Source organism: Bos javanicus, chromosome 9, assembly GCF_032452875.1.
Source record: "Bos javanicus breed banteng chromosome 9, ARS-OSU_banteng_1.0, whole genome shotgun sequence".
NCBI classification, from domain to species: Eukaryota; Metazoa; Chordata; class Mammalia; order Artiodactyla; family Bovidae; genus Bos; species Bos javanicus.
Window position 1 is genome coordinate 300,679 of NC_083876.1, and position 72,089 is coordinate 372,767.

The 72,089-nt window shown below is 39.1% G+C and overlaps 1 protein-coding gene and 2 pseudogenes across 1 annotated transcript; 1 reads left to right on the forward strand and 2 right to left on the reverse strand.

Annotated features, from left to right (window-relative positions):
- Positions 1–5,720: 5,720 nt before the first annotated feature.
- LOC133254401 (olfactory receptor 1165-like) lies at positions 5,721–7,608 on the forward strand. Its single transcript, XM_061428676.1, has one exon. The coding sequence runs from the start codon at positions 6,432–6,434 to the stop codon at positions 7,371–7,373; it is 942 nt and encodes a 313-aa protein (XP_061284660.1). The 5' UTR covers positions 5,721–6,431; the 3' UTR covers positions 7,374–7,608.
- A 21,855-nt stretch (positions 7,609–29,463) lies between these two features.
- On the reverse strand, positions 29,464–30,529 carry LOC133254402 (olfactory receptor 10AG1-like; annotated as a pseudogene).
- Positions 30,530–51,221: 20,692 nt separating this feature from the next.
- On the reverse strand, positions 51,222–52,208 carry LOC133254478 (olfactory receptor 10AG1-like; annotated as a pseudogene).
- Between the last annotated feature and the right edge of the window lie 19,881 nt (positions 52,209–72,089).

Sequence of the window (72,089 nt, forward strand, 5' to 3'; positions counted from 1 at the left end):
TGAAATGCAATTTCATAAGAAGATAGAGGCTATTCATATTTTGCATTTCATCTTTGGTAAGTTTATTTGTATGGTTCAAATGATTTTTCTACATCAACTAGGTAGTCAAATTTTTTTGAAGAAAATTATACATAATACTCCCTAATTCTTTTTTCTACATTGACAGTATCTGTAATGAAGTCCCGTTTTTTTTTCTTGAGTAGAAATTGTGTTATGATCTGTTATTTGTAATCAATTTATCTAACAGATGATTGATTTTATGTATCATTTTAAACATCAGAATTTTAGTTTTGCTCAATCCCTTATTTCTATTTCACTGTCCATTTTCTATTTTGTTGATCACCATTCTCATTTTTCCTCCTATTTATTGTGAGATTAAAAATGATGTTTGCTTTTTTATCTTCTTAAGATGGAATCACAGATCATTAAATTTCTTCGCCTAAGTAAAACATTTATGCAAGTAGGTGGTATTTTAAATAGAATGAGGTATTAATAGAGAGAGTAAAAAAATGTTGACCTCATGAGTGACAAGTAAAACTGTAAACTAGTCCTTAAGATTCCCTACCATTTGGTGTACTGTTGGGGGCCAGAGTGAGGTACTCCACCCATGGCAAAGGTCATGAGGAAGGAGGCTCGACATACGCAAAGGCGGGATCGAGCCTCAGGAGTCCCCCTGGAAATCCTCGAGCGTCTACCCCCATAACCAGAGCCTGCCTACTTTACTACTTTGTGCTCTTACCTACACCTCTGACTTTACGGGGGGCTGTCCCCCACCACCTCTTTCGGAGAAGGAGTTAACCTAGAGCTCCAGTTAATAATAATTCCTGGGCATGATAAGAGTATTTTAACCTACAAACTCCTCTGAAGGTTCTCTAGCCTGCCTGACAGGCTCGTCCAGCCACATGTGATTGCTCACAGCCTCCCAACCGTGAGAGGCACAAGATGCGTTAAACCCTCTAAAAACAGGTTCTTTAGAGAAGTTAGAAAACTATTAGTATAAGTATAATGGGCTGATTGGAAATTGTGTTGGTGAAGGGTTTTTCATTTGTTGAGCCAATGCTTGTTGCTAAGTCTCCACATCCCCTGCCCTTACACATATTAATGAATATATAGAATTAACCTTTGATATTAATCACGTTAGACCTTAGGCTAAGTAAATTCTTTCCTTAACTAAAACCCACTACACCCTCACCCTGTAGGAATGTAACTTTATTTGGGTGGCGTCTGTTTTGAGAATAATCAGCCCTGGAGAAATAAGTGTCCTGATTGACTGACCGCTGTCACAAGGAGAGGGTCGTAAATTGTCAGCAGGCCCCCTGGCCAGAAGATGATGTAACACCCCTAAGACCTCTGTATACATTTGTATGAAGCACCTGACTTTGATAAAAGTCAGGACTGCTGACCCCGCGTGACTTTTGCATAACATCTCAGTGTATAAAAGTAGACCATGGAAAATAAAGAATTGGGATCAGTTTCTCAAAATACTGGTCTCCCCATGTCTCTCTCTCCCTCTGGCTGAGTCTCCATCTGGAGCGCGGAACCCACCAAGCTTACTAATTTTGCCTGGGCTTCTAAGATCTGACCGGGGAGGCCTCAGTGTCTCCTCTCCTTCAGGAGAATGGAAGGACGCCTGCGGCCTACGTAAGTGGTGCAAGCTTCTTGTCTTGAAGTTTTATTGGTCCCCCGCGTAAACCAAGCTACTCAGCCTCTTTTCTCCACTGAATTTTCCTACTGAGCTATCCTTATTCTATTACTCTTTATATCTCTAATTAATATCTAATTGAAGCTATCGTATCCTGACCCTCACCGACGCCGTCTCTCCTTCGAGTACCCTGGATCAGCTGGGGCTGGTCCCCGGCAGTGTACACATATCTTCAACTAGCCATTCAATTACACATTAATCTGGGAGCTGCTGGCAAATAATTTTAAATTATAACTAGTTTTAAATCAGTTGATCATAAGAAAAGAAGACTATCCTGATTGGTGGGTCTCATATAATCTGATGATTTGTTAAAAATGCTTGAATCCCTCTTTAAAGAGATGCATGAATTATAAGAGGGTGTTGAAAGAGAGATTTGAAGTGTGAGAGTGACTTGTGTGGAGAAAACAAAGTGGATACCTAGGAGTGGATTCTAGGAACTGTGAATAACCCCAAACAGATGTCAAGGAAACAATACCCTATTTCTACAACTTCAAGGAACTGAATTATTCCAACAACATGAATGAGCTTGCAAGAGAACCAATTTCTAGGTGAGAAACTTAATGACACTTCCATCTCAGCCTTGCGATAACTTGAATAGAGGGACCAGGTGTATTGTGCCTAACTTTGGGCGTACAAAATTGTGAATTCATAAATGAGTGTTTTTCAAGCCACTGATTCTGCAGCAGTTTATTATGATGAAATAGACCATTCATATACCACACAATTGATAGGTTTTATCAATTTAATTATCGAAAAATGTATATTCAACAAGTTTTAATAAAACAGGGAAATATTGGGATATAATAATAACTGCAAATGCCATAATATCATATTTCTATTCAGTGTGATATTGAATGTGATTTTTACAAAATGTAGATGTCTAAATAAGAAAACTTAGAGGAAAGACCGAAATAAACATAACACAGAAACAACACTATGCTTGTTCTATTGAACAGTAATTGTGATTTTCTTTCTGAATTTTGAAATTCACGTCTTCCATGATAAATATAAATATAAACAGGCTGATTGCTAGTGTTATTTTTTCTAAGATGAGAAGATAAACATGCTCAGGCTTCCTATATGGGTTAATGATTTAAAATAAATTATACTCTAAATGTATAATGAGGAGTACGGGATTTTCTTTAAATTGCCTTGTTTGTAGCTCATGGAAAACATCCCAATCACAATTGTCTGGGGTGTGAATCCCCAAAGTCACTCAGGTAGACACAAATATACAGCATGGTCCCTGAGTTGAGTTCACAATATGGCTCACCCTTGGGAGTGTCTCTATTTTTTAATGAGAAAAAAACATAATTTTCTTAATTACTTTACTGAAATATACTTTGGAAGAGGTTACAATACTCTTAGTACAAGCTACAACAATTTTCATTAAATGTAAGTATTTTTGTTAAATACTTTTCAAGATTCTTATTTAAATTAAAGAAGTCTTCAGTAAATCAACCTATAAAGACTACATGGCTTCTAGTGAGTTGTTTAAATTAAGTGATTTACTTTAATTCTGATGTGGGAAACTGAAATTAACAGTATTTTTGGCAGAGTAACACCTATGCAACCCTAGTAGCAGTGAAATGGTATTCATTTCACTCATTTCAGGGGAAGAACACAAGATATTGAACTTATTTTTTATATCTTTAAGATTCATGGGACGCATTTGGTTTTGAACTTTGCTTATATAGCTGAATGATGTCCTTGGTGGACATTCAAGTAGTAGTATTTGTTTTCAATAAAAAATAAAAAAAATTAGGGAAATATTAAAAAGAAATCTATAAAACTGTAGAGAGATATGCCAGACTTTGCATTAATTTTTTTGAGTTTAAAATCATGCAGGTGAAAGCAATTTGGAGCAGTACAGCAAACTTGAGTTCTGAATTAAACCCCAAAGTAGTCTGAAATATGTTGCCTGGTATTTGATATTAAAAAGTAATAATGGTTTTATATACCAAAAAGTGTGTATTTTGTGCACAAAAATCAAAATTGCTGCAGTCAGTAAAACAAAAGAAGTAGCTATCAAGCAGTCTAGATAATGCAGTGATACTGTGCCTGCTAAGAGGCTTCAGTCCTTTCTGACTCTTTATGAACAACCCTATGGACTGTAGCCCGCCAGGCTCCTCTGTCCATGGGATTCTCCAAGCAAGAATACGAGAGTGGGTTGCCATACACTCCTCCAGGGGATTTTCCCAACCCAGGGATAGAACCCGTGTCTCTTATGTCTGCTGCATTGGTAATTTAGCTCTTTTAGAGATCACAGAAATCTGGACAGAAGAATTCACATTGCAGGTGAATTGTATGCAGATGATTTTGAATATGGTCGAGCATTTGAGCATGATTTTAAATTAAGATTGAATGAAAATTAGCCCTGAAGGATGGCTGTAGGTAGGCTAAATAAAGACAGCTGCTAAATAGATGTGTGGTGAAAAGTGAAAGTGAAATCGCTCAGTCGTGTCCGACTCTTTGCGATCCCATGCACTGTAGCCTACCAGGCTCCTCCCTCCATGGGCTTCTCCAGGCAAGAGTACTGGAGTTGGTTGCCATTTCCTTCTCCAGGGGATCTTCCCGAACCAGGGATCGAACCCGGGTCTCCCGAATTCCAGGCAGACGCTTTAATCTCTGAGCCACCAGATGTGTTCAGTTCAGTTCGCTTCAGTTCAGTCACTCAGTCACTCAGTCACTCTTTGGGACCCCATGAATCTCAGCACGCCAGGCCTCCCTGTCCATCACCGACTTCCGGAGTTCACTCAGACTCACGTCCATCGAGTCAGTGATGCCATCCAGCCATCTCATCCTCTGTCGTCCCCTTCTCCTCCTGCACCCAATCCCTCCCAGCATCAGAGTCTTATTCAATGAGTCAACTCTTCGCATGAGGTGGCCAAAGTACTGGAGTTTCAGCTTTAGCATCATTCCTTCCAAAGAATTCCCAGGGCTAATCTCCTTCAGAATGGACTGGTTGGATCTCCTTGCAGTCCAAGGGACTCTCAAGAGTCTTCTCCAACACCACAGTTCAAAAGCATAGCAATAAAGATGGGAGTGTATTTTGAAGAATATGTTCATTTTGCCCTGGTTACATTTTTCACAACCTTAACCTTGGATGGAAAGGAAATCATAGAGATACAGAAAAGGACAGGGGAAGATGGACAAAACAAAGCTTATGCCTTGATGGCTTGAGACATTAATGGAAATGTGCAGCTAAGAAGGAAACATTAGAAAAGAATTAAGTAAGAAAAAGATTTCCTCTGTGTACGCATTTATTCTACTTCTTAGTCACTATTTGCACCATTTCAGACTTCATAAAATTATAGGTGGTGCTACATTGTAGAATATTTTGAGGTTATATATTTCAAATTCAAAGTAAACATGAAAAACAGCATTAGAAAACAAGAGAAGAAACTAAATTTGGTGGGAGCCATTTATTACACGTGAAATTTAAGTCTTAAATGTTTTAGAAAATAATTAGTTGGACTTCGCTGATAGCTCAGTTGGTAAAGAATCTGCCTGCAATGCATGGAGACCCCAGTTCATTCCTGGGACGGGAAGATCTGCTGGAGAAGTGATAGGCTATGAACTCCAGTATTTCTGGTCTTCCCTTGTGAGTCAGCTGGTAAAGAATCTACCTGTAATGTGGGAGACCTGGGTTCAATCCCTGGGTTGAGAAGATCCCTTAGAGAAGGGAATGGCTACCCACTCCAGTATTCTAAACTAAATTTACTGGGGGGCAATTATTACATGTGAAATTAAAGTCTTAAACATTTTAGAAACTAATTCACTAATTTAAGTTATATTTTATACATAATTGTGCAGTAAAAACAAATTCTTAGAATTATATTCTAAAGGTAAGATTTCAGAGAGCTTAAGTTGTCAGAGACATATTAATAATGACTGAGGTTAAATTTGAAGGCAAGTTGACCTGACTAAAGAGTATAGATTGTTAACAAGACATCATTCATATTCTCTAGGAGATACAATATGGGACCTTTTACCAAGGGTTGGCTAGTTGGTGAAATCATTAAGGGAAAGTAAACCTGAGGCTTCTCTGATGAGGTGGGTGCTGAAACTCTCAGCTGTGTGACTTGCGACTCCATGGACTGTAGCCCGCCAGGCTCCTCCGTCCATCAGATTTCACCAGCAAGGATACTGGAGTGGGTTGCCAGTTCTTTCCCCTGGGGATATTCCTGACCCAGGGATTGAACTCATGTCCCTTGCATCTCCTGCACGATCAGGAGTATTCTTTACCACCGCACTACCTGGGAAGCCTCTCTCTGATCGGAGAGCACTAAGGAAAAGTGAGAGAAAAACAGAGGACATCCTGAGCAGTTAGAATGGCCTGAACAAACATAAGAATTTGCAAGTGCAATCAACAAGTTAAATTAAATGAAGCTAAAGAAAGGAATTATCCATGTGGAGAAAAAGGAGACAAAGCTGAGAAGGTTGAGAAAATTCAAACAAGAACATTTTCTGAGTCACAGTGACACTCAGTTCTTCCCAGTCCATCCTCTCCTTGCCCCTCCATCAGAAGCTGACTTGCATGCTCCACACCTGTAGACACACGGTATACTGTTTGAGCTTCAACCGTGTCTTATTTGCATTCCTGGGAAATCCCAGACTTCACCACTGCAGACCAGTCCCCTGTCCAGGATGGGAAAAAATACCCTCTATTTCTGTCATGTCTGGTTGCTTAGGGTGAACTCTCTGGTTTTCCCTGGCAGGAACCATAATGATGGATGAGAGAAATCTGAGTGCTGGAATCACCTTCGTCCTCTTGGGCTTCTCAGAATACCCGCAGCTCCAGGTGCCCCTCTTCTTGGTTTTCTTGGCTGTCTATACTGTCTCTGTGGTGGGGAACCTGGGTATGATTGTGATCATCAGAATCAATCCCAAACTTCACACCCCCATGTACTTCTTTCTCAGACATCTCTCCTTTCTTGATTTTTGTTACTCTTGTATAATCACACCCAAACTCTTAGAGATCTTGGTTGTGGACACAAGGACTATCTCTTATGTGGGTTGCATGATGCAATTCTTCTTTGGTTGCACACTTGTGATTACGGAGATGTTCATGTTAGCAGTGATGGCCTATGACCGATTTGCAGCTGTTTGTAACCCCCTTCTCTACAAGGTTGCTATGTCTCCTAAGCTCTGCAGCCTCCTGGTCGCTGGAACCTACACATGGGGTGGAATGTGTTCCTTGACAATCACACATTCTCTTTTGGAGCTGTCCTGCAATTCTAACATCATACACCACTTTGGCTGTGAGTATTCTGCCATTGTCTCTGCCTCTTGCTCTGACTCTTACAGTCAGATGATATGTTTTATCATTTCTACTCTCAATGAGATGTGTAGTCTCATGATTATCCTCGCCTCCTATATTTTCTTAATTGTCACAATCATCAAGCTGCCTTCAGCTGGTGGACTCCAAAAAGCCTTCTCCACCTGTTCCTCCCACCGGACCACCATCACCATGTTCCATGGGGTCATTCTTCTTCTCTATTGTGTACCCAACTCCAGAAACTCACGGCTCTTTATCAAATTCGCCACTGTGCTTTACACAGTAGTGATCCCCATGCTAAATCCCCTTATCTACAGCCTTAGAAATAATGCTGTGAAGGAGACCATCAGAAAATTAGTGAACACCAAAATGTTTTCTCACCCAATGTAATTTTGAGTGAGAAGAGAGATAGAGGAAAGCACTTTCTTAAATGTGCTTTTTACAGTGTGTTTATGGTTATTACATTTTTCTTCAAATGTGTGCTTATCCGCTGATTAGTGTCCTACCCTTTGCAACCCCTTCTCTGCCCATGGGGAATCTCCAGGCAAGAATACTGCAATGGGTTGCCATGCCCTCCTCCAGGGGATCTTCCAGGAATGGAATGGAACTCATGTCTCCCAAAGTGCAAATTGATTCTTTGGTGACTGAGACACAATGAGATACAATCTCTTGAGAAAATTATATATCATATGAATACAATGTGATTTTTAAACTGTACTGTGATTTTAAAGTATCACCTTCAGTTTTAAAAAATAAATAAATAAAATTATGTTATGTCTCACATTCAGAGTGTTTTAGGCAAAATAAATAATGATTGTCTAAATGCTGCCCATGGGCTTCCCTGTGGCTTAGATGGTAAAGAATCTACCTGCAATATGGGAGACCTGGGTTCTTTCCCTGAGTAGGGAAGATCCCCTAGAAGAGGGCATGACAACCCACTCCAGTATTCTTGCCTGGAAAATCCCCATGGGCAGAGGAGCCTGGTAGACTACAGTCCATGGGGTCATAAAGAGTCAGATAAGACTGAGTGGCTAAGCACAGCACAGCCAAAGGCTGTCCACATCCTAAAATCCTCAGAATTTGCAAATGATTTCTGTTCCATGTCTTCTTTCTTTCTTTCTTTCCTCTTCCTTTCCTTTCTCTTTTTCTCACTCTCAAATTATGAAATGTGATAAATAGATAGACAAGTAATTTTGTATAATCACCCTGTATGTTACTTTCTTCAAGAAATTAAAGACATTATCAGCTCTTTACAGCATTTCTATAAGCATTTTTCTAGTCAGTGTGCCTCTCTGATGCCTCTAGGAGCAAACTCCATTGAGGAGTTCAAAGATTTTTCATCTAAACAGAGAATAGGTCATGAGAGTTAAAACTTAACTTTATCACTTTTGAAATTTGTATTATTAAAATTTTAGAGTATATTCCCTTATGTCTGGCTTATTTGGCTCAGCATTTTGTTTCAAAAGAATTTAAGTGATTGACTGTAACAGTAGTTCCATTTTTGGTGTTGAAGAATGTTCCACAAAGTAAACACATTGATATGGTAATATGTTTATTCATACTACTACTACTACAAATGGTTTTTGGCTATTTCCTCTTCTTTATTGAAGTATTATTTATTCATAGTGTTATAATAATTTTAGATGCACAACATAGTGATTCATTATGTTTTTAGATTATACACTAAAAAACTTAGTGGCTCAGTGGGTAAAGAACCTGCCTGCAATGCAGGTGATGCCGGAGATATGGGTTTGATTCCTGGGTGGGGAAGATCCCCTGGAGGAGGGCACGGCAACCCAATCCCATGGGCAGAGGAGCCTACTGGTCTAGAGTCCATGGGGTCACAAAGAGTTGGATACAACTGAAGTGGCTGAGCACAGCACAGAACACAAAGGATAATAGGTATAACTTAATGGTGCTAGACAGCGGTATCCTTGTAGCTTATCTATTTTATACAGAATATTTTGTATACTTTGTACTCCTAAATTGCCCCTTCTCCTTTCCTCTATAAATTCTGCAAATAACAATTGTTGGAGAGAATTAGAGTAAAGGGAAACTTTGTGCATTGTGGGTGAGAATGTAAGTTGGTATAACCAATTGCATACTGTATGGAAAACAGTATGGAGCTTTGAACACACGTACACAAAAGATAAAAATAGAACTACCATATGAGCAGCAATTTCACTCCTGGTTATTTCACTATTTTTGTCTTTAATGGAAATGCTGCATGAACATTCTTACACAAGTATGTGCTGCATTGCACATGAGCACTCACTGTGTGAGGTATGTCCTGTCTCTGAATGTTCTGGATCAAAGGGTGCTTATTTCTGATCTTTTGCTAAGTGCCATCAAACAATTTTCCAAAAAAATGGATTTGTTTAAATTCCAACTATATTGCTTGTGGGTTCTAATTATTGTCCTGTCTTGCCAACATATTGGAGAAGGCAATGGCACCCCACTCCAGTACTTTTGCCTAGAAAATCCCATGGATGGAGGAGCCTGGTAGGCTGCAGTCCATGGGGTTGCGAAGAGTTGGACACGACTGAGCAACTTCACTTTCACTTTTCACTTTCATGCATTGGAGAAGGAAATGGCAACCCACTCCAGTGTTCTTGCCTGGAGAATCCCAGGGACGGGGAAGCCTGGTGGGCTGCCATCTATGGGGTCGCACAGAGTCGGACACAACTGAAGTGACTTAGAAGCAGCAGCAGTAGCAGCAGCCAACATATAATACTGTAATAGCAGACATTGTAATATTTTCAGGTTGGTGGGTGAGTAGAGGTACTTCATTTTGGTGATGAATTCAGTTCCACTTTACTAATGTGGTTGAATTCCTATAATTTAGTTATTAGTCATTTGGCTTGTCTTACTTCTTTGTGAAGGGCCTATTCTGGGTTTGTTTTATTTTTTACATATTTTTCTATTAGGTTATTAATATTTTATTATGAAATATGTATTTCGTTATGCATTCTAAATAAAAGTCCTCTGATATGTGTATCATGAATATTTTCTCCTAGATTGTGGCTTGTCTGTTCAATCGGTTCATGATGTATTTAGGGGCACACATTTCCTTATGTTTAATGAATTAATGAATCAGTGTTTATCAAACCATTTCTTTACACAGTGAAATGCTTCTAATGTCTTACTTAAGATCCACTTCTTACCTCCAAAACAATAAAGATATTTGTGTTTTATGTGCTAAATTATCACAAATTTCATACAGTGTTATATTTTATATTCTACTCCCTCTATTTTCAATTCTGGGTTTTATTTTCTCTTTTTACCTTGATTTTTTAATTTATTTCAAACTGAGAGTAAATTTTGATGGGGCATGACTATAAGCTAACTTTATATTTTGACTTATCAGCATATATTTACCCCAGAAATACTTATTGAAAAATTCACTCATTTTAACACTGCCCTGTGGTGCCAGAATATTCATAAAGTAAACGTTAGTATATCTATAGTTCTATTTCTAGGCTTTCTGTATGCTTCTAGATGTTTTATAATCACAACTACCCTTAACTAATAGGCTTTGCATCCAGTTGAGCAACTCTTAAAAAGTTACTCTTAATCTTCCAGAGTGTTTAAGATATTCTTTATCTTTACCTTTTGAAACAACCTTTAGAATTATTCTTGTTTAGATTTAATGTAGAAATACAGTACAATTGTAGATCGATTTGTAGAGAATGATGTTTGCATCCTCAAGTCTTCCAAATCATAAGCATGCTACATTATTATGTTTATTTAGGTCTACTTCATATTTTACAGTATAAGATATATCATATATTTTTTTAAGTTCTTACATATTTTTAAATTTAATCTCAATTTGTGATTATTTTTCATACTATTTTAAATGTCATTTGTAAAATGTGTATTGTTTTTCAATTGAGATTCAAAGCATTTTGGCCACCCTAAAAATATCTCTTAATAATTTTATAATTTATTTGTAGATTATTTTGGATTTTCAACATGCATATCATACAATCTCTAATCAAATATTTTCTGGATATGTTGTTTCCAATGTTATTCCCTTTGTTTTTTTCTTGTGTTTGGTTAACTAGCTGAAAACATTAGTACAATTTTGAATAAACAGTAAAGTTGTGTATCCTTGACTTCCTTATCTAACAAGGAAAGTATCAATACTCCACATTTCATGCTTAAAATGTTAAGCAAAGTTATCTCATGTATGTTTTTTTGTATGTGTCTGTTTTTTATATTTTGTTTTTTAGTGAGTTGAATTTATCAAGCTAATTTTCCTCATTTTAGCTCCTTTAATACACCAATACAGTATACTAACACATATACATGGAATTTAGAAAGATGATAATGATAACTCTGTATGCGAGACAGCAAAAGAGACACAGATGTATAGAACAGTCTTTTGGACTCTGTGGGAGAGGGAGGGGGGATGATTTGGGAGAATGACATTGAATCATGTATAATATCATGTAAGAAACGAATCAGCAGTCCAAGTTCGATGCAGGTTACAGGATGTTTGGGATTGGTGCACTGGGATGACCCAGAGGGATGGTATGGGGAAGGAGGTGGGAGGGGGGGTTCAGGATTGGGAATACGTGTACACACGTGGTGGATTCATGCTGATGTATGGCAAAACTAATAGAATATTGTAAAGTAAACAATAATAATAATAATAAAATTTAGAAAAAAACAATACAATATTGCAAAGTAATTAGCCTCTAATTAAAATAAATAAATTTAAATAAAAATAAATAAATAAAAATATTTTTTGTGGTAACATATTTTTAAAAAATTTCTAATCCAAATATGTGTTTTTTTGCTGAGAAAATTACTATAAGTATTATATATTTACCTTTTTCTTAGTTGCTTTGTTTAATGTGTCAATATTTAATGTATAATTTAAAATTCTATGATCATTAGTAAGATTGTTCTGTAATTTTCTTTTATTGCCTTTTACTTGTTAGTTTTTGCCATCAAGATTATATTTGTCTCTTTCTTTTTTTTTAATGCCATTCTCTTTGAGATGGTTTATTTCAGGAATAATAGCTAAAAGAGTAATTATATATGTTGTCTATGAATAGTGCTATAGTAGGTGTTGGTGGGGTTTAGAAATGTATAAAATTTTGTCCTTTGTTGCTGTTGTTGTTCAGTCACTAAGTCGAGTCCAGCTATTTGCAACCCCATGGACTGCAGCACTCCAGGCTTCCCTGTCCTTCACAATCTCCTGGAGTTTGCTCAGATTCATGTCCACTCTCAGTGATGCTGTCCAACCATATCATCGTCTGTTGCCCTCTTCTCCTGCCCTCGATCTTTCCAGCATCAGGGTCTTTTCCAGTGAGTAGGCTCTTCACATCAGGTGGCCAAACTATTGGAGCTTCAACTTCAGCATCAGTCCTTCCAATGAATACTCAGCCTTGATTTCCTTTAGGATTGACTGGTTTGATCTCCTTGCTGTCCAAGTACTTTTTTTTAATTAATTTATTTTAATTGGAGGCTAATTACTTTACAATATTGTATTGGTTTTGCCATACATCAACATGAATCCGCCACGGGTGTACACGTGTTCCCAATCCTGAACCACCCCTCACCTCCCTTTCATGTGTTTGTTAGCCATCTGTATGTCTTCTTTGGAGAAATGTCTATTTAGTTCTTTGGCCCATTTTTTAATTGGCCATTTATTTTTCTGGAATTGAGCTGTAGGAGTTGCTTGTATATTTTTGAGATTAGTTGTTTGTCAGTTGCTTCATTTGCTATTATTTTCTCCCATTCTGAAGGCTGTCTTTTCACCTTGCTTATAGTTTCTTTTGTTGTACAGAACCTTTTAAATTTAATTAGGTCCCATTTGTTTATTTTTGCTTTTTTCCCAATATTCTGGGAGGTGGGTCATAGAGGATCCTACTGTGATTTATGTCGAAGAGTCTTTTGTCTATGTTCTCCTCTAGGAGTTTTATAGTTTCTGGTCTTACGTTTAGGTCTTTAGTCCATTTTTAGTTTATTTTTGTGTATGGTGTTAGAAAGTGTTCTAGTTTCATTCTTTTACAAGTGGTTGACCAATCTTCCCAGCACCACTTGTTAAAGAGATTGTCTTTTCTCCGTTGTGTATTCTTGCCTCCTTTGTCAAAGAAAAGGTGTCCATAGGTGTGTGACTTTATCTCTGGGCTTTCTATTTTGTTCCATTGATCTATATCTCTATCTTTGTGCCAGTACCATACTGTCTTGATGACTGTGGCTTTGTAGTAGAGCCTGAAGTCAGGTAGGTTGATTCCTCCAGTTGCATTCTTCTTTCTCAAGATTGCTTTGGCTATTCGAGGTTTTTTGCATTTCCATACAAATTGTGAAATTATTTTTTCTAGCTCTGTGAAAAATACGGTTGGTAGCTTGACAGGGATTGCATTGAATCTATAGATTGCTTTGGGTAGTATACTCATTTTCACTATATTGATTTTTCCAATCCATGAACACAGTATATTTTTCCATCTATTAGTGTCCTCTTTGATTTCTTTCACCAGTGTTTTATAGTTTTCTGTATAAAGGTCTTTAGTTTCTTTAGGTAGATATATTCCTAAGTATTTTATTCTTTTCGTTGCAATGCTGAATGGAATTGTTCCCTTAATTTCTCTTTCTGTTTTCTCATTATTAGTGTATAGGAATGTAAGGGATTTCTGTGTGTTGATTTTATATCCTCCAACCTTATTATATTCATTGATTAGCTCTAGGAATTTTCTAGTGGAGTCTTTAGGGTTTTCTATGTAGAGAATCCTGTCATCTGCAAACAGTGAGAGTTTTATTCTTCTTTGGATTTGGATTTCTTTTATTTCTTTTTTTTTTTCCTTGATTGCTGTGGCCAAAACTTCCAGAACTATGTTCAATAGTAGTGGTTAAATTGGGCACCCTTGTCTTGTTCCTGACTTTAGGAGAAATGCTTTCAATTTTTCACCATTGAGGATAATGTTTGCTGTGGGTTTGTCATATATAGCTTTTATTATGTTGATGTATGTTCCTTCTATTCCTGCTTTCTGGAGAGTTTTTATCATAAATGGATGCTGAATTTTGTCAAAGGCTTTCTCTGCATCTATTGAGATAATCATATGGCTTTTATTTTTCAATTTGTTAATGTGTTGTATTACATTGATTCATTTGCAGGTATTGAAGAATCCTTGAAACCCTTGGATAAAGCCCACTTGGTCATGGTGTATGATCTTTTTAATGTGTTGTTGGATTCTGATTGCTAGAATTATGTTAATAATTTTTGCATCTATGTTCATCAGTGATATTGGCCTGTAGTTTTCTTTTTTTGTGGGATCTTTGTCAGGTTTTGGTATTAGGGTGATGGTGGCCTCATAGAATGAGTTTGGAAGTTTACCTTCCTCTGCAATTTTCTGGAAGAGTTTGACTAGGATAGGTGTTAGCTCTTCTCTAAATTTTTGGTAGAATTCAGCTGTGAAGCCATCTGGACCGGGGCTTTTGTTTGCTGAAAGATTTTTGATTACAGTTTCAATTTCCGTGCTTGTGATGGGTCTGTTAAGGTTTTCTATCTCTTCCTGGTCGAGTTTTGGAAAGTTGTACTTTTCTAAGAATTTGTCCATTTCTTCCCCGTTGTCCATTTTATTGGCATGTAATTGCTTAGAGTAGTCTCTTACGATCCTTTGTATTTCTGTGTTGTCTGTTGTGATCTCTCCATTTTCATTTCTAATTTTATTGATTTGATTTTTCACCCTTTGTTTCTTGATGAGTCTGGCTAACGGTTTGTCAGTTTTATTAATCCTTTCAAAGAACCAGCTTTTGGCTTTGTTGATTTTTGCTATGGTCTTTTTTGTTTCTTTTGCATTTATTTCTGCCCTAACTTTTAAGATTTCTTTCCTTCTACTAACCCTGGGGTTCTTCATTTTTCATTTTCTAGTTGCTTTAGGTTTAGAGTTAGATTATTTATTTGACTTTTTTCTTGTTTCTTAAGGTATGCCTGTATTGCTATGAACTTTCCCCTTAACACTGCTTTTACCGTGTCCCACAGGTTTTGGGATGTTGTGTTTTCATTTGCATTCATTTCTATGCATATTTTGATTTCTTCTGTGATTTGTTGGTTATTCAGCAGCGTGTTGTTCAGCCTCCGTATGTTGGAATTTTTAATAGTTTTTCTCCTGTAATTGAGATCTAATCTTACTGCATTGTGGTCAGAAAAGATGCTTGGAATGATTTCAGTTTTTCTGAATTTACCAAGGCTAGATTTATGGCCCAGGATGTGATCTATCATGGAGAAGGTTCTGTGTGTGCTTGAGAAAATGGTGAAATTCATTGTTTTGGGGTGAAATGTCCCATAGATATCATTTAGGTCTAACTGGTCTATTGCATCATTTAAAGTTTGTGTTTTCTTGTTAATTTTCTGTTTAGTTGATCTATCCATAGGTGCGAGTGGGGTATTATAGTCTCCCACTATTATTGTGTTATTGTTAATTTCCCCTTTGCATTCATACTTGTTAGCAATTGTCTTACATATTGTGGTGCTCCTATGTTGGGTGCATATATAATTGTTATATCTTCTTCCTGGATTGATCTTTGATCATTATGTAGTGTCCTTGTTTTTCTCTTTTCACAGCCTTTGTTTTAAAGGCTATTTTATCTTATATGAATATTGCTACTCCTGCTTTCTTTTGGTCTCTATTTGCATGGAATATCTTTTTCAAGCCCTTCACTTTCAGTCTGTATGTGTCCCTTATTTTGAGGTGGGTCTCTTGAAGACAACATATATAGGGGTCTTGGTTTTTTATCCATTCAGCCAGTCTTTGTCTTTTGGTTGAGGGCATTCAACCCATTTACGTTTAAGGTAATTATTGATAAGCATGATCCCGTTGCCATTTACTTTGTTGTTTTGGGTTCGAGTTTATACACCCTTTTTATGTTTCCTGTCTAGAGAATCTCCTTTAGCATTTGCTGGAGAGCTGGTTTGGTGGTGCTGAATTCTCTCAGCTTTTGCTTGTCTGAAAAGCTTTTGATCTCTCCTTCATATTTGAATGAGATCCTTGCTGGGTACAGTATTCTGGCTGCAGCTTATTTTCTTTCATCACTTTAAGTATGTCTTGCCATTCCCTCCTGGTCTGAAGACTTTCTATTGAAAGATCAGCTGTTATCCTTATGGGAATCCCCTTGTGTGTTATTTGTTGTTTTTCCCTTGCTGCTTTTAATATTTGTTCTTTGTGTTTGACTTTTGTTAATTTGATTAATATGTGTCTTGGGGTGTTTCACCTTGGGTTTATCCTGTTTGGGACTCTCTGGGTTTCTTGGACTTGAGTGATTATTTCCTCCCCCATTTTAGGGAAGTTTTCAACTATTATCTCCTTAAGTATTTTCTCTTGGTTTTTCTTTTTGTCTTCTTCTTCTGGGACTCCTATGATTCAAATGTTGGAGCATTTAATATTGTCCTTGGGGTCTCTGAGATTGTCCTCATTTGTTTTAATTCGTTTTTCTTTTATCCTCTCTGATTCATTTATTTCTACCATTGTATCTTCTACTTCACTAATCCTATCTTCTGCCTCCGTTATTCTACTATTTGTTGCCTCCAGAGTGTTTTTGATGTCATATATTGCATTATTCATTGTATATTGCCTCTTTTTTATTTCTCCTAGGTCCTTGTTAAATCTTTCTTGCATCTTCTCAATCCTTGTCTCCAGGCTACTTATCTGTAATTCCATTTTGATTTCAAGATTTTGGATCATTTTCACTATCATTATTTGGAATGATTTATCAAGTAGATTCCCCATCTCTTCCTCTTTTGTTTGGTTTGGTGGGCAATTATCCTGTTCCTTTACCTGCTGGGTATTCCTCTGTCTCTTCATCTTGTTTATATTGCTGTGTTTGGGGTGTCCTTTCTGTATTCTGGCAGTTTGTGGAGTTCTTTTTATTGTGGAGTTTCCTCACTGTGGGTGGGGTTGTACAGGTGGCTTCTCAAGGTTTCTTGGTTAGAGAAGCTTGTGTCAGTGCTCTGGTGTGTGGAGCTGGATTTCTTCTCTCTGGAGTGCAATGAAGTGTCCAGTAATGAGTTATGAGATGTCAGTGGTTTTGTAGTAACTTTGGGCAGTGTGTATATTGAAGCTCAGGGCTGTGTTCCTGTTTTTCTGGAGAATTTGTGTGGTATGTCTTGCTCTGGAACTTGTTGGTCCTTGGGTGGTGCTTGGTTTCAGTGTTGGTATGGAGACGTTAGATGAGCTTCTGTCAATTAATTTTCCCTGGAGTCAGGAGTTCTTTGATGTTCTCAGGATTTGGACTTAAGCCTCCTGCTTCTGGTTTTCAGTCTTATTTTTACAGTAGTCTCAAACCTTCTCCTTCTATACAGCACCATTGATAAAACATTTAGGTTAAAGATGAAAAGTTTCTCCACAGTGAGGGACACCCAGAGAGGTTCACAGAGTTACATGGAGAAGAGAAGAGGGAGGAGGGAGTTAGAGGTGACCTGAATGAGATGAGGTGGAATCAAAAGAGGAGAGAGCAAGCTAGCCAGTAGTCACTTCCTTATGTGCACTTCACAGTCTGGACCGCTCAGAGATGTTCACAGAGTTATATAGAAGAGAAGAGGGAGGAAGGAGACAAAGGTGGCCAGGGGGATAAAAGGGGGGAATGAAAAGGAGAGAGACAGATCCAGCCAGTAATCAGTTCCCTAAGTGTTCTCCACCATCTGGAACACACAGAGATTCACAGAGTTGGGTAGAGAAGAGAAGGGGGAGGGAGGACACAGAGGCGACCTGATGGAGAAAAAGGAGTGTTCAAAGGAGGAGAGAGTAGTCAAGCCAGTAATCTTGCTCCCAAGTAAAAATGGGTACTGAAGATTGGGTTCTTAAAGGTACAAAAGTGATAACAAATACCAAAAAGCAAAGATTAAAAATCTAGAATAGAGGTTGGATTTTCAAAAATACAATATTAAAGAAAAGAAGAAGAAGAAATCAAAGTCACAAATATTATTTTAAAAATATGTATATGAAGTTTGCTTTAAAAAGTAGGGTCTTTTTTTTTTGCAAAGTAATAGTATGTTATGAAAATGAAAATTAAAGGAGTAATAGAGGACTTAAAATTTTTTTTTAATTAAAAAAAAAAAGAATGATCATAAAAATAGTAAAAATATATCTAGGACTTTCTCTTTTGTTGTTGTGAGCAGTGTGGGGTCAGTTCATTTTCGGATAGTTCCTTGGTCCAGCATATAATTCTCAAGATGTATAGGCCCCTTCCTATGTAGTCGGCAATAATGACAGGGTTTTAATCTATTGCACCTGTCACTTCCAAGGTGATTCCCTCTGTTTTAGCTTCTTCTGTTTGCTGGTTTCTTCAGTGTCTGATTTCCGCCCTGACACAAGGGAGGTGGAGGTGGACACTTTTTTTTTGGGGGGGGGGGAGGGGAGTCGGAGCTCACTTGTTCAGTCACACTGTGGGGAGGGAGGGATGCTGCAAACAAGTAACACTGGCGTGTGCTTGCAGTGTCTCAGCCACACTGGGCCTGCCCTCGCTCATGGCATGTGTACCCTCCCTGCCCACACAACTCAGGATCTAGGTTGCTCCACTGGGAACTATCTGAGGCCAGCCCTGGGCTGCATGCACCTCCCAGGTCTAAGCCACTCAGGTTCAGGCACCTGGGTAGTCCTCAGAGGCACAGACTCCATTGGCCATTCTCCCAAATCATCCCACCCTCTGCCTCTCCCACAGGGTCCAAAAGATTGCTCTATACATCTGTGAATTTTTGCTGTCTCATATACAGGATTATCATTACCATCTTTCTAAATTCCATATATATGCGTTGGTATACTGTATTGGTGTTTTTCTTTCTGGCTTACTTCACTCTGTATAATAGACTCCAGTTTCATCCACCTCATTAGAACTGATTCAAATATATTCTTTTTAATGGCTGAGTAATACTCCATTGTGTATATGTACCACAGCTTTCTTATCCATTCATCTGCTGGTGAACATCTAGGTTGCTTCCATGTCCTGGCTATTGTAAACAGTGCTGCGATGAACATTGGGGTACATATGTCTCTTTCAATTCTGGTTTCCTCGGTGTGTCTGCCCAGCAGTGGGATTGCTGGATCATAAGCCTGGAGAATCCCAGGGACAGCAGATCCTGGTGGGCTACCATCCATGGGGTCGCACAGAGTCGGACACGACTGAAGTGACTTGGCAGCGGCAGCAGCAAGGCAGTTCTATTTCCAGTTTTTTTTGTTTTTGTTTTTGTTTTTAAGGAATCTCCACACTGTTCTCCATAGTGGCTGTACTAGTTTGCATTCCCATCAACAATGTAAGAGGGTTCCCTTTTCTCCACACCCTCTCCAGCATTTATTGCTTGTAGACTTTTGGATCGCAGCCATTCTGACTGGTGTGAAATGGTACCTCATAGTGGTTTTGATTTGCATTTCTCTGATAATGAGTGATGTTGAGCATCTTTTCATGTGTTTGTTAGCCATCTGTATGTCTTCTTTGGAGAAATGTCTATTTAGTTTTTAATTTTTGCTTTTTTGGTATTTGTTATCAATTTTGTACCTATATTTTTTTTTATAATTTTTGTGACTTTTTTTTTTTGTCTTTCTTTTTCTCATTCTTTTCTTTAATATTGTATTTCTGAAATTCCAAACTCTACTCTAGATTTTTAATTTTTGCTTTTTGGTATTTGTTATCAATTTTGTACCTTTAAGAACCCAATCTTCAGCATCCATTTTTACTTGGGAGCAAGATTACTGGCTTGACTGCACTCTCCCCCTTTGGACTCCTTTTTCTCCATCAGGTCGCCTATGTCTCTTCCCTAACCCCTCTCAGCTGTACCCAACTCTGTGTATTTCTGTGTGTTCCAGACGGTGGAGGACACTTAGGGAACTGATTACTGGCTGGATCTGTCTTTCTCTTTTTCATTCCCCTCTTTTATCCTCCTGGCCACCTTTGTCTCCTTCCTCCCTCTTCTCTGCTCTGTATAACTCCATGAACATCTCTGAGCGGTCCAGTTGTACAGTACACATAAGGAAGTGATTACTGGCTAGCCTGCTCTCTCCTCTATTGATTCCACTTCATCTCATTTGGGTCACCTCTAACTCCCTCCTCCCTCTTCTCTTCTCCATGTAACTCTGTGAACCTCTCTGGGTGTCCCTCACTGTGGAGAAACTTTTCATCTTTAACCTAGATGTTTTATCAATGGTGCTGTATAGAAGGAGAAGGTTTGAGACTACTGTAAAAATAAGACTGAAAACCAGAAGCAGGAGGCTTAAGTCCAAACCCTGATTCCAGGGAACTCCTGACTCCAGGGAACATTAATTAACAGAAGCTCATCTAACGCCTCTATACCTACACTGAAACCAAGCACCACCCAAGGACCAACAAGTTCCAGAGCAAGACATACCACGCAAATTCTCCAGAAAAACAGGAACACAGCCCTGAGCTTCAATATACACACTGCCCAAAGTTACTACAAAACCACTGACATCTCATAACTCATTACTGGACACTTCATTGCACTCCAGAGAGAAGAAATCCAGCTCCACACACCAGAGCACTGACACAAGCTTCTCTAACCAAGAAACCTTGAGAAGCCACCTGTACAACCCCACCCACAGTGAGGAAACTCCACAATAAAGAGAACTTCACAAACTGCCAGAATACAGAAAGGCCACCCCAAACGTAGCCATATAAACAAGATGAAGAGACAGAGGAATACCCAGCAGGTAAAGGAACAGGATAAATGCCCACCAAACCAAACAAAAGAGGAAGAAATGGGGAATCTATCTGATAAATCATTCTGAATAATGACAGTGAAAATGATCCAAAATCTTGAAATCAAAATGGAATTACAGATAAATAGCCTGGAGACAAGGATTGGGAAGATGCAAGAAAGGTTTAACAAGGACCTAGAAGAAATAAAAAAGAGGCAATATGTAATTAATAATGTAATAAATGAGATAAAACACTCTGGAGGCAAAAAATATTAATTGTGTTTTATTCTTTAAGACAAATCCAGTTTTTCATAGCCATTTTAAATTTACCCAACTCTAACACTATCAGGTAAGTGAACTGCTAGAATTTTGCTTTAAATGTGTAGAAAAAATATACTTTGCCTTGATAACTGGTAAATTATTTACAAATATGCTGGTACCACCATTTGTATTTGTGACACATTCATTTCTCATGGGAGATTTTTTATTAGATATGTGATGAGGAATGAACACAAGACTAAATTATAAGTCTTATGTTTGTGAACAATCATTTAAAAATAGAATGAAAACCTTTCATTGCATCCACTTTCTCAGTATAAATTAAGAAAATTGTTCCATGTATAACCAGAGGGAGCTGCATATCTGGATCTTTTCTTCCCACTTCTTCCAAGAGTGATAAAAATTGAATATCAAACATCTGACAGCGCTGTCATACTGCTTTCATTACTGTGCTTCATACCAATTTCCAAAATGCATTTCCTACTTGGAACCTTTGCTAGAGCTTACTTGAATTAACAAAGTTGCAATGAAAAATAAAATCTATGTGTGGATTCTTTTTTTACATGTAATATCAAGGAACAGATTAGTAATTTAGATGAATATTTGGAGCTTCCCTGATAGCTCAGTTATTAAAGAATTTGCCTGCAAAGCAGGAGACCCCAGTTCAATTCCAGAGTCGGGAAGATACCCTGGAGAAGGGATAGGCTACCCATTCCGGTATTCTTGGGCTTCCCTTACGGCTCAGCTGATAAAGAATCTGCCCACAATGAGGGAGACCTGGGTTCGATCCCTGTGTTGGGAATATCCCCTGATGAAGGGAAAGGCAACCCATTCCAGTATTCTGGCCTGGAGAAGTCCATGGACTGTATAGTCTATGCGGTTGCAAAGAATCTGACATGACTGAGCAACTTTCACTTTCCAAGTAAAGAATCACACATAATTACTTAATATCATAAATAGTAATATATAATAAAAAATGCCTAATACTGCCTGCCTATAAGCTGTATTTAAATTAGTATAAATATAACTAACCTTTACCAGTTGATCTTTCAGTAATGTATATGAAATTAACCAGAGGGTACAGATAAAATCAAGAATTATTCCATCATAAATATCCTAACAGGAAAGAAAAAAGAGAGAATTTATCAACACTTCACTATACACCTGTTTCTCTCTTTCGAATGTGTAACTCAAGAGATACTTACCTTTATAACTAAAAATTATTACTAATACTTGTAGACAACATCACTTATTTATCTAATGATAATGTCACTTTATAGGTTTAATTTCTTTTGTAGATTTTATCCCTTCAGATTAATTTCTCCTTAAAAGAGTTAACAGTTTAATTATAACATTTGGTTTATAAATTTGGATTTTTATTTTTCTAGGGCTTGTGGGGATTCCTAGGTGGTTCACTGGTATAGAATTTGCCTGCCAATGAAGGAAGACCTCAGCAATACCTCCTGGAGAAGTAAATGGCAACTCACTGCAATATTCTTGCATGAAAAATTCCATGGACAGAGTAGCCTAGGGGGCTATATAGTCCATGGGTTGGCAGGAGTCAGACATGACTGAGTGACCAAGTATGCACACATGGCACACATGAGTATAAATATCTTAACCTACTTCATCTATTTTTTGTATGTGTCAAAAATTAAATACATTACTGATGGTGATAAAGAAAGTGAAGATATAATAGTTATGGGAGTGTTATTCTTTCCCTTTCAAACTGTGAAGCTAAAGAAGTCTCTTGGATGCAAGGAGGTCAAACCAGTGAGTCCTAAAGGAAATCAACCCTGAATATTCATTGGAAGGACTGATGCTAAATTTGAAGCTCCAATACTGGCCACCTGATGTAAAGAATCAACTCATTGGAAAAGACCCTGATGCTGGGAAAGATTGAAGGCAAAATGAAAAGGAGGTGGCAGAGGATGAGATAATTAGATAGCATCATGAACTCAATGGGCATGAACTTGAGCAAACTCTGGGAGACAGTGGGGGACAGTGGAGCCTGCCATACTACTGTCCATGGGATCACAAACAGTTGGACATGAATTTGAGACTGAACAACAATAGTAATTCTTTCCCTTAACTCTTAGATAAGCAAATTGTAATGAAATGAAACAGTATCAGCCCTATAATTAAGATAACTGATTTTTGTTTTGAATTTATTATAATCTGTGCATTCTCAAGTATCTCAACTGTTATTTTTGTATCAATTTCTCTGTCTATAAAATAGCAATAATGCCTACTGTCATTAATTATGTCAAAGCAATGAACACAATATCTTGGATTCAAGGAGTCTTTTTGGAAATTTTAAAAATCTTGGAGAGGGAAGCATTTGCCAACATCTAGTTTTCCATAATAATGGCTACTCATTTAAATACTGAAATTATTTTTAACAATATTATTAATACAAATTCTCCCACAACAACGTTCACACTTCCCTGCCTTCTTAAACCTTCAGGCAGAGTTCATTCTTTCTTAATGTCTCATGATATTCATGCATGAATAAATACCTGCTCTTATCCTTGGCTTACAGCACCTGCCACTATTTGCTGACATGGAACATTTAATTTTGCATTGAATGTCCATAGAACACATATTCTTCTATCTCCTTTCCCTTCTTGATTCTCATCACTTGATTTTCAAGATTCTAGAAACATTCTTTAATTCATTAACTATTTTTTCCTAACATGTTTTTCATTGTCATCTATCATTCTTTATCACACTGAAGGAGAGTAGATAGTTTTTTGTTAGTCATTTGATTTTACTTACAATTCTAAATGAGACCTCATTTGAAAGAAAAGGACAGAGATTATCTTAAGGCTCTTTCTCTTTTTATTTGATCTAAGATATTCAGTGATTTGCTAATGTTTACACATACTTTCAGTATGGAAATGCAATATATGAGGCAGTTATTAATTGATTCTCTGTTTTTTCAAGTATGTTGGCTGTCAGAGAATAATGATCCTCAAAGACACATTTTATAAGGAAGGCTGAGTGCCAAAGAATTGATGTTTTTAAGCTGTAGTGTTAGAGAAGATTCTTGAGAGTACCTTGCACTGCAAGATGATCAAACCAGTCAATCTTAAAGGAAATCAATCCTCAATATTCATTGGAGGGACTGATGCTGAAGCTAAAGCACCAATACTTTGGTCACCTGATGTGAAGAGCCAACTCATTAGAAAAGACCCTGATGCTGGGAAAGATTGAAAGCAGAAGGAGAAGGGGATGACAGAGGAAGAGATTGGATGGCATCACCAATTCTATGGACATGAGTTTGAACGGAGCAAGCTCCAGGAGATGGTGAAGGACAGGGAAGCCTGGCGTGCTGCAGTCCATGGGCTCACAAAGAGTCGGATACGACTGAGCTACTAAATAGCAACAACAATATATATATGTGACAACCTTGTGTGTGCATGTTAAGTCACTTCAGTTGTGTCTGATTGTGCCACCCTATGGACTGTAGCCAGCCAGGCTCCTCTATCCATGGGATTCTCCCGGCAAGAATGCTGGAATAGGTTGCCATGCCCTTCTCCAAGGTATCTTCCCAATCCAGGGATCAAACCCACATCTCCTGCAGCTTCTGCATTTCAGATTGAATCTGAAATGAATCTCAGTGGTAGATTCTTTACCACTGAGCCACTGGGGAAGGCCATATATGATAACCTTAATCATTCTAAATATAATTAGTTCAATGAATCCACCAGAAAAGTTTGCATATGTGTTATTGCATGCACATACACAAACTCTTTTTATCTATGTATCTATCATCTATCTAAATGCTTTAAACACAAAATATAAATGTACATATATAAATATGGATATCTTTTGTGTGTAAAGCTTATTATGGCAAAGCTCAATCCTTTTTGAAATTTCAACATCATCTCTCTCAAAGTTTGTTTCATAATTTATATTTTTTCCAACTCTTCCCTTAGATCATCTGTTTACCTTATCTTTATCTTCCAATTCTATTATTCTAATATATATGTTCTCTGTACTAATTATATGACAGTGAAATAAGCCTGCATGCTTTCACATCACAGCTAAAGAAATAGTTATTGATATAAAGGTTACATATAGCAAAACACTATTCCAAGAAACAATTATACATATGATACGTCAGTTCAGTTCAGTCCCTCAGTCGTGTCTGACTCTTTGCGACCCCATGAATCGCAGCACGCCAGGCCTCCCTGTCCATCACCAACTCCCAGAGTTCACTCAGACTCACGTCCATCGAGTCAGTGATGCCATCCAGCCATCTCATCCTCTGTCGTTCCCTTCTCCTCCTGCCCCTAATCCCTCCCATATCATATTTATGTGATACCTATATAAATATAAATATGCAGATACCTTTAAAAGAAGGAAAGAAAGATTTCTACCATTATTCCCTGAATATTCTTTTCCAGCAAAGAATCCATAGCTATTAATACAATCCAGATGCACAATGAAGACATATTCACTTTCCCCAAATCAGTCTATTAATCTTGGAAAGATTTTGCACATATTATTGGCCTTCCTATCCTTCGTTGTCAGTTGACTTCAGTCCACAAGAGCAATATTCTCCTAAAGTACACACATAGACACACACAGACAAGCATGTATATCTACGTAAATGAATATCTTTTTCCGTGTTTCTAAATAATAAAATTGTGTGTGCTTAGTTTCTCAGAATTATAAGTGACTTGTTCTGGGAATAGTACAATGCAAAGTAGTAACAAAAGATTATCTTGCTAATAAAGATATTTATAATTTACAAAGCAGTGGTAGTATTTGCACACATTCATTGTGTTTTAAAAACAAGTGATACAGATACAGATTTTTAGCGAGCTATTACCACTGAATGTGATAACTAGTTTAGATATGGTTTGTTAGTTGCCAAGCCAAAGAGGAAATAATTTCTAAAACTGTTCACTGACATTTTTAGCTTGTGGAACTTCAGTATCTACCCAAAAAAGTCATAATGCTCCAAGATATCACTCTTATTTGCCCTTCTCTATAAAAGGAGACAGATCCAGTCACATCTGTTTGATATATCAATATTTTTAAATGTTGTCCCCCCTTCCCCGCGCCCCCTCCCCTGTTAGTTATCTCTTCTCTCTAAAAAAAGTTTTGTTTTGTTTTGTTTTTTTTTTTAATGAGGCAGGAGGGAGAGAAAAAAGAGAGGATTTCTTAATTTCTGTCTCAATCTTTCCAACATATGATAGTTTCAGGATTTAACCAACTTCTGCCTAGAAATTTTCCTGGAATTTGGTTGTTGCTGTTATTATAGTTCTCTTTCTTTTAACCTCCTGTATTCGATTGTTTCTATTAGATTTTAGTAGGTTATGATGGCTGTATTATCTGAGAATCTTGGTGATTTGTTTACTTGGTTCTCAATAAGAGTTGGTTTTTCCTTCTTCACTCTATTATCAGAATTGGTCACATGTCATCTGGTTGCTTTCTCCCAAGGAGACAGTGGTACTGCACCTCCCTATCCATCTGGAAATAGCCAGCTCCATATAAATGTGAACAAAACTGACAAGTATTTTTATGGGAATAAACTTTAAAAGCAACTGTTCAAGCTTCATCATATATTTTAACTTTGAGTACTGGTGACAAGTCATATTTCTCCAATGATCTGTTGCCTGTCTATATGAAGGATTATTATATATACATAGAATTTTGAAAATTATATAACTACAGAAATAGCAACACAGCTAATAATTGTGATTTTCCTTGTCCAGAAGAAATACAAATTTATTGTTTGTTATTTTAATTACCTAAATAGCACAAACTTATTGTAATAAACTGCACAATTTCAATAAAACAAAGGGAAAAATAGAATGATTTACTCTGTGATTTCCATAATTAACAACGATGATTATTTTTGTATTGACCATGTCTAATATGGGTATGTATGTAAGGTTTAAGGTGTACAATACTTGTGCTTTTATAGCATATACTTACTTTAAAAAAAAATTAAATCCTTTGTCTTTCCCCCTAACTTTTCTATCCCAACTATCATCTCTAGGAAAATATATTTTAAAAAAAAAATGACTTGTGAATATTTCCATCACTTGTTCCATGCTCATCTTATTATATGTAAAGATTTCAACAATATCTTTTGTTTTATCAACTCAACAAATCATATTATGGATTTACTCTGATATACATATCAGTCAGTTCAGTTCAGTTCAGTCACTCAGTCGTGTCTGACTCTTTGCTACCCCATGAATCGCAGCACGCCAGGCTTCTTTGTCCATCACCAACTCCCGGAGTTCACTCAAACTCACGTCCATCAAGTCGGTGAAGCCATCCAGCCATCTCATCCTCTGCCATCCCCTTCTCCTCCTGCCCCCAATCCCTGCCAGCATCAGAGTCTTTTCCAATGAGTCAACTCTTCCATGAGGTGGCCAAAGTACTGGAGTTTCAGCTTTAGCATCATTCCTTCCAAAGAAATCCCAGGGCTGATCTCCTTCAGAATGGACTGGTTGGATCTCCTTGCAGTCCAAGGGACTCTCAAGAGTCTTCTCCAACACCACAGTTCAAAAGCATCAATTCTTCAGCACTCAGCTTTCTTCACAGTCCAACTCTCACATCCATACATGACCACTGGAAAAACCATAGCCTTGACCAGATGGACCTTTGTTGACAAAGTAATGTCTCTGCTTTTCAATATGCTATCTAGGTTGGTCATAACTTTCCTTCCAAGGAGTAAGCGTCTTTTAATTTCATGGCTGCAATCAACATCTGCAGTGATTTTGGAGCCCAGAAAAATAAAGTCTGACACTGTTTCCACTGTTTCCCCATCTATTTCCCATGAAGTGATGGGACCGGATGCCATGATCTTCGTTTTCTGAATGTTGAGCTTTAAGCCAACTTTTTCACTCTCCTCTTTCACTTTCATCTAGAGGCTTTTTAGTTCCTCTTCACTTTCTGCCATAAGGGTGGTATCATCTGCATATCTGAGGTTATTGATATTTCTCCCAGCAATCTTGATTCCAGCTTGTGCTTCTTCCAGCCCAGCATTTCTCATGATGTACTCTGCATATAATTTAAATAAGCAGGGTGACAGTACACAGCCTTGACGTACTCCTTTTCCTATTTGGAACCAGTCTGTTGTTCCATGTCCAGTTCTAACTGTTGCTTCCTGACCAGGGGCAGTAGCCTAGAGGAGTTACCCCACGCCCAAGGCCAGGGGTAGCAGCCGGGAGGAGCTACCCCATGTCCAAGGAGAGGTGGCTGCATGGGTGCAGGAGGGCCTAGAGGAGCTACTCCGTGTTCAAGGTCAGGAAGGGCGGCAGTGAGGAGATACCCCTCGTCCAAGGTAAGGAGCAGCGGCTGCGCTTTGCTGGAGCAGCCGTGAAGAGATACCCCACGTCCAAGGTAAGACAAACCCAAGTAAGACAGTAGGTGTTGCAAAAGGGCATCAGAGGGCAGACACACTGAAACCATAAACACAGAGAGCTGTAGTCAATCTAATCACACTAGAACCACACCCTTGTCTAACTCAATGAAACTAAGCCATGCCCTGTGGGGCCACCCAAGATGGGCGGGTCATGGTGGAGAGGTCTGACAGAATGTGGTCCACTGGAGAAGGGAATAGCAAACAACTTCAGTATTCTTGCCTTGAGAACCCCATGATGTACACATAAATGATGCCTAATAATTACTAATATCATTGTACAACTTCATTTATTAAACTACATTCCCAATGAGAACTACTTTTCACTATAAGAAATTATTTCTCTGTAGAATAATTGCTAGGCCAAACTATACATAACATTCCCCCCCCCAGTGGATTTCTTTTTTTTATTTTATTTTTAAACTTTACATAATTGTATTAGTTTTGCCAAATATCAAAATGAATCCGCCACAGGTATACATGTGTTCCCCATCCTGAACCCTCCTCCCTCCTCCCTCCCCATACCATCCCTCTGGGTCGTTAAAAAGAATACATTTGAATCAGTTCTAATAAGGTGGATGAAACTGGAGCCTATTATACAGAGTGAAGCAAGCCAGAAGGAAAAACACCAATACAGTATACTAATGCATATATACGGAATTTAGAAAGATGATAACAATAACCCGGTGTACAAGACAGCAAAAGAGACACTGATGTATAGAACAGTCTTATGGACTCTGTGGGAGAAGGAGAGGGTGGGAAGATTTGGGAGAATGACATTGAAACATATACATAACATTTTAATTCATGTCCATTACTAAGTTTTTAAAATTTCTGTGACAACTCTATGGAACTGAATAATAATACTTTCAAATAAGTGATATAACTGAGTCTGTATTACAGCTGGGCCTATTATAGCAATTCTTGTCTAAAGTTCTTACTACAAGAGAACATTTCACAATAAGGATATAGAATTCCCAAGTGAATGATTTGCTATTTGTTGACCCATACATAACTGTATAACTGGAGACAGAAAGGTTTCTCAGTGTTACAAGTAATTTTTATTTTGGTAATAACTACCACTTTATAGACAGATAAATTGACTTTAAGATAAATATTGAAAATTTATAACAAATATATAAGAAATCAAGTTCTGAAATACAACTTATTTTTTCAATGAACTAAGGTATTTGCATGGCCATTGTCTCAGTGCCATCATGACATCCTTGTTACTTAGACTGTATATCATGGGGTTAAACACAGGCATCACAATCATGTAGAAGAGAGAAAGCACTTTGCCAGTTCCTGCGGTCTTGGGTCTTAAATGTGACAAGGCCTGATCCGAAGAACAATGCCACAACCATAAGATGAGTGGAGCAGGTGGAAAAGGCTTTGCCCCGACTTGTGGCTGATGGCAATTAAAGGATTGTGGAGATGATTTTGCCGTAGGAGACAAGTATCAACAGAAATGGAACCAAAGCAAACAGCTCAGCAACTGTGAAGACTAACATTTCATTTAGAAATGTGTCCCCACAGGCCAGCTTGAGTATGGGAAGGATGTCACAGAAGAAGTGGTTGATGAAGTTAGAACCACAAAAGGGCAGAGAGAAAATCTGGCCTGTCTGGCCTATTTGGATTGGGATTCCACTGATCCAGGAGCCAACCACTAGCTGGATGCACACCTTGTAGTTCATGACTAGAGGATAGTGAAGAGGGCTACAAATGGCCGCGTAGCGGTCATAGGCCATCACAGCCAGAAGGAAGTACTCGGTGGCCCCAAGTATAAGAATGAAGCACATTTGTGTGGCACAAGCAACAAAAGAAATCGTTCTTTGTGTCCAAAGACACGTGAGCATTCTGGGGAGTGTAACATAATCTGCTATATGCAGATTTCCAAAAGGGAAAAATTGCCAAATACAAAGGACATGGGGGTCTGGAGACCAGGGTCTAGTTTTATTATCAGAAATATGATGCCATTGCCCATCAAGATAATTATATAGATGAGTAAGAACAGTCCAAATAAAAACCTCTGGAGATGAGGAATATCAGCAAAGTCCAAGAGAACAAACTCCATCAGTTTAGTGAGATTACCTTCTGGTGTTTTTTCTTGGTGTTTCATCTGTGAAAAGGTGGAAATGTATTATCTACTTTTTATTTTACCATCAGGGATCAGGGCCTGTTTTATAAATTGTATCAGGATACCCAGATTGATTTTCATCATCAATGCAATTGTTTCTAATTTAAGAATTTTATTATTTATGCTTTTCTCCTTTCTCAGTTTATAATCCATGTGTTATCACCATACACTCTCCCTTGAAATGTCTTATAAGGCATTCTTTTCAAATACAGGTCAAAGTCAAAAAGGTTAAAGTGTTAATCATTCAGTCGTGTCTGACTCTCTGATCACATGGGCTGTAGCCCACCAGGCTTCACTGTCCATAGGATTTCCTAGGCAAGAATACTGGAGTGGGTTGTCATTCCCCTCTCCAGGGGATCTTCCCCACCCAGGGATCAAACCCGTGTCTCCTGCATTGCAGGTGGATTGTTTATCAGCTGAGCCACCAGGGAAACACCAAATGCCCTGATCAGCACAGGCATTGGACAAATTGATAATCATTGAAGATAGATCCATAGTGTTGCTATGTGATCTCAGTTTTAAATACTTACATCATTTTGTGGCCATATCTCATGGCTTATGAGATCTTAGTACCCCAACCAGAGACTGAAGTGAAAGTACAGAGTCTTAATCATTGGACTTCTGGGAATTCCTTTAAATATTTACATTTTTTGGAAATTTTATTGTACTTCTCTGTAACTTTTCTTTACATACTTCAGTAGAACTATTAATATAACAGAAATTATCTTCCTATATGTTTTCAGCTACATATTTCAACTCTTCATTTCCCTCCCATCACTTGATGATCTTGATCATACACGTTCTTATATACAATTCACATTATTATGCAGTTTACAAAAAAAATGAGATAATATTTTATTTTATTGTACATAGGGGAATAAAATACATATATTTCAGTAAGATACTATATGGGGGCTATAAGAGGGTTTTATTCTGGAAAAGTTTTGTGGGAATAGATACAGATACAAGCAATTAAGAGGGTCACTCTGGGAAAACAGGGGTTGCCTGGAATGTGTTCACTAGCTGTGTAAGATACCTCCTGTCATGCTTTACCCTGGTTCTGTGTGCCTCTCTGAAGTCTTTGTTGTTCCTCAAAAAATAATAATAATAATTCAGATAACAGTTTCTAAACTCACTTTTCTTGAGCCAGGATATTGAGATTTAGCAATGATGGATACACTGATCATTTGCACATTGATTCTGTGATTGCAAATCAGTGGCTATTTTTTAAATCATACTTAAGTTTGAATCCTAACTCTGTTATTTATCATCTGTTATATTAAGTAATTGTTTAAATTTTATGTTTGCTTTCTTATTTGAGATAATTAAATATATTATTGAAAAAAATACCTATCACTTTTAATATGTTTATGTATAAGTTATAGTCCTATAATTATAATTATTAATATGGTATAATGTTCTTAAATATTTAGTTGCCAGGTTTGTAACACATTCCCTAGAAAAATTGTTTTTGCTAGTTATTGAGTTACTTGTTGATGATTACATTTTTGCATTTTTTTTCCTTTCATCAGAGCCAGGAATAGAATATGGTCTTAGCTAAATAAGGAATGAGACTCCTCTAGTACAGAATCTCAGAGCACTCACTCAGTTTCAAGGCTGACTCTGCATTGCACCATTGTTAAAGTGACTGCCTCCTTAAATATTACACTGCAGTGGCAACCCACTCCAGTACTCTTGCCTGGAAAAATCCCATGGACAGAGGAGCCTGGTAGGCTGCAGTCCATGGGGTCGCGAAAAGTCGGACATGACTGAGCGACTTCACTTTCACTTTTCACTTTCATGTATTGAAGAAGGAAATGGCAACCCACTCCAGTGTTCTTGCCTGGAGAATCCCAGGGACGGTGGAGCCTCGTGGGCTACCGTCTATGGGATCGCACAGAGTCAGTCGGACACTACTGAAGCGACTTAGCAGCAGCAGCAGCCAGGCATCACTTGACTCAACATGACTTCCAGCCCTGCTTCTCATTTCCCCATCCTTTATGTTTCGAGGTTTTCCATGCAAGCATAGTCTAAATACAGTGTCATGGGCAAAAACTACAATCCTGACAAGATAGCCTGCAATCAAATCATGGCTTCACTTGCCAGCTTGCAAACCGCAATGCAAACCGCAATGCAAACCGCTTAATCTCCCTGTGCCATAGATCACTTGGCTGCAAAACTAACAGTTGTATCAACAGTTAGGATTGCTATATGAATTAATTCATTTGATACATGTAAAGCAAATTAAAGATGTTTTGGCATTCATAGAAGTCTATTTAAAAGCTAGCTATTATTTTTGTTATTAAAAACTAAATTTTATTATTCTAAATTTCACTCTCTGTTTTACCACTATGAAAAACTGCTCTCTAATTTACCTTGACTTTGTATCACATGGTTAATGAGGGAATGAAATAAGATATTAAAACTATCATCACAGTGTTATAAAAATCCCAGACTCTTAGATGTGAATTCTCCAAGAATTTTCTCCCAATAATTTCAATAATATGATCACCTCCACTCTTTAGAACTAATAGGGAGAACACACACGACTTTGTAGCACATAGAGTTGCAATTTGGCTAATTCTTTTCATATACCTTTTATTTTCCCACTGATATTACATGATCTGCGATTGAAGGACTGAGACTATTTTCATACTTGGGAACAATATAGAACCTAGAAAATGCTTGTTTACTTAATATGGTGTTCATTATTTGATTCTGAAATTGAGAAAAGGAACAGACACTTTTAAAATTGTCAATCTGAAAAGGGAGAAAAGATTAATATACAAAAGAATAGAATTTTAATCTTTATCATTTATGAATAAAAACATTTAGTATGAGCAATTTCACCCATTACTTGAATAAAATTATTTCCAGTGCTATATAAAATAGTTTTTAATTGTACAGATACATTTTGGTGATCAAATCTTGTATAACATGAAGTAGGTAAGATTTGAGTTTGAATTTTTCAAGAGTGGAACAAGGTGTATTTCACGTATATTTGTATATCTGATAAAAATTAGCAATGTAATCCTTGAAAATAATTTAAAAACAATGTTGGACTTAAAGCTATCTTTATTATTTTATAAGTCCTGAATTCTATAAGTTTCTTTCTTCAAAATAATTGTTCTTTGAATTCCCCAAAGGTTGTAACTTTTTTATGTGTTATGTCATATTAAATCTCTTATTATAATATCAAACAATAAGCATATATAACTTTTTGTTACAATGTGTTGACTCAAATGAAGTTTTCTTTACTATCATCTATACCTAGGCTTTAATTATTACAATTTTTGACATTTCAAAGTGACTTAGTACCATTATTTATTATTATTTAATTGCAATTTTTATTTAATAGAATAAGAAATATGTGGAAGTTGCTTTAATAAACCAAAACATTTGCTACCATGTTAAAATTTATAATTTACACATGTTTTAATGGGTAAATTATTAATTTTAAATTTAAAATAAGAATTAAACCTTACTATAATTATTTTCATATTTACCTTTCTTACTTAAGATGTTGCTGATTTTTCTCACTAGAGAAGGTCAGAATATTTAATTTCCTGTAAGTGAAATTACTTGTTTCATCGAAGTTATTCAACTGGCCTTTAAATATTCTGTTCTTTCTAAACATAAAGTGTTCTTTAAAAGTAGTTATCTCTACCCAAGGGATCTCTGCCACCTGGCACATTTAAATTTCCAATTAAAATCATCACTTCTTTCTGGCTTACTTCACTCTGTATAATAGGTTCCAGTTTCATCCATCTCATTAGAACTGATTCAAATGTATTCTTTTTAATGGCTGAGTAATACTCCATTGTGTATATGTATCACAGCTTTCTGTGAGTGAAGTAAGCCAGAAAGAAAAACACCAATACAGTATACTAACACATATATATGGAATTTAGAAAGATGGTAACAAGAACCCTGTGTATGAGACAGCAAAAGAGACACTGATGTATAGATCAGTCTTATGGACTCTGTGGGAGAGGGAGAGGGTGGGGAGATTTGAGAGAATGGCATTGAAACACGTATAATATCATGTATGAAACGAGTCGCCAGTCCAGGTTCGATGCACGATACTGGATGCTTGGGCCTGGTGCACTGGGACGACCCAGAGGGAGGGTATGGGGAGGGAGGAGGGAGGAGGGTTCAGGATGGGGAACACAGGTATACCTATGGTGGATTCATTTCGATATTTGGCAAAACTAATACAATATTGTAAAATATTAAAATAGTAAAATTAAAAATAAAATTAAATTAAATTAAAAAAATAAATAAAATAAAATCATCACTTCATGAATTTTCTGACTTTATATTTTAAAAAAAAATTTCCCAGATTGTTCTCACTCTACTCAGAGAACATTTTTCTTTACTCTCTCCAGGGAATAGAGGACACAGAGTATTTTATTTCTTAGATGTGAACAGGCTGCTAAGTAATATTATTTGTGGGCCCCCCAGGTGGTACACAGGGAAGGCGATGGCACCCCACTCCAGTACTCTTGCTTGGAAAATCCCATGGACGAAGGAGCCTGGTAGGCTGCAGTCCATAGGGTCGCAAAAGTCAGACATGACTGAGCGACTTCACTTTCACTTTTCACTTTCATGTATTTGAGAAGGAAATGGCAACCCACCCTAGTGTTTTTGTCTGGAGAATCCCAGGGATGGGGGAGCCTGGTGGGCTGCCATCTATCGGGTCTCACAGAGTTGGACACGACTGAAGTGACTTAGCAGCAGCAGGTGGTACAGTTGGTAAAGAATTGGCCTGCCAATGCAGGAGATACAAGAGACACAGGTTTGATCCCTGGGTCAGGAAATTCACCTCGAGTAGGAAATGGCAACCCACTCCAGAATCTTTGCCGGGAGAATTCCATGGACAGAGGAGCCTGGTGGGCTACAGAGTCATACATGACTCAGCACACACACTCACACAATATTATTTGGGTCGATCCAAAACAGACATGCATCCAATTTTTACCTTAACTATTATGAATGCATTATGAAGAGCCTCTGTATGATATGTTCCTTGATTCCTAGTTAGAGGACAGATCTGTGTAATAGTTATAATACATATTCTAATGGCAAATATTTTTATGTGCAAAATTAGTGTGTTATTGATTTCTTCAGCAACCTGAGATTTAGCTGATGAATGTATTAAACATACATCAAAATTTTAAAATGTAACCCAAGTTTAATTGTAGTAGGAGAAATTTTTTCCTCCCTTTTGCAGCCTACCATCAATTTTTCCCAAATTTATTTTACATGTTCAAGGTGTGAATACTTTGACTCTAATTACAATAAAATGAGATTCTGGAATAAGTCCAGCTGAGATCATGGGAAAGATGCTAAGCAAAAAGTTTGTGAGTTATATGTTTCAAATGTGGAGAAATTTCTCCAATATTAAGATTGTTTTAAAACCTTGGCTTAGAGCCAGTTTCTCATAACCCCAAAAATTGGATATTGTTTCCTATTATTTAATAAATAGTGATTTCTTAAGGTGTATGATTATGAAGAAAAAATATTTACAAGAGAGAGAACACATATAGTAATGTGACAATGGGAGTAATTTGGAAGGTTAATTAAAAAGTATCAGGAGCCTCATGGCAAAGATCATGGCAGGCCCGTGAGTAGTGGGTGGTGGGACAGGCTTCTCACGGGGACCAGATGTGATAAAGGACAGAAGGGGAGTCAGAGGCCAACCAGGTTAAGCTCCTGCAGGGGCTCATCCAAGAAATAGTGCTGGAAAGGAGTTACAAGACCTCGTGATTCACAGAATGTAGTATTATTCATGGGCTTCTCAGGTGGTGAAGAATCTGCCTACCAAGGCAGGAAAGGCCAGGGACACAGGTTTGATTCCTGGGTCAGGAAGATTCCTGGGAGTGGGAAATGGCAATCCACTCCAGTGTTCTTGCCTGAGAAATCCCAGGGACAGAGGAGTCTGGCGGGCTATCGTCCATGGCATCTGACAAAGAGTCCAACACAGCTGAGCAACTGAGCACAGATCAGTGCAGTATCAAGAAGTCTTTTGATGGAATAGAATAAGAAATTCTAGAAAAGGCTCAAATATACATGAACATTTGTCATTGACTAAAATAGCCTACCAAATTGGTAAAGCATGGGCATTTAAAGTAACTGTTATTACGGACAACTGTGCAGGCTTAGAGGGGAAAAAAAAAAAAAACAACAGTATATGCATTTTTGATAACTATCCCACAGCAGGATAAACCCTAAATTATACACAATTTTGTATATTTTAGAGTGAAATGATGACAGTATTCTAAGAAATGGGTTTTATGGTTTTGGAGTAAGGAAAGTTTAACTCATTAAAATTTAGACTGCAGGACACACACACATACAAACAAACAAAAAACTGTGTAAAAATAAATTATTCTAGATGCTAAAAAGCAGCAAGCCCCATAAGTATCAAATATAATTAATATAATGGAAAAAATTGTTACAATTGATTTCAAATAAAATGATCTTGGCTCCTTCTTTAATACAGAGGAAAAGTCCAAAGTATAAATTTTAAAAATGGGTAAAGCAGATGAATTAACAATTCATAGAAGAAAATTATTCCTTCAACATACAGACTGCAGCTTCATTTGTTAAAAATAATAATAATAAGTAAATTGTAATCTGAACAGTGATACAGTGTTAAAAAGTCTGAGACATTTTCCTATGCATTATGTACATGTGGAGAGGACTATCCAGTTGACCAATACCACAATAGTGCTCACTCTTTGAATTAATCAGTAAGCATGCACACATACTAAGATATGCAGTAGCATGATATTGCAACAAATTTGTGCTTGAAAAACTGTGACTATTTTATGACTTAATGAGCCTTGATTTTGATATTGTCATCTATTCTTTTTTCTCCCACAGTTATATATCTTTAAAATATGTGATATAACTTATCAAAAATTTCTAGTGCTTGAAAGTAGACTGGCTTATTGTGACCAGTGCCTCTTAACCACAAAAGTTATTTGTTTTTTATTGTTTTAGAGGTTGGAAAATTAAACTTGGCTTTAACTATGTCCTTTTATAAAGATGTTGATTTATTTTTCAAAGCAATTCTGTAGCATCATCAGTCTTGAATCATATTTTTGTTGTTTAATCACTACTTTTTTATAATAAAAGGTAATTTATTTTTCTAAATTAGTTTCAGAAAAAAATAGAAGCATAGCCAAAAGTAAGAAAGAGTATTATGCTTTTTTCAATGATAGAAAATGCTCATTAAATGAAATTTAAGAAATAGAAGGAGGGGGGGAGGAGCCAAGATGGCGGAGGAGTAGGATGGGGAGAACATTTTCTCCCCCACAAATTCATCAAAAGAGCATTTAAACGTCGAGTAAATTCCACAAAACAACTTCTGAATGCCGGCAGAGGACATCAGGCACCCAGAAAAGCAACCCAACTCTTCGAAAGGAGGTAGGAAAAAATATTAAAGACAAAAAAAGAGACAAAGAGGGAGGGACGGAGTTCCGTCCCGGGAAGGGAATCTTAAAAAGAGAGAAGTTTCCAAACACCAGGAAACCTTCTCACTGCCGAATCTGTGCCGAGCTTTGGAAGCACAGAGGGTAACATAACAGGGAGAAAAAATAAATAAACAATTAAAACTCGCAGATTGTGAGCCCTACAGTAAACTCCCCCAGCGGAGAAGCAGCGCAGACGCCTGCATCCGCCATTAGCAAGCGGGGGCTGGGCAGGGAGGCGTGGCGTGGGCTGCATCGCTGAGAGTAAGAATCTGGCCTGAATACCCTGAGCGCTATCTGAGCGAAATAATTTGGGCTAGCAAACCAGACTGTGGGATATCTACCACACGAAAAGCCAGCCCTAACCTAAGACCACCAGGCCCCCGCACGGAACAAAGGACTGAACAGAGAAAGCCGGCTGCAGACCTTCCCCCTGAGGTGACAGGCAGCCAGAGCCGGAAGGGGGCAATCGCAGCCCCAGAGAGACATTATCTATAAAACTGTAAGCAGGCTTCTTTGCTAACTAAAACTTCTTGGGGGTCTGGACGGTCAACATCTGCCTGAGAAGGTGCGCCGGTTTTACACCCAGATAACCGAGTGGCGGGGAGGCGATAAGTCGCAGCACTGGCGCTCGCCAAACACATCACCTGAGCTGCTAGGACCTGGGAAGAGCACAAAACACAGGCCCAACTGAGTCTGCGCCTCTGAGTGCCTGAACCTGAGCGGCCTGGACCTGGGAGGTGCATGCAACCCAGGGCCGGCCTCGGATTGTTCCTGGCGGAACAACCTAGAGCCCGAGCACTGTGGGCAGGGTGGCTACATGCGCCGTGAGCGGGGGCACACCCAGGGTGGCTGAGGCACTGCGAGCGCACGCCAGTGTTATTTGTTTGCAGCATCCCTCCCTCCCTCCCCACAGCGCGACTGAACAAGTAAGCCTAAAAAAAAAAAAAAAAAAAGTGTCCTCCACCGTCCCCTTTGTGTCAGGGTGGAAACCAGATACTGAAGAGACTAGCAAACAGAAGAAGATATAACAGAGGGAAACGCCTTGGAAGCTACAGGCAATAGATCAAAACCCTGTGGTTACTACGGACTACATAGGAAGGGGCCTATAGATCTTGAGAAATATAAGTCTGACCAAGGAACTAGGCAAAAATGAACTGAACCCACAATACCCACAACAAAACCAAGAAAGTCCTAGATATATTTTTATTATTTTTACAATCATTCTTTCTTTCTTTTTTTTTTTAATTAAAAAAAATTTTTAAGTCCTCTATTGTTCCTTTAATTTCCACTTTTATAACCTATTACTTTGCAAAAAAAAAAAAAAAAGACCCTATTTTTTTCTTCTTCAGCAAACTTCATATATATATATTTTATAATTTTTTGACTTTGTTTTTTTTTTTTTTCCTTCTTTTCTTTAACATTGTATTTTTGAAATTCCAAACTCTACTCTAGATTTTTAATTTTCACTTTTTGGTATTTGTTATCAATTTTGTACCTATAGTTTTTTTTATATATATAATTTCTGTGACTTCTTTTTTTCTTCTTCTCTGTTTCTTTCTCTTCTTCTTTTATATAACATTGTATATCTGAATGACATGAATTTTGTACCTGTATTTTCTTTATAATTTTTGTGACATTGTTTGTTATTGTTTGTTTTCTCTCTTCATTTTTCTTCTTCTTCTTTTTTTTAAACATTGTATTTTTGAAATTCCAAACTCTACTCTAGATTTTTAATTTTTGCTTTTTGTTATTAGTTATCAATTTTGTACCTGTACTTTCTTTATAATTTTCGCGACCTTGTTTGTTTTTGTTTGTTCGTTTTTTCTCTCTTTCTTTTCCTTCTTCTTTTCTTTAACATCGTATTTTTGAAATTCCAAACTCTACTCTAGATTTTTAATTTTTGCTTTTATGTATTTGTTACTAACTTTGTACCTTTAAGAACCCAATCTTCAGGACCCATTTTTCACTAGGGAGTGAGATTACTGGCTTGACTGCTCTCTCTCCCTTTGGACTCTCCTTTTTCTCCACCAGGTCGCCTGTGTCTTCTCCCTAACCCCTCCCTACTCTACCCAACTCTGTGAATTTCTGTGTGTTCCAGACGGTGGAGAACACTTAGGGAACTGATTACTGGCTGGATCTGTCTCCCTCCTTTTCATTCCCCCTTTTATCCTTCTGGCCACCTCTGTAACCTTCCTCCTTCTTCTCTTCTCTGTATAACTCCGTGAACATCTCTGAGTGGTCCAGTTGTGGAGTGCACATAAGGAAGTGACTACTGGCTAGCCCACTCTCTCCACTCTTGATTCACCTCATCTCATTTGGGTCACCTCTAACTCCTTCCTCCCTCTTCTCTTCTCCATGTAACCCTGTGAACCTCTCTGAGTGACCCTCACCATAGAGAAACTTTTCATCTTTAATGTAGATGTTTTATCAATGGTGCTGTATAGAAGGAGAAGTTTTGAAACTACTGTAAAAATAAGACCGATAACCGGAAGCAGGAGACTTAAGTCCAAACCTTGACTCCAGGGAACTCCTGACTCCAAGGAACATTAATTGACAGGAGCTCATCAAATGCCTCCATACCGACACTGAAACCAAGCACCACACAAGGGCCAATAAGTTCCAGGGCAAGACATACCAAGCAAATTCTCCAGCAACAAAGGAACACAGCCCTGAGCTTCAAAATACAGGTTGCCCAAAGTCACCCCAAAACTATAGACATCTCATAACTCATTACTGGACATTTCATTGCACTCCAGAGAGAAGAAATACAGCTCCACCCACCAGAAGACCGACACAAGCTTCCCTAACCAGGAAACTGTGACAAGCCACCTGTACAAACCCACACATGGTGAGGAAATGCCACAATAAAGAGAACTCCACAAACTGCCAGAATACAGAAAGGACACCCCAAACTCAGCAATTTAAACAAGATGAAGAGACAGAGGAATAACCAGCAGATAAAGGAACAGGATAAATGCCCACCAAACCAAACAAAAGAGGAAGAGATAGGGAATCTACCTGACAAAGAATTCCGAATAATGATAGTGAAATTGATCCAAAATCTTGAAATTAAAATGGAATCACAGATAAATAGCCTGGAGACAAGGATTGAGAAGATGCAAGAAAGGTTTAACAAGGACCTAGAAGAAATAAAAAAGAGTCAATATATAATGAATAATGCAATAAATGAAATTAAAAACACTGTGGAGGCAAGAAATACTAGAATAACAGAGGCAGAAGATAGGATTAGTGAATTAGAAGATAGAATGGTAGAAATAAATGAATCAGAGAGGATAAAAAAAAACGAATTAAAAGAAATGAGGACAATCTCAGAGACCTCCAGGACAATATTAAACGCTACAACATTCGAATCATAGGGGTTCCAGAAGAAGACAACAAAAAGAAAGACCATGAGAAAATACTTGAGGAGATAATAGTGAAAAACTTCCCTAAAATGGGGAAGGAAATAATCACCCAAGTACAAGAAACCCAGAGAGTCCCAAACAGGATAAACCCAAGGAGAAACACCCCAAGACACATATTAATCAAATTAACAAAGATCAAACACAAAGAACAAATATTAAAAGCAGCAAGGGAAAAACAACAAATAACACACAAGGGAATTCCCATAAGGATAACAGCTGATCTTTCAATAGAAACTCTTCAAGCCAGGAGGGAATGGCAAGACATACTTAAATTGATGAAAGAAAATAACCTACAGCCCAGATTATTGTACCCAGCAAGGATCTCATTCAAGTATGAAGGAGAAATCAAAAGCTTTTCAGACAAGCAAAAGCTGAGAGAATTCTGAACCACCAAACCAGCTCTCCAACAAATACTAAAGGATATTCTCTAGACAGGAAACACAAAAACAGTGTATAAACTCGAACCCAAAACAATAAAGTAAATGGCAAAGGGATCATACTTATCAGTAATTACCTTAAACGTAAATGGGTTGAATGCCCCAACCAAAAGACAAAGACTGGCTGAATGGATACAAAAACAAGACCCCTACATATGTTGTCTACAAGAGACCCACCTCAAAACAGGGGACACATACAGACTGAAAGTGAAGGGCTGGAAAAAGATTTTCCATGCAAATAGGGACCAAAAGACAGCAGGAGTAGCAATACTCATATCAGATGAAATAGACTTTAAAACAAAGGCTGTGAAAAGAGACAAAGAACGTCACTACATAATGATCAAAGGATCAATCCAAGAAGAAGATATAACAATTATAAATATATATGCACCCAACACGGGAGCACCACAGTACATAAGACAAATGCTAACAAGTATGAAAGGAGAAATTAACAATAACACAATAATAGTGGGAGACTTTAATACCCCACTTACACCTATGGATAGATCAAATAAACAGAAAATTAACAAGGAAACACAAACTTTAAACGATACAATAGACCAGTTAGACCTAATTGATATCTATAGGACATTTCATCCCAAAACAATGAATTTCACCTTTTTCTCAAGCGCACATGGAACCTTCTCCAGGATAGATCACAACCTGGGCCATAAAGCTAGCCTTGGTAAATTCAAAAAAATAGAAATCATTCCAAGCATTTTTTCTGACCACAATGCAGTAAGATTAGATCTCAATTACAGGAGAAAAACTATTAAAAATTCCAACATATGGAGGCTGAACAACACGCTGCTGAATAACCAATAAATCACAGAAGAAATCAAAAAAGAAATAAAAATTTGCATAGAAACAAATGAAAATGAAAACACAACAACCCAAAACCTGTGGGACACTGTAAAAGCAGTCCTAAGGGGAAAGTTCATACCAAAACAGGCACACCTCAAGAAACAAGAAAAAAGTCAAATAAATAACCTAACTCTACACCTAAAGCAACTAGAAAAGGAAAAAATGAGGAACCCCAGGGTTAGTAGAAGGAAAGAAATCTTAAAAATTAGAGCAGAAATAAATGCAAAAGAAACAAAAGAGACCATAGCAAAAATCAACAAAGCCAAAAGCTGGTTCTTTGAAAGGATAAATAAAACTGACAAACCATTAGCCAGACTCATCAAGAAACAAAGGGAGAAAAATCAAATCAACAAAATTAGAATCGAAAATGGAGAGATCACAACAGACAACACAGAAATACAAAGGATCATAAGAGACTACTATCAACAATTATATGCCAATAAAATGGACAACGTGGAAGAAATGGACAAATTCTTAGAAAAGTACAACTTTCCAAAACTCGACCAGGAAGAAATAGAAAATCTTAACAGACCCATCACAAGCATGGAAATTGAAACTGTAATCAAAAATCTTCCAGCAAACAAAAGCCCCAGTCCAGACGGCTTCACAGCTGAATTCTACCAAAAATTTAGAGAAGAGCTAACACCTATCCTGCTCAAACTCTTCCAGAAAATTGCAGAGGAAGGTAAAACTCATTCTATGAGGCCACCATCACCCTAATACCAAAACCTGACAAAGATGCCACAAAAAACGAAAACTACAGGCCAATATCACTGATGAACATAGATGCAAAAATCCTTAACAAAATTCTAGCAATCAGAATCCAACAACACATTAAAAAGATCATACACCATGATCAAGTGGGCTTTATCCCAGGGATGCAAGGATTCTTCAATATCCGCAAATCAATCAATGTAATACACCACATTAACAAATTGAAAAATCAAAACCATATGATTATCTCAATAGATGCAGAGAAAGCCTTTGACAAAATTCAACACCCATTTATGATAAAAACTCTCCAGAAAGCAGGAATAGAAGGAACATACCTCAACATAATTAAAGCTATATATGACAAACCCACAGCAAACATTATCCTCAATGGTGAAAAATTGAAAGCATTTCCTCTAAAGTCAGGAACAAAACAAGGGTGCCCACTTTCACCATTACTATTCAACATAGTTTTGGAAGTTTTGGCCACAGCAATCAGAGCAGAAAAAGAAATAAAAGGAATCCAAATTGGAAAAGAAGAAGTAAAACTCTCACTATTTGCAGATGACATGATCCTCTACATAGAAAACCCTAAAGATTCCACCAGAAAATTACTAGAAATAATCAATGACTATAGTAAAGTTGAAGGATATAAAATCAACATACAGAAATCCCTTGCATTCCTATACACTAATAATGAGAAAACAGAAAGAGAAATTAAGGAAACAATTCCATTCACCATTCCAACGGAAAGAATAAAATACTTTGGGATATATCTACCTAAAGAAACTAAAGACCTATATATAGAAAACTATAAAACACTGGTGAAAGAAATCAAAGAGGACACTAATAGATGGAGAAATATACCATGTTCATGGATTGGAAGAATCAATATAGTGAAAATGAGGATACTACCCAAAGCAATTTATAGATTCAATGCAATCCCTATCAAGCTACCAACAGTATTCTTCACAGAGCTAGAAAAAATAATTTCACGATTTGTATGGAAATACAAAAAACCTCGAATAGCCAAAGCGATCTTGAGAAAGAAGAATGGAACTGGAGGAATCAACCTACCTGACTTCAGGCTCTACTACAAAGCCACAGTTATCAAGACAGTATGGTACTGGCACAAAGACAGAAATATAGATCAATGGAATAAAATAGAAAGCCCAGAGATAAATCCATGCACATATGGACACCTTATCTTTGACAAAGGAGGCAAGAATATACAATGGATTAAAGACAATCTCTTTAACAAGTGGTGCTGGGAAATCTGGTCAACTACTTGTAAAAGAATGAAACTAGACCAGTTTCTAACACCATACACAAAAATAAACTCAAAATGGATTAAAGATCTAAAGGTAAGGCCAGAAACTATAAAACTCCTAGAGGAGAACATAGGCAAAACACTCTCTGACATACATCACAGCAGGATCCTCTATGACCCACCTCCCAGAATATTGGAAATAAAAGCAAAAATAAACAAATGGGACCTAATTAACCTTAAAAGCTTCTGCTCATCAAAGGAAAGTATTAGCAAGGTGAAAAGACAGCCTTCAGAATGGGAGAAAATAATAGCAAATGAAGCAACTGACAAACAACTAATCTCAAAAATATACAAGCAACTCCTATAGCTCAACTCCAGAAAAATAAACGACCCAATCAAAAAATGGGCCAAAGAACTAAATAGACATTTCTCCAAAGAAGACATACAGATGGCTAACAAACACATGAAAAGATGCTCAACATCACTCATTATCAGAGAAATGCAAATCAAAACCACTATGAGGTACCATTTCACACCAGTCAGAATGGCTGCAATCCAAAAGTCTACAAATAATAAATGCTGGAGAGGGTGTGGAGAAAAGGGAACCCTCTTACACTTTTGGTGGGAATGCAAACTAGTACAGCCACTATGGAGAACAGTGTGGAGATTCCTTAAAAAACTGGAAATAGAACTGCCTTATGATCCAGTAATCCCACTGCTGGACATACACACTGAGGAAACCAGAAGGGAAAGAGACACATGTACCCCAATGTTCATCGCAGCACTGTTTATAATAGCCAGGACATGGAAGCAACCTAGATGTCCATCAGCAGATGAATGGATAAGAAAGCAGTGGTACATATACACAATGGAGTATTACTCAGCCATTAAAAAGAATACATTTGAATCAGTTCTAATGAAGTGGATGAAACTGGAGCCTATTATACAGAGTGAAGTAAGCCAGAAGGAAAAACAAATACAGTATACTAACGCATATATATGGAATTTAGAAAGATGGTAACAATAACCCGGTGTATGAGACAGCAAAAGAGACACTGATGCATAGAACAGTCTTATGGACTCTGTGGGAGACAGAGAGGGTGGGAAGATTTGGGAGAATGACATTGAAACATGTAAAATATCATGTAAGAAACGAGTTGCCAGTCCAGGTTTGATACACGATACTGGATGCTTGGGGCTAGTGCACTGGGACGACCCAGAGGGATGGTATGGGGAGGGAGGAGGGAGGAGGGTTCAGGATGGGGAACACATGTATACCTGTGGCGGATTCATTTTGATATTTGGCAAAACTAATACAATTATGTAAAGTTTAAAAATAAAATAAAATTTTTAAAAAAGTATAAAAAAAAAGAAATAGAAGGAATTATGTATATACATATGATAAATGGTGTTCTAAATACTGCTTTTTACCTTAACAAAAAGGATATGTACAATATGATTATGATTTGGTTTGCTGAAAAATATGCTTAATCCATGCTGTATGTAATTGCATTTTATTCATTTCTATAACTCCTTGGTTTTCCTCTGTGTGAAATTATCACAGTTACAGTCAATTCTAGTTTGATAAAGATTTGATATTATCAATGGTGTGAAATGAGCATTCTCAGATGTGTCCCTTGACACCCATGTGCACACACTTCTTCTGGTACATGGCTAAGGGTAAGCTTTTCTTGATGAAGGCAGGCTGTGTGCTAATATGCTGTACAATTCACTCACCAGCATCAGGCGAGAGCTTTCATTACTCCACATCCTTTATGTATGTGATAGGGTGAGTCTTTTTGTTTATTTCATCCTTGTAATGAATGTGTCATAGATTTCATTTGGTTTAAATCTGCTTTTAACTTGCATTTACTGGTTGCTAGTGAGTTATTTTCTTTTTTCTGGGCATTTAGATTATTCTGTCTTATGAAATGCACCTTTAAGTCTGTTGTCAATTTTTCTCCTGAATTTTTGATAGAGCACTCCTTTAAATATAGTGTATTTAAACATTTTATGTTGAAATTTTTCACTCTGAATATCCAGGAAGTGTAACAGATTAATATTTACATTATGACTAATAATTTTATCAAAAACACTTTTTTCACACCAACGTTATGAAGTTAATAAACATTATCTTATAAAAGACTCATTGTTATGCATTTTACTTAAGTTTACAAGTTATCTGAGATTACATTTTAAAATAAATTTTGTGAAGTGAGGGTCAAGCTCTCTTTTTTTGCACCATTATATATAATTAAATTAATATACTCTATTAAAAGGCCATTTTTTTCTACATTTTCTGTAGTATGAACTTTTGCTTATTCAAGTCATTCTATGACTTGTTCTATAGTCATTCAACAAGTATTCTCTAAAGCTTTCCATATGCAGTAATCTTTGCTAGCTGAAATCTTTTGTTTTTAAGTAAGTTATAACAATACAGAGGGAGACAAAATAGAATATACATTATGAATTTTGGGTAAAAATATTAGGAGGCCAGTTGATAGATAAAATATACTATATTGTTTTAGTACTTTGGCCACCTGATGCAGAGAGCCAACTCAGTGTAAAAGACCCTGATGCTAGTAAAGATGAAGGCAAAAAGGAGGAGACAGCAGAGGATGAGATGGTTGGATATTAACAGTATCACTGACTCAATGGACATGAATCTGAGCAAATTTCGAGAGACAGTGGAGGACTGAGGAGCCTGGCATGCTATGGTCCATGAAGACACAAAGAGTCAGACATGACTTACCAACTGAACAACAACAACAAATCAAATAAGCAGTGAATTTTTGCCGACAGAGACTAGTCCATTAAATATGAGATCAGCAAAAAAATTAATTTTTTATAAATGCAAACACTAGGGAGATAATCCTGATATCAGAAAGTCAAGCATAAAATGGCAAGTTCATGAGGATAATCAATTTATATTAATACAGGAAGCAAAATTTCAAATAATATCTGATTAAGACAAGAGCAGAACTTAGCGGGGAAAAAGATCACTAGCTCAAAGCAGTGGATAAGATGTTCAACGTTAAGGCAGTCATTTTCTCAAGGCTGTCATGACATCCTTATTCCTCAGAGTATATATCATGGGATTAAACATCAGGGTAACACGGTATAGAAAGGAGAGGGAAAAAATCTTTCCTGTAAAAATGTTTGGAATCACATCATAAATATGTAATGGTTCTGGGTCCACAAAATAAAGGCTCAACTATGGGGCTTCCCAGGTGGCACTAATGGTAAAGAACCTACCTGTCAATGCAGGAGACTTAAGGGAAGCAGGTTCGATCCCTGTGTAGGGAAGATCTCCTGGAGAAGGGCACAGCAGCCCATTCCAGTGTTCTTGCTGGAGAACCCTGTGGACAGAGGAGCCAATTGGGCTACGGTCCACAGGGTTGGAGAGAGTTGGACGCTACTGAAACAACTTAGTGCACACTCATGATGTGAGGTGAGCAGGTGGAGAAAACTTTGGCTCATCCCGTTGCTGATGGCAACACAGGATGGAGAAGAGATTTTACTGTAGGAGCCAAGTGTCAACTGAAAAGGGGTCATGACAAATGATTCACTAATAGTACAACTATAGAGACTGACATCTCATTCAGAAAAACATTGCCACAGCCCAGCTTGTAGTTAGATCCAAAAATGACAGAGGGGAAATTTGGCATGTTTGCCTTATCCTGGCTGTAACACCCCTGATCCAAGAGCCAAGCATCATGAGCTGAATACAGAGCTCCTGGTTTAGAAGTAGGGAAAGTTGCGAAAGTTACAGTTGGCCACATAGCAGTCATGGGCCATAACTGTCAAGACCAAGTATTCTGTGTCTCCAAGAATACAAATAAAATATATCTTTGTAGTGCATATTCTGTCCAAAGGTTTATGCATATTCTAGAAAGAGTGACAGATACATAACAGATTTCCAGGAAGGAAAAGTTACTGATGAAAAAATACATGGGAATTTGAGAGCCTTGTCAACTCTGATTATAAGAGTATTGTTGTTGCTTCTCACCAGGATAATCACATAAAAAAGGAAAATATTACAAAGAGAAACACTCAGACATTGTGAATACAGAAAAATCAAAAAGAACCAGTGTTATCACTGAAGTGAGATGTGCTTCTTGGTTGTGTGTGTGTGTGTGTTTGATGTTCTCTCTGTGAAAAGAGTGAAATAAGTAATTTTTATTTTTATTTTATATAGTAACTATTTTATATAGTATAGCTATATATAAATGTATATTTGTTGTTGTTCAGTCTTCCAGCCATGTCCAACTCTTTGCATCCCGATGGACTGCAGCACTCGAGGCCACCCTGTCCCTCACCATCTTCTGGAGTTTGCCCAAGTTCATGTCCATTGCATCCATGATGTCATTCAACCATCTCACCCTCTGACGCCCTCTTCTCCTTCTGCCCTCAATCTTTCCCAGCATCAGAGTCTTTTCAAATGGGTTGGCTGTTTGCATCAGGTGGCCAAATTATTAGAGCTTCAGCTTCAGTATCAGTCCTTCCAATGAATATTGAAATATATATGTTTATATTATATAAAATATGTATTATAAATATGTAAAAGTACCTATGTACATAAATATCCACTTCATAATCTTAAATTTATCTCTGTTTGTAACTATTATTAAAGCCAATTTAGTCCTTTTTAAAGACATGACCAAACATTATATATTCTGGCTCTGTTTAGTTCATAAAAAATGTGCTGTTTCTTTCAAACATCAAATATCATTTGGCTGATATTGAAATTTCTGTTAGCTACTAAATATTCTGTAAAATGTTGGGAGGCAATAAGAAAAGGAGAAATGCAGTAATTTTCTTCCATATTTAGTTTTTTTCTGAATAAAATTTATTATTTTTGTGATGGGCCTATTATTATCTTTATAATAAATCCATACCACAAAAAAGTATAAATAAATAAATAAGTCAGATATTATCTGAACTCCTGTCACTGTAAAGAAGCCCATTCTCTCTTCTAATACATATCCAGATATTGCTGACATATATACACACCAAGTAGAAAGATGCACATGTGAGATGTTGTATGAATACATGGAAGCTATATCCCTTTGTTTTACAAAAATAGAGTTATGTTTTATACATGTATTTATGTACTTACATGTCTGAAAAGCTTGGGATTTCCTCACTGGCTTGACTCTAAAACATTGTCTTGAGAGACTGTGCAGCATCACATGGTAAACGGGCGCCCGTGAGTAGTATGTTCCAAATGAGAACAGCTTACCTTTGCTTTGCTAGTGTTGTCTTTTGCAGTATTAAAAAAAGCTTTTAATAAACATCCTTGAACAAACACAACTAACCATCATTCTGGAGCAAATATTTTTTATAAGGCTTCATTGATACAGTTTTTAAAGTAAAAAAAAAAAAATCTACATATTTTTTTAAATCACTGTTCTCAAAAGATACAGAATTTATTCCAGATGATTAGAATAAAAACACCTTAATAAAATGACTGCTTACACAGTGTATTACATTCCTAGATCTATTGTAACAAATTATCACAAAATGAGTGGTTTAAAGAACAAAAGTTGACTTTCTCACATCTTTAAAAGCCCAAATCACAGTGCTGGTAGGGTTTTCCTCTACAGACTCTAAAGGGATAGTAACTCCTGGCCTCTTTCAGCTTTTGGTGGTCCCTGACCTGCTTTGCTTCATGGCTGTGTCATTCCTGGTTGCTTCCTCCATCTTCACGTGGTGTTCTTCTGTGTCACTGTGTCTCTATTTTTAACTTAATCTCTCTTCCTCCCTTATAAGAACTAAAACACTGATCATAGGACATAGTGCCCTTCCCTTAAATTGAGATAATCTTATTTCAAAGTCCTTAAGTGAATTACGTCTGCAAAGGCTTTTATTTTCCTAACAAGTTCAGGTTTGCAGGTTATAACCTGATATGTATTTAGAGGGATCAACATTCAACCCAATGCAGTTTATAGTTTAAATTCCTAATAGTCCTAATACTAAGGAGACACTACAAAAGCAAAACATGAAAGCTATAAGCCAGAGGAAATGACGTCACTAGAGAACAGTCAGCATTGAGGTAACAAAGGATCCTTTCAGGGTTTATACTCTGAAAGGGTTATGGACAGTTGCAAAACAGAGAAAGAAGGAAAAACTGCAAGAAAGCACTCAGATTCCCCTACTCCCACCAACTTGGATGTGGTTGTTGTTTTCTCATCATCTAAATCCAATCATAAGTATGGAAAAGGACAGTGAATATGCCTGAAGGAATGGGAAGTTTCAAGCAAATTTCTTACAGAGCATGACCATGATCATTAGTTATATAGCATTTAACTATCATTTTATTGATCAGGAAATCTCTTAACTCACTCTTTCCTAGTGAGAGGGAAGATAGGTCTTCAGAATAGATCATTGCCATGGAGGTAATGTGTGCTTTGATAACCCAGAAACCCTTAGCCCTTTAAAACTAAGGTCCTTTCACATAATGTGAGATGGCAGTGATGATATTAACTATCATTTTATAGGAACATAGAAACAAATTAGATGATATTTTCTGATGTATTTACGTGAGAAACATAGAAACAAATTGCTTCTGTAATTTCAAGCCTTTGAGTCAGGTTGATAATTTACTTAGTAGTTTTCTCAGTGCTATGGTGATATCTTTGTTTCTCAGAGTATATATAATGGGATTGAACGTTGGGATCAAAACTGTGTAGAAAAGAGAGATCAGCTTCCCAGTTTCTTCAGATTGATTTGGTTTGGGTTGTAAATAAGTGGTAGAGGCTGTGCCATAGAATAAGACCACCACTGTGAGGTGAGACAAGCAAGTAGAGAAGGCTTTAGGCTAAAGCCCTCGCTCTGGCGAATGTTGGAGATTATTTTATCATAGTCAGCAGAAATGGAACCATAATGAACACCACTGCAACTGCATAGACTGCTATCTCGTTCACAAATGCATCCTCATAGGCAAGCTTGAATATGGGGGGGAGGTCTCAGAAAAAATGATTAATTGTGGTAGACCCACAAAAGGGCAGAGAGAAAATCTGCCATGTTTGCCCAATTACAACAGGAACTCCACTGACCCAGGAGGCAGTGACCAGCTGGACGCAGACCTGGGGGCTCATGATCAGACCATACGGAAGAGGTTTACAAATGGCCACGTAGCAGTCATAGGCCATCACGGCCAGGAGGAGACACTCTAAACCTCCAAACAGAAGGACCAAACACATTTGTGTAGCACAGGCAATGAAAGAAACATGCCCTTTCTGGTTCAGGAGGTCCGTGAGAATTCTTGGGATAGTGACAGTTACATAACAGATTTCTAAAATGGAAAAGTGGTTGAGGAAAAATACACGGGGGTCTGGAGAATAGGGTCAATTCTTGTTATCAATACAATGACACTGTTGCACATCAGGATGGTCAAATAGAGGACTAAAAATATCCCCAAAAGAATCCATTGGAAATTGGGAATATCAGAAAACCCCAAGAGGATAAATTCCATCATTGTGGTGATATTTGATTTTTCTGTTCTTAATTTGTACTTCATCTGTAGATATGGTAAATTCAAGATGGTTAATTCATTAATGCTTTTGAGCAACATTTCCCTTATGTTAACTGGATTAGATGCATGAACCTATTTATATAATCCCTTCAATTATTTCTGCCTTTGCCTTGCTCAGTTTCTAAGAAATGAGATTTGAAACTTCAGCAATGAACTGATGTGCAGTTAAAATCAATTAGAGAAATAAAATCCTCATTTTTTACACTTGTATGTGCTGATACGAGAGGGCTTCTCTGTATCTCAGCAGTAAAAGAGTTTGCCTGAAATGCAGGAAATACAGGAGATGTAGGTTTGATCCATGGGTAAGGAAGATCCCTTGGAGGAGGGGATGGCAACCCACTCCAATATTCTCACCTAGAGAATTCCATGGACAAGGAGCCCGGCAGGCTATGGTCCATGGGATCACAAAGAGACAGACATGACAGAAGTAACTGAGCAGCAGCAGTAATGATACCAGGAACAATATGATGTATGCATTTTTATTCAGTGCTTATTGTACAAGAATAGTATTAAATTATTTCACCCCTTTTAAAAGTGAAATTATATATGATACAGGCTTGCTATTGTTTTTCTTTGGGTTCATCAATTTCTTTTTCTGTACCTATTGACTTATTCCATTTCCTTTCAATTCAAAGCTTTTCACTTAAAACTTTTGCCTAATTCTTATTCAAAACATTTTAAGCCCTCCCATTTCTACTCCAATGAGAACTGACTTTCTTAAACTCATTTCTTGTTACTGGGGGAACAGATACATGTAATAGTATTGTTCTCTACTGTGTACCTCACCCATCAGTTATGCTATACATGGAAAGCATTAGTTACATCTTGGGGTCCAATAACATTCCCTATTAATACCCATGATACACTGCATTACAAATACCAATTAACCTTTAACTCAGTCCATAAATATGACCCATTCTTCATGATATTTTGGGTTCCCTGATAGCTCAGTTGGTAAAGAATCTACCTGCAATGCAGGAGACCCTGTTTTGATTCCAAGGTCAGGAAAATTCACTGGAGAAGGGATAGGCTACCCACTCCAGTATTCTCAGGCTTCCCTTGTGACTCAGCTGGTAAAGAATCTGCCTGCAAGGCGGGAGATCTGGGTTCGATCCCTGGGTTGGAAAGATCCCCTGGAGAAGGGAAAGGCTACCCACTCTAGTATTCTGGCCTGGAGAATTCTATGGACTGTTCACACGGTCACAAAGAGTCAGACATGACTGAGTGATTTTCACTTTCATGATACTTTAATATAGTCTGTTCTTAACTTATGTGATTCTCTGATCCATTGTCATCTATTTCTCTTACAACCAAATAAAATACTTCCTATGTAATCCCTTTGTAATTTTATCTAATAAGTGTAACTTTATTTAAACCCCATGATTATTTATTTTAGGAATGCAAATGGCAAAAGCAAATGAGTGGGACTAACACACACACACACAGAGGCCTGTTATCTTGCTTTACTTCAAGTTCATGTAATCAGATATCAGGCAGTCAACACTGTGCAACAATTTTCATAACACTTTATTAGTGTTCTAACTGTGTTTTCATATTTCATTAAATCTACTATGTTTGTTCCCATCTTCCATCTCCACAAACTATTGTTTTTGCATTAATACTTTGATAAAAAGAAATATTGAGTCAACAAATATTCTCTCATATTTCTCTATTTCCACTAGAATTAGTTTTCAAAATTACCTTAAGAGAAAGTTTTATTATAACTATTATTATTTCTATTTCATTTATTTCTAATTTTATTTTATCATTAAAAAAGTTAAGAAATATATTGGTTAGTTTAAGTTGTTAACTAATTTTCAGACAAAGATCTCAGAATTTCATATTTTTCTGTTTTATCCTTTTTATCTTAAACCTCAAATTCAGAACTACTTTTAAATAAAACCATCTAACATCTTACCTTCATGGATTTACATGAAGTTATTTATAAGAATATAGATGTTTTGACCCTGTAAATTTTTATAATTCTTTTGAATCAGAAAGTCACTGTCATTCTGGAGTATTCTTCAAAGATCAGCTGCTCCTATGTAGGAAGTAATCATGCTCACCCTGGGGGACATTTTCTCTTGAGTATCAGTTTAATTTCTAGAAGATTGCTTCTGTTCAGTGATCATCTGGGTTTATGTTTTAAGACTACTTTTTCTGTAGATGATTTTTCCTCTGAAGCTCCTTCTTGGCACAAAGGTTCCCCTCTGTGGTGATGGAAAAATGACACTTAATTATCTAGTACCAATAGTGGAAAAATGACACTTAATTATCTAATATCAATTATACTTTCTGGAAAAAAAAAATAAAACTTTCAACTTATTGCATTTCAGACCATTAGTAATTTCTGTAAGTTTGCCTTCCTTAATTTTATTCCCATATCTCATTTTTCACATCTTTAGAAAAGTGTGTTACTTACTAATACACAAACGTGGTATGGTTGTTCTTTCCAATACACTGTGGGGAGGATTAGATCCCTTCTCAGAAGTGGAACACTGTTCCTAGATTAACTTTTGTGGAAATTAAAGCATGTTGTATCTGCTGACAAAAATCTGGGTAGTTTTATTCATGTTAGGATATCTAGTTGGTCATCAGCGTAGGTATCTAGCAGATTCAAAATGAAAGGCACCTTAAAAACAGCCTAGAGCCTGTTATGCAGAGTGAAGTAAGTCAGAAAGAAAAAGACAGATATCCTCTATTAACACACACACACGCATGCGTGTGTGTGCTTGAGAAAAATGATACTGATAAACCTATTTGCAAGGCAGGAATATAGATGCAGACATAGGGAACAGACTTGTGGACTCAGTGAGCGAAGGAGAGGATGAGACAAATTGAAAGATTAACATTGAGACATACACACCACCACATGTAAAGCAGATGGCTAGTGGGAAGTTTCTAAACATATAAAACAGGGAGCTCAACCTCATGCTCTGTGACAACCTGGGGGCGGGGGGTGGGGTAGAGTGTGGAAGGGAGGTTAAAGACAGAGAAATATATGTACACCTATGACTGGTTTACTTTGTTGTACAGCAGAACCAACACAACATTGTAAAGCAATTATCCTCCAATTAATACATTTTCTTTTTTAAATAAACATTTAAACACAATTATTTAAGGCAGGAAAGAAAAACAAAATTTCCTCTGTCAAAATGCTTTTTCTATTTCAGCTACTTCCAGGCAGGTATGTAGATAAAATTATCAGGAATGAGGTTACAAGGCCAATATCCACTTCTGCTCATAAGTACAATTTTTTCTTTCTGTTTAGAGATTCTTTGACAACTTGAAACACTATTTGTGTTTCTAAAATTGAGTTTCTTTTTTGTATTTTAAATTTGCTTCTCTTTCTTACAGCATGTTCCTCATAAATTGGACTTACGTACCTTTTTTTAGGATTGGTGTTGTATCCATGTCATTTAGTGTCATGTTTACTTACAAATGAGAATTGCACTGATTATTTGTTTCAACTAGGTTTTACTTACAGGATGGAACAAACTGAATGTCCGTCACCCATCACCCATGTGAGTAAACTGATCTAATCCTTAAATCTATCATTGGGATAGTGAATTGAATGCTTCTCAATTCAATTCAATATCATCATTACCTGAAAACAAATGGAGAGGGAGGTGGGAGGGGGTTCTGGATGGGGAACATGTGCACATTCATGGCAGATTCATGTTGATGTATGGCAAAATCAATACAATATTGTAAAGTAATTAGCCTCCAATTAAAATAAATAAATTTATATTTAAAAAAATCTACACTCCGTGAAAATACCTCAAATATATCAGTGTAACAAAATAAAGAAACATATTGCAAACATATTACAGCACATGTTTACAGTCAGTGATGAAGAAACTCTGGTTGTTTCCATCCAAGAGTCCCACTGTTCCTACTTCTTCTTTGTAGTTTCCTACTGGATCTTCAGCATGCAGAAAGCTAAGATGCCAAGACAGACAGAACATAAGGAAACAAATATACTATTCAGAGCCTCTATATGTAATAAACACATCACTTCTACCCATATGTCATTGTAGAAACTAATCACCTGGTCCAATATAGTTCTGAGAAGGTTAGGGAATGATGTTCATTGTATGTCAATAAAACAGATGTATTTGAAGAGCATAAAGCCAGATTCTGCCACAGTCCTCACTTTTGGTCACTAAAAAAGGGTGTTATAGCATGCTGCAACATGTATACCTTTAGACTGATGACTTAGCATGAAACATAACAGAGTAAGTATTCATGGTACATATTTATACAACACAACGTCATTATTATTTTTATTAGGCTTTGATGCTTAAATTAGCAATAGTGGTGAGGCATAATTTACACAACATAAAGCATGACCTTTAAAATTCAGTGATACATTGAGATATACTTGGCTTATAGCATTATATTAACTTCTGCTGAACAACAAATATATTTTAAATGATCATCACAATGTCTAATGTTAATATCTTCAATGTTAATATCCATCACCACCCAAAGTTAAACACTTTTTTCTTGTGATGTGAATTTTTAAAAATTTCTCTTAGCAACTTTCAAATATGCAAAATTATTTAACTATAGTCACCATGCTCTATATTATTTTCTTGGGCACAAAAATCAGTGTGGACAGTGAGCAGCCATGAAATCAAAAGGCGTTTGTTTCTTGGAAGAAAAGGTATGACAAACCTAGAGTGAGTATTAAAAAGTAAAGACATCACTTTGCTGACAAAGCTCCGTATAGTTAAAGCTATAGTAGCTTTTTTTCCAGTAGTCACGTATGGATATGAGTTAGAACATAAAGAAGGCTGAGTGCCAAAGAATTGCTGCTTTCAAACTATGGTGTTGGAGAAGACTTTTGAGTATCCCTTGAACAGGAAGGAAATCAAATTGATTAATCCTAAAGGAAATCAACCCTGAATATTCACTGGGAGGATTGGTGCTGAAGCTGAAACTTCAAATACCTTGGGCACGTCATGTGAACAGCCAGCTTACTGAAAAAAGGGGAAGATGGAGGATGAGATGGCATCACTGACTCAATGGACATGAGTTTAAACAAACTCCAGGAGATAGTGAAGGACAAGGAAGCCTGACGTGCTGCATTTCATGGGGTTGCAGAGTCAGAAAAGACTTAGCCACTGAACAACATCAGCATCATGCTGTACATTGATTGGATTGCTATACATTTCAATAGTGGTTTTATAAATATGACTAAATTTAAATTTACTGCCTTACTGTTTGTGTTTTGTTTCTCTTATACATGTATTTTCTCATATACATATATTTTTTCACTTTTTTCTTATTATATTTTTGTGATTTTAATATACTTTTAGTGTTTATGTATCACTTAGACACCATATCGGAGAAGGCAATGGCACCCGACTCCAGTACTCTTGCCTGGAAAATCCCATGGATGGAGGAGCCTGGAAGGCTGTAGTCCATGGGATCGCTGAGGGTCGGACACGACTGAGCGACTTCCCTTTCACTTTTCACTTTCATGCATTGGAGAAGGAAATGGCAACCCACTCCAGTGTTCTTGCCTGGAGAATCCCAAGGACAGGGGAGCCTGGTGGGCTGCCGTCTATGGGGTCACACAGAGTCGGACACGACTGAAATGACTTAGCTTAGCTTAGACACCATATTAAAAAAGAGAGACATTACTTTGCCAACAAAGGTCCGTCTAGTCAAAGCTATTGTTTTTCCTGTCGTCATGTATGGGTGTGAGAGATGGACTATAAAGAAAGCTGAGCACCAAAGAATTGATGTTTTTGAACTGTAGTGTTGGAGAAGACTCTTGAGAGTCCCTCGGACTAATCCGTCCTAGGACTGATGCTGAAGTTGAAACTAATATTTTGGCCACCTGATACAAAGAACTGACTCATTTGAAAAGACCCTGATACTGTGAAAGATTGAAGGCGGGAGGAGAAGGGGACGACAGAGGATGAGCTGGTTGGACGGCATCACTGACTCAATGGACATTAGTTTCAGGAAACTCTGGGAGTTGGTGATGGACAGAGAGGCCTGGCATGCTTCAGTCCATGGGGTCTTAAAGAGTTGGATATGACTGAGCAACTGAACTGAACCATTTTTTTTATCCAATTTTCCTTATTAATTTTTAGCTGTAACTGTAGAGTTTGTAAAATAAATATTTGCCTAATACAATCTATCATTAAATAAATTATATACTTTAATATGAATGTTGATATCCTGAAAAGAAAATACTCCTATTTGGACAATCTTATCTTTTGTTTTGTATTATTGCTTTACACTTACTCTTTTTAAATTAATTTTCATGAGAATACAGTTGATTTCCAATGTTACATAGCTTCTACTATACAGCAGAGTGAATCAGTGATACATAAGCATACTTTGACTATTTTTAAGATTCTATTCCCATATAGATTATTGCAGAGTATTGAGTACAGTTCCTGCTATACAGTAGGTTCTTAGTTAGTGAAGTCGCTCAGTTGTGTCAAACACAAATCTTTGTGACCCCAGGTATTGTAGCCTACAAGGCTCCTCTGTCCATGGGGTTTTCCAGGCAAGAATATTGGAGTGGGTTGCCATTTCCTTCTCCACACAGTAGATTCTTACTAGCTATCTATTTAGACAGAGTAGTTTGTATATTTCAACCCCAATCTCTCAGTTTACCTCTCCCCTTCCACCTTTCCCTCTTAGTAATTTTAAGTTTGTTTGCAAAGTGTGTGATTCTATTTTTGCTTTGTTTCAGTTCCAGTTCAGCGGCTCAGTCATGTCTGACTCTTTACGACCCCATGAATCTCAGCACTCCAGGCCTCCCTGTCCATCACCAATTCCTGGAATTCACCAAAACCCATGTCCATTCAGTCGGTGGTGCCATACAACCATCTCATCCTCTGTCGTCCCCTTCTGCTCATGCCCTCAATCTTTCCCAGCATCAGGGTCTTTTCAAATGAGTCAGCTCTTCGCATCAGGTGGCCAAAGTACTGGAGTTTCAGCTTCAGCATCAGTCCTTCCCATGAAAATTCAGAAACTGATTTCCTTTAGGATGGACTGGTTGGATCTCCTTGCAGTCCAAGGGACTCTCAAAAGTCTTCTCCAACACCACAGTTCAAAAGCATCAATTCTTTGGCACTCTTTACAGTCCAACTCTCACATCCATACATGACTACTGGAAAAACCATAGCCTTGACTAGATGGACCTTTGTTGGCAAAGTAATGTCTCCGCTTTTTAATATCCTGTCTAAGTTGGTCATGCTTTTCTTCCAAGAGTAACTCTCTTTTAATTTCATGGCTGCAGTCACCATCTGCAGTGACCTTGGAGCCAAAAAAAAAAAAAAAAAAGTCTGCTACTATTTCCACTGTTTCCTCATCTATTTGCCATGAAGTGATGGAACCAGAAGCCATGATCTTAGCTTTCTGAATGTTGAGCTTTAAGCCAACTTTCTCACTCTCCTCTTTCACTTCCATCAAGAGACTCTTTAGTTTTTATTCACTTTCTGCCATAAGGGTGGTGTCATCTGCATATCTGAGGTTATTGATATTTCTCCCAGCAATCTTGATTCCAGCTTATGCTTCTTCCAGCCCAGCGTTTCTCTTGATGTACTCTGCATATAAGTTAAACAAGCAGGGTGACAATATACAGCCTTGATGTACTCCTTTTCCTATTTGGAACCAGTCTGTTGTTCCATGTCCAGTTCTAATTGTTGCTTCCTGACCTGCATACAGGTTTCTCAAGAGGCAGGTCAGGTGGTCTGGTATACCCACTCTTTCAGAATATTCCAGTTTGTTGTGATCCACACAGTCAAAGGCTTTGGCATAGTCGATAAATCAGAAATAGATGTTTTTCTGGAACTCTCTTGCTTTCTCGGTGATCCAATGGATATTGGCATTTTTATTTCGGGTTCTTCTGGCTTTTCTAAAACCAACTTGAATATCTGGAAGTTCATGGTTCACATATTATTGAAGCCTGGCGTGGAGAATTTTGATTACTTTACTAGTGCATGAGACGTGTAAGATGAGTGCAATTGTGTGGTAGTTTGAGCATTCTTTGGCATTGCCTTTCTTTGGGATTGGAATGAAAACTGACCTTTCCAGTCCTGTGGCCATTGAGGAGTTTTCCATATATATTGGCATATTGAGTGAAGCACTTTCACAGCATCATCATTCAGGATTTGAAATAGCTCCACTGGGATTCCATCACCTCCACTAGCTTTATTCATAGTGATGCTTCCTAAGGCCCACTTGACTTCACATTCCAGGATGTCTGGCTCTAGGTGAGTGATCAGACCATCATGATTATCTGGGTGATGAAGATCTTTTTTATATAGTTCTTCTATGTATTCTTGCCCCCTTTTCTTAATATCTTCTGCTTCTGATAGGTCCATACCATTTCTGTCCCTTATTGTGCCCATTTTTGCATGAAATGTTCCCTTGGTATCTCTAATTTTCTTGAAGAGATTTCTATTTTTTCCCATTCTACTCTTTTCCTCTATTTCTTTGCACTGATCCCTGAGGAAGGCTTTCATAAATCTCCTTGCTCTTCTTTGGAACTATGCATTCAAATGGGTATATCTTTCCTTTTCTCCTTTGCTTTTGGCTTCTCTTATTTTCACAGCTATTTTTAAGAGCTCTTCAGACAGCCATTTTCCTTTTTTTTTTGCATTTCTTTTTCTTGAGGATGGTCTTGATTCCTGTCTCCTGTACAATGTCATGAACCTTTGTCCATAGTTCAACAGGTACTCTGTCTATCAGATCTAGTCCCTTAAATCTATTTCTTACTTCCACTGTATAGTCATAAGGGATTTGATTTAGGTTACCGTGAAACCACTGGCTTCTCTGCCTCTCTGTGTAGGCTTTGGTCCATAGGTGTGGGAACTAACACGACCCGTCCCCTCCTCCTAGATCCAGGATACAGTGGCCATCAGGCACATGGCCTGAAACGAGCAGCAGTGGATGATGATGATCCTGCTGTGTGAGGATGGCAGCCTGGGCATCTACATGGCCAACGTGGAGAACACCTCCTACTGGCTGCAGCCCTCCCTGCAGCCCAGCAGCATCATCAGCATCATGAAGCCTGTCCACAAGCACAAGACAGCCACCATCAGTAAGGCCCCACTGCTATTGTCACCCTGCTTATTTAACTTATATGCAGAGTACATCATGAGAAAGGCTGGGCTGGAAGAAATGCAAGCTGGAATCAAGATTTCTGGGAGAAATATCAATAACCTCAGATATGCAGATGACAACACCCTTATGGCAGAAAGTGAAGAGGAACTAAAAAGCCTCTTGATGAAAGTGAAAGAGGAGAGTGAAAAAGTTGGCTTGAAGCTCAATATTCAGAAAACGAAGATCATGGCATCTGGTCCCATCACTTCATGGGAAATAGATGGGGAAACAGTGGAGACAGTAACAGACTTTATTTTGGGGGGCTCCAAAATCACTGCAGACTGTGATTGCAGCCATGAAATTAAAAGACACTTACTCCTTGGAAGGAAAGACCCTGATGCTGGGAGGGATTGGGGGCAGGAGGAGAAGGGGATGACAGAGGATGGGATGGCTGGATGGCATCACTGACTCAATGTACATGAGGTTGAGTGAACTCTGGGAGTTGGTGATGAACAGGGAGGTCTGGTGTCCTGTGATTCATGGGGTTGCAAAGAGTAGGACACGACTGAGCAACTGAACTGAACTGAACTGAACTGATTGAATGGTCTAGTGGTTTTCTCCACTTTCTTCAGTTTCAGTCTGAATTTGGCAATAAGGTGTTCATGATGTGAGCCACAGTCAGCTCCCAGGCCTGTTTTGCTGACTGTATAGAGCTTCTCCATCTTTCACTGCAAAGAATATAATCAATCTGATTTCAGTGTCGACCATCTGGTGGTGTCCATGTGTAGAGTGTTCTTTTATGTTTTTGGAAGAGGGTGTTTGCTATGACCAGTGCATTCTCTTGGCAGAACTCTATTAGCCTTTACCCTGCTACATTATGTACTCCAAGGCCAAATTTGCCTGTTACTCCAGGTGTTTCTTGACTTCCTACTTTTGCATTCCAGTCCCCTATAATGAAAAGAACATCTTTTTGGGGTGTTAGTTCTAACAGGTCGTGTAGGTCTTCATAGAACCATTCGACTTCAGCTTCTTCAGCATTACTGGTCAGGGCATAGACTTGGATTACCATGATACTGAAATGAACATAGATCATTCTGTCTTTTTTGAAATTGCATCCAAGTACTGCATTTTTGACTCTTTTGTTGACTATGATGGCTACTCAATTTCTTCTAAGGGAATCTTGCCCATGATAGTAGATATAATGGTCATCTCAGTTAAGTTCACCCATTCCAGCCCATTTTAGTTCAGTGATTTCTAAAATGTTGACATTCACTCTTGCCATCTGCTGTTTAACCACTTCCAATTTGCCTTGATTCAAGGAACTAACATTTCAGGTTCCTATGCAATATTGCTCTTTACAGCTTCTGACCTTACTGCCATCACCAGTCACTTCCATAACTGAGTGTTGATAACAACAACAACAACAAGATGCTTTGGCTCCATCTCTTCATTCTTTCTTGAGTTATATCTCCACTGATCTCCAGTAGCATATTGGGCACCTACTGATCTAAATCAACTTAAGTCAACCAAAATCGAGCTAAAATTATTAAAATAGATAGTCTTGGCTCCTCATTACTTCCTGGAATTGAGCCACTTTACAGACCCAGAAACCTTTCAATGAAGGATAGTTTTGGTCCTCTAAAGAAGGACTTTCAACAATAGCCAGAATTTTTATTTGTAATATTTGTCCCACCCTCCCAAGAGGGACACAAAGATTTTATCAAAGTAAATGCACTTGGGAAAAGGAAATAATCGTAATTTTCTAAAACTACGATTTAGAAGCTTTGAAATTAAAAGATGCTTGCTCCTTGGAAGGAAAGCTGTGACCAACCTAGACAGCATTCTAAAAAGCAAAGACATTATTTTGCCAACTAAGGTCCATCTTGTCAAATTATGGTTTTTCCTGTAGTCATGTATGGATATGAGAGTTGGACTATAAAAAAACTTGAACACTGAAGAATTGATGCTTTTGAACTGTGGTGTTGGAAAAGACTCTTGAGAGTCCCTTGGACTGCAAGGAAATCCCACCAGTCCATCCTAAAGGAAATCAGTCCTGAACATTCGTTGGAAGGACTGATGCTGAAGCTGAAACTCCAATATTTTGGCTACCTGCTGTGAAGAACTGACTCATTAGAAAAGACCCTGATGCTGGGAAAGATTGAAGGCAGGAGATTGGGACAACAGAGGATGCAATGGGTGGATGGCATCACTGACTTAATGGACAGGAGTGTAAGTTCTGGGAGTTGGTGATGGACAGGGAAGGCTGACAAGACAAGGCCTGACTCCCCTGTTGAAATTTGATAGGAACCCCACGATGCCAGTCACAACTGGAGAGGAACTCTGAGTTTCCCGCGTCAACTCGACATGAGGCCGTATTTCCCTGCAGCACCTGGATAGAAATCCTGAGGTGCCCATCACAACTGGAAAGGAGGCCTGACTTTCCTGAGGCACCATGAGAGGTTCCCTGAGTGCTAGCTGCAACTCAGGATGAACCCCAATATTCCCGCCACAACTTGAGAAACACCACGAGATTCCCCCCACAATATGAGATGAGGCCTGAGTCCCCTGCAGTGACTCGAGAGCAATCCCACGCTCCCCCTGGCAACTCAAAAGGAGACTTGACTTCCCTGAGGCAACACAAGAGGTTCCCTGAGGTCCCCATCACAACTCGAGAGGAACCACAAGCTTCCTGCCGTAACTCCAGAAAAACCATGATATTCCCCCCTCAACACGAGATGAGGTCGTTTTCCCCTGCAGTGCCTTGAGAGAAATCCTGAGTTCCCTCTCAAAACTCAAAAGGAGGCTTGATTCCCTTTATGGAACTCAAGAGCTTCCCCAAGATACCCATTGCAACTCAAGAGAAAGCCGAGTTTCCCGCCAAAACTCGAGAAGAGCCCTGTGTTCCCCACCTCATCTCAAGATGAAGGCCAATTCCCCTGCTTCAATTCAAGAGGAATCCCGACTTTCCTCTTGCATATCAAGAGGAAGCCCCTCTCACCTATTGAAAATTGAGAAGAACCCCGAGTTTCCTGCCGCAAGTTGAAAGGACACTGTGTACCCACTCAACTTGCGATAAGGCCTGACTCCCCTGCACCGACTCAATGGAACCCAGAGTATCCCCTCACACACAAACGGAGGTCTGACTCACCTGTTGCACCTCTCAAAAAAGTCCAACTCCCCCTGCCCCGAAACTCCACAGGAGGGCTGACACCCCTTTCACAACTCGAGAGGAAAGCAGAGTTCCATGCCTCAACTCAAGAGGACGCCTGACTCCCCGTTGAAATTCGGTAGGAACCCTGAGGTCCCTGCCACAACTGGAAAGGAACCCTGAGTTTCCCGCCTCAACTCGAGATGAGACCCCACTGTACTGCAGTGACTCAAGAGAAATTCCGAGGTGCCTCTTGCAACTTGAAACAAGGCCTGACTTCCGTGAGGCAACATGAGAGGTTCCCTGAGGTCCCCATTTCAACTCGAGAAGAACACAAAGCTTACTGCTACAACTCAAGAAACACCACTAGATTCCCTCATCAATGCAAGGCCCATTTCCCCTGAAGCAACTCGAGAGTAATCCTGAGTTCCGATTCAAAACTTGAAAGCAAGCTTGGCTCCCTTTATGCATCTCCAGAGGTTCCCCGAGATACCATCACAACTTGAGAGGAACCTCGAGTTTCCCACCGCAACTCAAAAAGAGCCCCGTGTTCCCCACTTCATCTCCAGATAAGGGCTGATTACCCTCCTTCAACTCAAGAGGAATCCCAACTTTCCCCTCCCACTTCAAGAGGAGGCCTGTCTCATCCATTGCAACCTGAGTGGAACTCCGAGGTTCCTGTCACAAGTTGAAAGGACACTGAGTTCACCCTTAAGTCAAGATAAGGCCTGATTCCCCTGCACAGACTCAAACAGAATGCCGAGTTTCCCCCCACAATGGGAAGGGAGGTCTGACTCCCCTGCACACCTCTAGAAAAAGCCCGAGTTCCCCATGTCAACTCGACAGGAGGCCTGACACCCCTTTTACAACATGAAAGGAAAGTGGAGTTCCATGCCTCAACATGAGATGAGAACTGACTGCCCTGTTGAAACTCGATAGGAACCCCTATATCCCTGTTGCAACTGGAGAGGAACCCCGAGTTTCCTACTTCAACTCGAGATGAGTCCCAATTCCCCAGCAGTGACTGGAGAGCAATCCTGCGTTCACACTGGCACCTCGAAATAAGGCTTGACTCCCTTTATACAAATCCAGAGGATCCCTGAGATACCTGTCACAACTCGAGAAGAACTCTGAGTTTCCTGCCTCAATTCAAGATGAGGCCCTATTCCCCTGCAGTGACTCGAGAAGAATCCGATTTGTCCCTTGCAAATCGAAAGGAGGCTTGAATTCCCTGAGGCAATATGAGTGGTTCCCTGAGATCCCCTTGTGAACTCGAGAGGAACCCCAAGCTTCCAGCCGCAACTCAAGAAAAACCACAAGATTTCCCCCTCAATGTGAGATGAGGCCTGATTCCCCTGTAGTGACTTTAAAGCAGTCCTGTGTTCCCCCTCACAACTAGAAAGGAGGCTTGCCTCCCTCTATGCAACTCCAGAGGTTCCCTGAGTAACCCATCACAACTCGAAAGGAACCCTGGGTTTCCTGCCTCAATTCAAGAAGAGACCTGTGTTCCCCACCTCATCTCGAGATGAGGGCCGATTCCCCTGCTTCAACTCAAGAGGAATCTCAACTTTCCCTTCATACCTGAAGAGGAGGCCTGTCTCACCTATGGCAACTTAAGAGGAACCCCGAGGTTCCTGCCGCAAGTCTAAAGGAAACTGAGTTCCCCCTCAACTAGACATAAGGCCTGATTCCCTGGCACCAACTCGAATGGAACCCCAAGTATCCCCTCACAACACGAAGGGAGGTCTGAGTCCCCAGTTGCACCTCTAGAAAAAGCCCGAGTTCCCCACCTCATCTCAACAGGAGGCCTGACACCCCTTTAACAACTCGAAAGGAAAGCATAGTTCCATGCCTCAACAGGACAGGAGGCCTGACTTCCCTTTGAGACTCAATAGGAACTTTGAGATCCCTGTCGCAAGTAGAGAGGAACACCGAGTTTCCTGCCTCAAATCGAGATGAGGTCCTATTCCCATGCAGCGACTCGGGAGGAATCCCGAGGTGGCCCTTGCAACTCGAAAGGAGTCCTGACTTCCCTGAGATTACATGAGAGGTTCCTTGATGTTCCTATAGCAACTCAAGAGGAACCCCAAGCTTCCTTCCACAACTCGAGAAAAACCACAAGATTCCCTCCTCAATGCGAGATGATGCCCAATTCCCCTGCAGTGACTCGAGAGCAATCTCGTGTTTCCCCTTGAAACTCAAAAGGAGGCTTGAATCCTTTTATGTAACTCTAGAGGTTCCCCGAGACACTGACACAACTCTAGACAAACCCCCGGTTTCCCACCGCAACTCGAGAAGAACCCTGTGTACCCGAGGTCATCTCTAGATGAGAGCCAATTCCCCTGCTTCAATTTGCGAGAAATCGCGATTTTTCCCCTTGACCTCAAGAGGAGGCCTGTCTCACCTATTGCAACTCGAAAGGAACCCCGAGGTTCCTGCTACAAGTCGAAAGGACATCGAGTTCCCCCTCAACTCGAGATAAGACCTGATTCCCCTGCAGAGACTCGAATATAAGCCCAAGTTTCCCATGACAACATGAAGTGAGGTCTGACTCCCCAGTTGCATCTCTAGAGAAAGCCTGAGTACCCCGGGTCAACTCGACAGGAGGCCTGATACCCCTTTTACAACTCAAGAGGAAAGCAGAGTTCCATGCCTCAACAAAAGACGAGGCCTGACTCCCCTGTTGAAACTTGATAGGAACCCCGAGAACCCTGTCGCAACTGGAGAGCAACCCTGAGTTTCCCACCTTAACTTGAGATAAGGCCTGATTCCACTGCAGCAACTCGAATGGCACCCCGAGTTTCTCCTCACAACATGAAGGGAGGTCTGAATCCACTTTGCATCACTAGAAAAAGTCCGAGTTCCCCACCCCAATTTGAAAGGAGGCCTGACAACATTTTACAACTCAAGAGGAAAGCTGAGTTCCATGCTGGAACACAAGACATGGCCTGACTCCCCTGTTGAAACTCGATAGAAACCCTGAGATCCCTGTTACAACTAGAGAGGAGCCCTGAGTTTCCCGTCTCAAGTCTAGATGAGGCCCAATTCCCCTGCAGCAATACGACTAGAATCCCAAGGTGACACTCACAACTCGAAAGGAGATCTGACTTCCCTGAGGCAACACAAGAGGTTCCCTGAGGTCCCTGTAGCAACTCGAGAGGAACCCTACTCTTCCCACACTAAATCGTGAAATCCACCAGATTCCTCCCTCAACCTGAGATGAGGCCCGATTCCCCTGCCATGATTGAAGATAAAGCCCGCATTCTCCTCTCAATTTGAAAGGAAGCTTGAGTCCCTTTATGCAATTCTAGAGGTCCAGCAAAATACCCATCGCAATTCGAGAGAAACCCCGAATTTCCCACCGCAACTCGAGAGGAGCCCCATGTTCCCCACCTCTTCTCGAGATGAGGGCTGATTCCCCTGCTTCAACTCGAGAGGAATCCCGACTTTCCCCTCCCAACTCAAGAGGAGGCCTGTCTCACCTATTGCAACTCCAGAGTACTCTCAAGTCACCTGCCACAAGAAAAAAGGACTCAGAGTTCCCCCTCAACTTGAGATAAGGCCCGATTCCCCTGCAGTGACTCAAATGGAACCCCTACTTTCCCCCTCACAACTCGAAGGGAGGTCTGACTACCTTGTTGCACCTCTAGAAAAAGCACAAGTTCCATGCCTCAACTCGACAGGAGGCCTGACACCCCTTTTACACTTTGAGAGGAAAGCAGAGTTCCATGCCTCAACACAAGACGAGGCCTGACTCCCCTGTTGAAACTCGATAGGAACCCCAATATCCTTGTTGCAACTGGAGAGGAACCCTGAGTTTCCTGCCTCAACTCTAGATGAGGCCCAATTCCTTTGCAGCAACTCGAAAGGAAACCCAAGGTACAACTCGAAAGGAGGCCTGACTTTCCTGAGGCAACACAAGAATTTCCCCGAGGTCCCTGTAGCAACTCGAGAGGAACCCTGAGCTTCCAGCCACAACTAGAAATAAATGAGATTCCCCCCTCAATGCGAGATGAGGCCCTTTTTCCCTGCAGTGCCTCGAGAGCAATCCCGAGTTTCCTCTTGCAACTTGAAAGGAGTCTTGACTCCGTTTATGCAACTCCAGAGGTTCCCTGTGATACCCATCACAACACGAGAAGAACCCCGAGTTTCCCACAACTAGAGAAGAGCCCCGTGTTCCCCACCTCATCTCGAGATGAAGGCCAATTCCCCTGCTTCAACTTGAAATGAATCCCGACTATCTCTTTGCACCTCAAGAGGAGGCCTGTCTCAGATATTGCAATGCAATAGGAACCCCGAGGTTCCTGGCACAAGTTGAAAGAACCCTGAGTTCCTGCTCAACTCGTAATAAGGCCTGGTTGCCCTGCAGTGACTTGAATGGAACCCCGAGTTTTTCCTCACAACATGAATAGGTGCAACACCCCTGTTGCACCTCTAGAAAAAGCCCGAGTTCCCCGCCTCAATTCTATAGGAAACCTGGCACATCTTTCACAACTCGAGGGGAAAGCAGAGTTCTATGCCTCAACATGAGATGAGGCCTGACCTGACTGTTGCAACTTGAGAGGAACCCCAAGATCCCTGTCACAATTGGAGAGGAACCTCAAGCTTCCTGCATCAACTAGATATGAGGCCCCATTCCCCCTGCAGCAACTTGAGAGGAATCCTGAGGTTCCCCTTGAAACTCCAAAGGAGGCCTGACTCCCCTGAGGCAACACAAGTGGTTCACTGATGTCCCCATCACAACTCGAGAGGAACCCCGAGATACCTGTTGCAATTTGAGAGGAATCCTGAGTTTCCCACCTCAACTCAAGATGAGGCCGTATTCCCCTGCAGCAATTTGAGATCAATCCCAACTTCTCCCTCGCAACTCAAAAGAAGGCCTGACTCCCCTTAGGCAACACGAGAGGTTCCCTGAGGTCCCCGTCGCAATTCAAGAGGTACCCTGGCTTCCTGCCGCAACTCGAGAAAAAACACGACATCCCCCCCTCAATGCGAGATGACACCAGATTCCCCTGCAGTGACTCAAGAGTGATTGCCGAGTTCCCCCTCGATACTCGAAAGGAGGCTTGACTCCCTTTTGGCAACTCAGGAGGTTCTCTGAGATTCCTGTCACAACTGGAGAGGAACCCCGAGTTTCCTGCCGCAACTCTAGAAGAATCTTGTGGTCCACACCTCATCTTGATATGAGGGCCGATACCCCTGCTTCACCTCTAGAGGAATCCTAACTTCCAATTGCACGACAAGAGGAGGCCTGTCTCACCTATGGCAACTCGAGAGGATCCCTGAGTTCCCCATCACAACACAAGTAAAGCTCCAAGTTTTCCACCACAACTCGAGAAGAACTCCAAGATCCCCGCCTCAAATTGAGATGTGGCCCAATTCTCGAGTCTTCAGCTACTCAACAGGAATCCCTAGTTCCCCCTCACAGCTCGAAATGAGGCCTGACTCCCCTCAGATCAGATCAGTCGCTCAGTCATGTCCAACTCTTTGTGACCCCATGAATCGCAGCACGCCAGGCCTCCCTGTCCATCACCAACTCCCGGAGTTCACTGAGACTCATGTCCATTGAGTCGGTGATGCCATCCAGCCATCTCATCCTCTGTGGTCCCCTTCTCCTCTTGCCCCCAATCCCTCCCAGCATCAGAGTCTTTTCCATTGAGTCAACTCTTCGCATGATGTGGCCAAAGTATTGGAGTTTCAGCTTTAGCATCATTCTTTCCAAAGAAATCCCAGGGCTGATCTCCTTCAGAATGAACTGGTTGGATCTCCTTGCAGTCCAAGGGACTCTCAAGAGTCTTCTCCAACACCACAGTTCAAAAACATCAATTCTTCAGTGCTCAGCCTTCTTCACAGTCCAACTCTCACATCCATACATGACCACAGGAAAAACCATAGCCTTGACTAGATGAACCTTTGTTGGCAAAGTAATGTCTCTGCTTTTCAATGTGCTATCTAGGTTGGTCATAACTTTCCTTCCAAGGAGTAAGCGTATTTTAATTTCATGGCTGCAGTCACCATCCTCAGTGATTTTGGAGCCCAGAAAAATAAAGTCTGACACTGTTTCCCCATCTATTTCCCATGAAGTGATGGGACCGGATGCCATGATCTTCGTTTTATGAATGTTTTCTGACTCCCCTAAGGCAACACAAAAGATTCCTGAGGCAACATAAAGGCTTCCCACCATATCTCAAGAAAAACCACAAGATTCCCCCCTCAATGTGAGATGAGTCTCAATTCCCCTGCAGTGATTCAAGAGCAATCACAAGTTCCCCCTCCCAACTTGAAAGGATGCTTGACTTCCTTTTGGCAACTCGAGAGGTTCCCCGAGATTCCCATTGCAACTCGAGAGGAAGCCCGAGTTTCCAGCCACAAGTCTAGAAGAACCCCATGTTCCCCACCTCATCTTGACATGAGGGCTGATTCCCCTGCTTCAACTCGAGAGGAACCCTGACTTCCCCCTTGCACCTCAAGAGGAAGCCTGTCTCATCTATTGCAACTCCAGAGGATCCCTGAGTTCCCCATCACAACTCGAGAGAAACCCCAAGTTTCCCGCCAGAACTCGAGACTAACACCGAGTGCCTGGCCTCAATTCGAGATGTGGCCTGATTCCCCTGCACTGACTTGAGAGTAACCCAAAGTTCCCCGTCTCAATTCAACACGAGCCCCAAGACCCTGATGCAACTGCAGAGGATTCCCAAGAGGAGCCTACCCCACCCCAATTGGAGAAGAGCCTTCTACCACAACCAAAGAGGAAGCCTCATACCACAACTAAGCAGGAGGCCCAGCCTGCCACAAATAGCCGGGAGCTTCCTGCCCTTTGCAACTAGAAAAAGTGCCCTTTCTCATTACAACCGTAAAGGAGTCACCCAACTCCCAATTTGAGAAGAGCACTCTATGGCATCTAGAGAGGATCCCAACTAGCACAGTTAAAGAGCAGTTCTCAGCCACAGCGTGAGAAGTGGCTGCAAACAACAACTAGAGATGAGCTGATCTACAAATAAAGTGTAAATAAAAAGCAAATAAAGAGTGTACACTCACTACAAAGAGAGTGGACCCCAAGCCACATATAGAGAGTCACCTCCTGCACATTGCATTTAGATAGGAAACAGTTTGCACATTGCTACTAGACAGGATCTGCCCCACTGTAGCTCAAGAGGAGTCTCCATCACACCTTTAAAGGAACCGCATGACATGTGCTGCAACTCAAGAGGCACCCTGAGTTCCCCACTTCAGTTTCACAGGATCCCTAGTCTGGCACAAGAAAATGGGCCACTGCACCAAATGATGGAGGGGCTCTCTGGCCAAAACTGAAGTGAATTCCCCAGGCACAACTCAAGAGGTCTCCCCCAGGATATCAGACCTAGAAAGAAGACCTTCTGCCTCCAATGAGGACAAGCTCCCTGAAGGAAGTGGAGTGGAGGCCCTCACAACTAGAGAGCAGTAATCCCATGAATAGAAGTGAGGAACCCATATCGCCAAAAGCAGAGAGGACCTCTCACGTGGAGACACACACACCCCACCGCAGAGGACACAGCCACACCCCTCAAGAGGAGCCCTCCACCACAACTTGAGAGAAGCCAGCTGGACATCACACACAAAGAGGAGCCCCTCTTCTGCTAATACAGATGAACCTCACACCACAAGGAGAGAGGAGCTTTCACACCACCACTAGAGATAATCAAAGCCCCCACAAC

Bases quoted from the DNA above. Each gene is read 5' to 3' on its own strand.
- LOC133254401 (XM_061428676.1), top strand. From the start codon at position 6,432: ATGATGGATGAGAGAAATCTGAGTGCTGGAATCACCTTCGTCCTCTTG.